Source organism: Henckelia pumila, chromosome 4 (assembly GCF_033568475.1).
Source record: "Henckelia pumila isolate YLH828 chromosome 4, ASM3356847v2, whole genome shotgun sequence".
Lineage (NCBI taxonomy): Eukaryota > Viridiplantae > Streptophyta > Magnoliopsida > Lamiales > Gesneriaceae > Henckelia > Henckelia pumila.
Genome location: NC_133123.1, coordinates 139,224,071 through 139,296,159, shown reverse-complemented (window position 1 = coordinate 139,296,159; position 72,089 = coordinate 139,224,071). Strand labels below are relative to the sequence as shown.

Below are 72,089 nucleotides of genomic sequence, written 5' to 3'. Positions count from 1 at the left end.
TGAAAATTTTAGTTTTATTAAAATCAAATCATTTTTGTAGCTCTACATAGGATTAGGATTTGATTAGTTGCAAATATTTAATATAATATCATTTATTCATTCTCTGTGGGATTGACTTGGACTTAATTCCTATATTATAACTTGATATCGTGCGCTTGCGAGCGAAAAACACGCAACAAGTTTTTGGCGCCGTTGCCGGGGACTTGAATTTTATTTGATTTATATTAAATTGTGCTAATTAGTCTTAATTTTGATCTAGAACATTTTATTTTATTTTATTGGTTCTAACTTTAAATTTTTCTCTGTCTATGCAGTTTATGCGAAAAAGCCAAAGTTACGACTCATTGCTCTTTGATCCAGAAATTGAGAAACCTACTAAAGCTTTGAGAAAAGTTAGAAGAGAAGAGTTGCAATAAATGACTGAAGAAAGAGAAAGAGTTGTCAATAATGCATCGGTGCCAATCAGAGATCACTTTCGACCGTTGATCAACCATCATTATTCTGGAATAGCTCGGCAGAACATCTGATAGAAGTCGTTTTTCCTTGTTTTATTGTTTGTTTTATTAGTGTTTTTGCTTTCGTTCTTAGTCGTCTTGTTAGTGTTTTTCTAATTATTGTTTGCATTTAGTGTAATGTGTGTGTTTTGTCTACTACTATTTATTTTTGGTTACCTCTGCAGGAAAAATAGAAAAAAGAAATTTTTCTTGCTTCACAAGGGGGTGCGCTCGGTCTGCAGAAAAGAGCAGACCGAGCGCTTGCATAAAAATTAGAGGCAGAGAGTTGAAGATTTTGGAGCGCTCGGTCGGTGAATTTTAGCAGACCGAGCGCTCGCTGATAAAGCAGGGGCAGAAGGTTGGCCAATTTTGGGGCGCTCGGTCGGTGAATTTGAGCAGACCGAGCGCCCACGCGTAATTGCAGAGATTGTTATTTCGGGAGTTTTAAAAGGAAAGGAATCTAGGGGCAATATATATAGCATCTTTTCAGGCGTTTTAAGGGTTGAAAAAACTACAGCAAAGCAGGAGGCGGTGGCTTTGAAGATCGAAGATTCTTCTTCTCGTTGGGAGTTCTTCTTCTTCAATTTTTCTGAAATTCTATGTTGAAAACTTTATTTAGCTTGAATATTATTATGAGTTGTCGTAGCTAAACTTTATTTTGTTGGAATTTTGGGGATCCTAACCCCGTAACATGTTTTTGTGATTGAATCGTTGGACAAATTGATTGAGTTTTTATGTGAGTATTTGATTTTATCATATTTTATTATTCTATGTTGAGGAGTAGCTAACTTTAACATAGATTCGTAATTTGTGAATTGCTGTCGAGAGATAGATTCATCATTAGGACGAGTGATAAAATCCATGGACTTAAAATATACATAGAGATATGATATTTAGTAAATGTTGATAACCATAGACCACCAGGTTGAAAGTTGTAGGAATTCAATAAACGTAAAGCAATAAGTAATGATAAATAATCAAAGAGATTTGATTGTTTCATTAACTTGGATTAGATTGGCATAAACTCGAGAGAGAGTGTCCATGTTTCAGGAATTCTTGTCAAATCTATGAGTGTAAAAGTAATTTCAATTGTTCAGATTCAATTAGGGGAAAGGTGAATCGAGATTCCAACAAAACTTCTTCATATTATATTTTCCTGCGCTAAACATTTTTTTTTGTGGTTTATTTTATTTTCATTCAAGTAATTTTGAATCGAATTCTTTTCTTTTTAATTTTAGAATAATCAAAAATCAAATTTTCGTTACTTTGAAGTATAGAAATTAAATAATTGAATTATTGTGACGTAGTCCCTGAGGACGATACTCGTACTCAGTACACTTTTCTATAACTTGAGTCGTGCACTTGCGATAATTTTGAGCAGAAAAGAGATATAATTATATTAAATTTAAGTGCTAGTATTTGCTCGATCAAGTTTTTGGCGCCGCTACCGGTGACTATTGATTACTTTGATTTTTCTTATTTTGTTTTCTCTACTTCAATTTTAATCACTATTTTCATTTGTGAACTGCAGGATTCTCTTGCAGTGCATGCAACATTCACCCGAAGCAGAACTCGTGCCTTTTGATCCAGAAATTGAAAGAACTTTTCGCATAAGAAGAAGGCAACAACAATGACAGAACAAGAGCGACTACGTGGATTTGGAGAAGAGGAGAATAATGCACCGCCTGTCTACAGATCCATGATGGATAGCGCTTTGCCATCCATCGAAAATGCCAGACCAAGCATCATCAGGCCAACCATAGCAGCAAATCAGTTTGAAATAAAGCCTGCTATCATTCAAATGGTGCAAAACACAGTCCAGTTTGGTGGGATGACAATCGATGATCCCTATGCTCACCTGACAAATTTTCTAGAAATCTGTGACACTTTTAAGATGCAGGGAGTTTCTGATGACGCTATTCGTTTGCGTTTATTCCCTTTTTCTTTAAGAGATAAAGCTAAAGCATGGCTAACAAATCTACCTGCAGGGTCCATCACTACTTGGGATGATCTAGCAAAGGCCTTCCTGACTAAATACTTTACACCGTCCAAATCAATGAAACTCAGAGCTGACATTACAACATTTTCTCAAGGTGAACAGGAAACACTTTATGAAGCATGGGAGCGTTACAAAGATCTACTGAGGAGATGCCCACATCACCAACTACCAGACGGTCTTGTGGTACAAACTTTTTATTATGGTCTTCCTCACTCAAATCGTACCATGTTAGATGCAGCTGCAGGTGGAAATCTGTTACGAAAATCACCAGAGGACGAATATGAGTTAATTGAGGAGATGACATCCAGTAGCTATCATCCTCAATCAAAAAGTAATGCAGTCAAAAGACCCGTAAGAATGCATCAATTTGATGCATTCACTTCAGTAGCCGCTCAGCTAGAGGTCATGAATAAGAGGATAGAAGAGCTAACTCTAGGGTAGTCTGCGATGCGTATTCCAGAGGTGTGGTGTGAGAAATGTGGTGTTGAATACTTCACGAAAGATTGCCAAATAGGCAATCCGTCATTTCAGCCAGATAGAGGAATGGTAAATCATGTAGGAAATCAGAATCGCCCCAGTAATGATCCATTCTCAAACACTTATAATCCAGGGTGGAGACAACATCCGAATTTTTCGTGGGGAGGACAGAATAATAGGTCATATGAGAATCAAAACCACGGAAGACAGCCTCAAGAAGAGAAGTCAAGCATGGAACAGATGATGCAGAAGTTCATATCATCCACTGAGACCCGAATGCAAAATCAGGATGCATCGATCAAGAGCTTGGAAAATCATATTGGGCAGTTAGCCAAAGCAATGTCCAGTAGAGATCTAGGTACTTTACCAAGTGACACAGAAAAGAATCCAATGGAGCAGGTCAAGGCTGTTGAATTAAGAAGTGGGAAGAAAATCGAAGGTGAGAGGCAAAGCGAAAAAGAGTCAGAACCGTCTACACCAGGGACAACTGCAGGTAAGTCCTCTAGTTCTACACAACCACCCACATCACAGTCAAATATTGTTATTCCACCACCTTTTCCTGCAGCTCTCAAGAAGGCCAAACTAGATTCTTAGTTTGCGAAATTCCTAGAAGTATTCAAGAAATTGAATATAAATATCCCCTTCGCTGATGCATTGATGCAAATGCCCAGTTACGCTAAATTCCTGAAGGAGATTCTCTCCAACAAGAGAAAATTGGAGGAGCATGCAATGATCAGCCTCACAGAAAATTGTTATGCACTAGTTCAAAACAAGATTCCACCAAATCAAAAAGATCCAGGGAGTTTTTCTATTCCTTGTATTATTAATAATGTGCAATTTCATAAAGCTTTGTGTGATTTGGGAGCTAGTATAAACTTAATGCCATATTCTGTTTTCAGGAAACTGAACTTAGGAGAGCCGAAATCCACCCGGATGTCGTTGCAACTGGCGAACAGGTCTATAAAATATCCAAGAGGGATAATAGAAGATGTACTGGTGAAATTCGACAAATTCATCTTCCTGGTGGATTTTGTGGTGCTTGATATGGAAGAGGACTTGGACATGCCACTTATATTGGGAAGACCTTTCCTGGCAACAGGAAAAATATTAATCGATGTCCAAAAGGGAGAGCTACATCTGAGAGTGGGAGAGGAGAAAATTTCCTTTGATGTTTTTAATGCACTGAAATTTTCACAAAATGATGAAGAGTGTTTTAAGATTGATGTTGTGGACTCACTTCTATATGATTATGTGCAGGATACATTTCAGGAACCATTAGAAGCCGCACTCATATCTCCTCATCGTGATGACATAGTCAATAGGGATATAGAAAAGATGACGGATTACTTGAATGATAACCATTCATGGAGGAAAAGTGGAAAGCTCAGACTCGAAGATCTTGGTGACCGAAATGATTTAGTCCTCCAGAAACCAAGTCTTGAAGAACCACCAACTATGGATTTGAAACCATTACCTACCCATCTCAAATACGTCTTTTTAGGTGAGAATGAAAATTTGCCTGTCATAATTTCTTCTTCTTTGACAGGTGAGATGGAGGCCAGACTGCTAGACGTTCTCAAAAGTCATAAGAGTGTGTTTGCCTGGAAGATTGCTGATATCAAAGGCATCAATCCATTTATATGCATGCACAAGATATTAATGGAAGAGAACATCAACCCCTTGGTCCAACCACAGAGGAGATTGAATCCCAATATTCAAGAAGTAGTGAAGGCTGAAACGATAAAACTTCTGGATGCATGTATCATTTATCCCATTTCTGATAGTGCATGGGTAAGTCCAATTCAATGTGTTCCAAAAAAAAGGGGGATAACTGTCATTGAGAATGAGCAGAATGAGTTGATACCTACTAGGACAGTAACAGGTTGGCGTGTGTGTATAGACTATAGAAAATTGAATGACGCAACCCGTAAAGACCATTTTCCCCTCCCCTTCATTGACCAAATGATAGAAAGGCTTGCTGGGTATGAATTTTATTTCTTTTTATATGGGTATTCAGGATACAATCAAATTGCGATTGCACCTGAAGATCAGGAGAAAACAAATTTCATTTTCCCATATGGTACGTTTGCCTATCGACGCATGCCTTTTGGTCTTTGCAATGCTCCTGCGACTTTTCAGAGATGCATGACTGCTATATTTCATGATATGGTCGAAAATTTTCTAGAAATATTCATGGATGATTTTTCCATTTTTGGTCAGTCTTTTGATGCATGTCTGAATAATCTAAACACTGTTTTGATGAGATGTGAGGAAACAAACTTGGTGCTCAACTGGGAGAAATGTCACTTCATGGTGACCACGGGTATTGTATTAGGACACCGCATATCGGAGCAGGGAATCGAGGTGGACAAAGCCAAGGTGCAAGTCATTCAGAATCTACCTCCACCGACGACGATCAAGGGAGTCAGAAGTTTTCTAGGCCACGCCGGTTTTTATCGGCGGTTCATTAAAGATTTATCAAAAATTGCAAAACCTCTGTCTTCATTATTAATGAAAGATACACCATTTAATTTTGATTCCACTTGTTTGGAGGCATTTGAATTTTTAAGAGAACGATTGGTAACTGCACCAGTGCTGACATCACCAGATTGAGATCTTCCATTTGAGGTAATGTGTGATGCCAGTGACTCGGCTATCGGAGCTGTACTTGGTCAGAGGATAGACAAGGTATTCCGTACTATTTACTATGCTAGCAAAACCCTGAATGAGGCTCAATTGAATTATGCTACCAGTGAAAAAGAATTGCTGGCTGTAGTTTTTGCACTGGACAAATTTCATTCATACCTTGTACTCTCAAAAATCACTATTTACACTGATCATTCTGCAATTAAACACCTTTTGGCTAAGAAAGATGCAAAACCTAGGTTGATTAGGTGGATTCTACTCTTACAAGAATTTGACTTAGAGATAAAATATAAAAAAGAAGTAGAAAATGTTGTTGCTGATCACCTATCTAGACTAGAATGCATTCCTGATTGTGCACAAAATGACACTAAGGAAATAGATGATTGGTTTCCTGATGAGAAGTTGTTTTCCATAGAACACTCACCGTGGTATGCTAATTTTGCAAATTACTTGGTCACGAGCACACTCCCACATAATTTGTCTTTTCATCAAAAGAAAAAGTTTCTATCAGATGTCAATCATTATTTCTGGGAAGAACCTTTCTTGTTTAAAATCTGTGCTGACTCTATGATTCGAAGATGTGTGGCAGAAGGAGAAATGAAAAGCATCCTCAATCATTGTCATGACCGCGAGGTAGGTGGCCATGCTGGGCCCATAAAGACGACAGCTAAGGTACTTGAATGTGAGTTTTATTTCCCCAATCTGTTTAAAGATGCACGTGCTTATGTCATTGAGTGTGATAGATGTCAGCGAACAGGTAACATCTCAAACCGTCACGAAATGCCTTTGACTAACATTATTGAGTGTGAAATTTTTGATGTGTGGGGAATCGACTTTATGGGACCATTTCCAAACTCATTTACAAAAAAAATACATTTTGGTCATCGTCGATTATGTTTCCAAATGGGTAGAGGCTGAAGCTTTTGCAACTAATGATGCACAGGTAGTACTAAATTTTTGAAGAAAAATATTTTTAACCGGTTTGGTACACCCAGTGCAATTATTAGTAATGGTGGCACCCACTTTTGTAATAAGCTTTTTGAAAAACTTTTGAAGAAATATGGTGTCAAGCACAAAGTTTCTACAGCTTATCATCCCCAAACGAGTGGCCAGGTAGAAGTGTCCAATCAAGAAATTAAGCAAATTTTAGAAAAAAGTGTGAGTACTAATAGAAATGATTGGGCATTTCGACTTGATGATGCATTATGGGCCTATAGGACTGCTTTCAAAACACCTATAGGCACCTCCCCTTATAGACTGTTGTTTGGAAAGACATGTCATTTGCCAGTTGAGTTAGAGCATAGAGCATATTGGGCTATCAAATCATTAAATTTTGAATTTTCTATTGCAGGTGAGAAGAGATTGCTGGAGCTAAACCAGTTAGAGGAATTTCGGGATCAAGCATATGATATGGCGGTGTCGTACAAAGAAAGGACCAAGAAACTATATGATCGGCGCATTCGTCATAGAGAATTTAAGGAAGGAGAAACAGTTCTTCTATTTAACTCCAGGTTGAGGCTTTTTCCTGGAAAGTTGAAGTCGATGTGGTTCGGCCCATACAAAATCACTAAGGTGTATCCATCGGGGGCCATTGAAATAAAAGATACCAGAAATGAGTCTTTCACGGTCAATGCTCAGAGGCTGAAACACTATGTAGGTGGTGATTTCGACTCCACGCCAGTCATCACCACACTGACCGACCAAGACTAGTTTGGGAAGAAGAACAGTCGAGCTCTATACTCTAAATTGAGAACTACTTGCTTACCTTGCTTTTATTTTTCATTTTCTTTGATTTGAAATTTTTTTCATTTTTCGTTCTTTTAAGTCTTTTCACTTTCTGTTTTTGTTTTCTTTTATTTTGAAAAAAAAAAGGGTGCGCTTGGTCTGTGAATTTCAGCAGACCGAGTGCCCAAAACTCCCCTACCTTACTATTTTTTAAGGGGTGCACTCGGTCTGCTAATTTTAGCATAACGAGCACCCAAAACTCCCCTAACTCACTGTTTTCTTAAAACTGGGGTGCACTCGGTCTGCTGAAATTAGCAGACCGAGCGCCCAAAAATCCCCAACTCTCTGTTTTATAAAATCGGGTATGCGCTTGGTCTGCTGAAATTAGCAGACCGAGCGCCTCGCGCAGAATCATAATTTTAAATCGTCCGATCCCCATTCCCTATTTAATTATTTCTTTCCTTCTCTCGTTCAAAACCCTAGCCCCCCCCCCCCCTCTCCTTCTGATTTCTCACTTTCTCTCCTCCATATCGCAGGTATCTACCGCCTCCTTCCCAATTTTTGCTAAGGATGGGTCCGAAGAAAGCCAAGATTGCAACATCTCGTGCTATTCCTTCTTCTTCTAGCATCATAGAGGGAAAGTTCATATCCATGGAGGCCAAATCACGCTATGAAGCCGCAAGGCTTAATCGGAATCCGATTCCAGAGCGCGACATCAATTTATCCGAGGCTCTCACTCTCGCCCTCGACATCCCGGAACGAGGATGGGCTGATTTTTGCCGCACACCACAGGCGGATGTTGTTCCATTAGTAAAAGAATTCTATGCAAACACCCCGGAACGCACAGATAGCAAAGCCTTTGTACGGGGTAAGATGGTCTCTTTCGACCCTCAAGTTATTAACGATTTATTGAAAACCCCAAAAGTCGACGATAGCCTATTCCAAGAATTTAAAGCTAATCCGAATTATAATCTCGTGTCTGCTGCACTGTGTTATGATGGGAATGTGTGGAAGGATTCGGCTAGGTTTGTATCTTTTAAAGAAAAGTTTTTGACCATGGAATCAGCTTTGTGGTATGCGTTCCTCACACACCGGATGATGTCGGTGACCCATACACATGTCGTGGTGATGAGCCGATCTTTGTTGTTGTATGCCTTGCACAAAAAATGGCCAATCAATGTTGGAAAAATCATCAACCGAGAGTTATACTCTTCCATCCGCTCACCGACCATTGGCATCTTTTTCCCGTCTATCGTCACCTCCCTCTGTATGCAAGATGGAGTTAAAATCCGAGATGATGAAGAATGGCAGCATCCCATGCAAGATGTGGACAATTCACTTGTCCGGACAAAGGGAAATTTTAGATTGCAAGAGTATACATCGCACGGGCAGGAAAGTTCCGGAGCCGGTACCTCTTCGAGCCGTGTACCAAAACCAATGCCAAGTCGTCGCCCTTCCACTAAGATGAAAAATGAGTTGTATGCTTGGGATCAATACCAGAATGAGTACTAGAAAGTTGATAGTGCCCACTCGGAATCACAGACTGCTATGCTCCGAGCATTAATCTCTAATGCCGGTTTGGATCCTGCTGCCTACCCCACTCCGCCACCATATCCCCCTCCGTTCCATTTCCACTACACTGCTCTCCGAGCAAATTATCCTGATGAGTCAGATGATGAAGCCGACGGCGACAACGAGAACAAATAATCAGGGGAGTTTTTGTTTTCGTTTTTATTGTTTTGTTTTTGTTTTGCGTATTTTCGTTTTGGTTGTTTTGTTTCGTTTGTCTAGCATTGGGGACATTGCTAGATGTTAGTTTGGGGAGGGTGTCTTTTATGTTTGTCATGCATTTTTGTTTTTTTGTATTTTGTTTGCATTTTGTCATTGTATTGTGTTTTGTGTTGTGTTAGGCATGCATTCGTGGCTGAAACCATAAAAGCCAGTGATGAAGAATTTTTTTTTTTTTTGTGTGTTTGATAGCTGAAATCCATGAGAATCTTCTGACAAAATTTTTGTTTAACTGGTAGAACCAAGTAGATAAATAGATCTTTATATACTCTGTGAGGTATGCTCGAATCTGAATTTGGAACGTACAAACTTGGATAGGATTGAGGCATTGTTTGAATTTTTGGGCCCACTTTCTCTTGAAGTAACATCATCCTTAAAAGCCCTGTTGAGCCTTCACAATGTTTATGAGTACATGAGGTACAAAAATCTGAAATCTGTTGACAATCATCGTTTACTGCTGATGATTGCTTATTTCTGCACTGGTCAAAAATTTGTATGACTTGATTGTGAATTGAGACTTGTCTAGAACTAATTCGAACACTCTTTGAGGCATAATACGGGCAATAACTGTGATTAGGAATGATTTAGGAAATCTTTTTGTGATTTGTTTGAGCCTTTCAAGATACCTATCATACATGCTATCTCTAGTACCTCCTTTGAGCTTGATTGAAATCGAATGGCATACGTGAAAACGTGTGAATAAACCCCCATTCGCCATTTTTTCTAGTCCTACACTCACTACCAAAGAATAGCCTAAACAATATTTCCTACCCTAAATAGAGTAAGTTGAATGTGACAATTGTATATGCTCCGATTTTGTAATTGCAAAGTGAAATGGTGTGTTTGGAAAAGTTGAAAAAAAAAAAAAGAAAAAAATAGAAAAATAAGTTGCGTAGAAAATAAAAATATGCAAAAGTAGTGAAGTCATTGGATTGATGAAGTGAATTAGAAGGAGAAAAAAAAGAAGGAATTGAAAATGTAACTTATTCCCTTATTTGAATCGATATACTTCGTTTGTAGCCATAAATCAGGCCTAACATTAGAAGCTTATTAAGACCTACTGACCGAGTCACAGTTGCTCAATATACTAGTGGAGAAGAGTTGCGAAAATTTAGCCTATGGATAGCTGATAGACACTTTTAATTAGTATGGATTTTTGATAAAAACACGCACACACTGTAATTCTTTGATTTAAACCAATGTGAAGTGTGTGTCATTGAATGTCACTCATCTTTGAGCTTATAGCGCCTAAAAAGTCCTCATGATCCTTGAATGTGTGAATTAAATTCGGAGGAAGGTATGTTGTTACGTGAGTTGCGGGATTTAGGAGTTTACAAGGTTTTCCAGTTGTATTTTTTTTTCAAAATGTTAGTAGATTGATATGATTGGATTTGTAATCTTTTGGAAGAAATTCTGAGGCTTGGAAAGTTTGAGTCATCCACCTTTGTCATTGTGTAGTGTTTTTGTTTTGCATTCTAGTTTGTCACCGATTTTGCTTGAGGGCAAGCAAAAGGTTAGTTTGGTGAGGTTGATAGGAGTCGTTTTTCCTTGTTTTATTGTTTGTTTTATTAGTGTTTTTGCTTTCGTTCTTAGTCGTCTTGTTAGTGTTTTTCTAATTATTGTTTGCATTTAGTGTAATGTGTGTGTTTTGTCTACTCCTATTGATTTGTGGTTAACTCTGCAGGAAAAATAGAAAAAAGAAATTTTTCTGGCTTCAAAAGGGGTGCGCTCGGTCTGCAGAAAAAAGCAGACCGAGCGCTGGCATAAAAAGCAGAGGCAGAGAGTTGAAGATTTTGGAGCGCTCGGTCGGTGAATTTTAGCAGACCGAGCGCTCGCTGATAAAGCAGGGCAGAAGGTTGGCCAATTTTGGGGCGCTCGGTCGGTGAATTTGAGTAGACCGAGCGCCCACGCGTAATTGCAAAGATTGTTATTTCGGGAGTTTTAAAAGGAAAGGACTCTAGGGGCAATATATATATCATCTTTTCAGACGTTTTAAGTCTTGAAAAATCTACAGCAAAGCAGGAGGCGGCGGCTTTGAAGATCGAAGATTCTTCTTCTCGTTGGGAGTTCTTCTTCTCGTTGGGAATTCTTCTTCAATTTTTCTGAAATTCTATGTTGAAAACTTTATTTAGCTTGAATATTATTATGAGTTGTCATAGCTAAACTATATTTTGTTGGAATTTAGGGGATCCTAACCCCGTAACATGTTTTTGTGATTGAATCGTTGGACAAATTGATTGAGTTTTTATGCGAGTATTTGATTTTATCATATTTTATTATTCTATGTTGAGGAGTAGCTAACTTTAACATAGATTCGTAAGTTGTGAATTGCTGTCGAGAGATAGATTCATGATTATGACGAGTGATAAAATCCATGGACTTAAAATATACATAGAGATATGATATTTAGTACATGTTGATAACCATAGACCACCAGGTTGAAAGTTGTAGGAATTCAATGAACGTAAAACAATAAGTAATGATAAATAATCAAAGAGATTTGATTGTTTCATTAACTTAGATTAGATTGGCATAAACTCGAGAGAGAGTGTCGATATTTCAGGAATTTTTGTCAAATCTATGAGTGTAAAAGTAATTTTAATTGTCCAGATTCAATTAGGAGGAAGGTGAACCGAGATTCCAACAAAACTTCTTCATATTATATTTTCCTGCGCTAAACATTTTTTTTTGTGGTTTATTTTATTTTCATTCAAGTAATTTTGAATCGAATTTTTTTATTTTTAATTTTAGAATAATCAAAAATCAAATTTTCGTTACTTTGAAGTATAGAAATTAAATAATTGAATTATTGTGACGTAGTCCCTGAGGACGATACTCGTACTCAGTACACTTTTCTATAACTTGAGTCGTGCACTTGCGATAATTTTGAGCAAAAAAGAGATATAATTATATTAAATTTAAGTGCTAGTATTTGCTCGATCAACATCACGACAAATAATTTTGAGTTGAAGCCAGCTTTGATTAATATGGTGCAGCAAAATCAGTTTAGGGATGCAGCTACTAAAGATCCAAATTTGCATCTGCGCACTTTTCTGGAGATTGCTGAGACAGTGAAGATTCATGGTGTTACTGAGAACACCATCAGACTACGATTGTTCCCGTTCTCTCTTAGGGACAATGCTGGTAGTTGGTTGCAGTAACTACCTCTTGGGAGCATCACTACATGGGAGGACATGGCATCTAAATTTTTGGTTAAGTACTTTCCTCATGCCAAGTTTGCCCAACTGAAAATTAAGATCACAACTTTCAAACAGCAAGATTATGAGTTGTTGTGTGAAGCTTGGGAGCGGTACAAGGAATTACTTAGAAAGTGTCCGAACCATAATTTTCCAGATTGGGAACAGATTGAGTTATTCTACAATGGTTTGAATGGGCCAATGAGGATTTATGTGGATGATACTGCACGAGGTTCGATATTTTCTAAATTTCCTGAACAGGCTTATGAGATGCTTGAGTATATGAAAATTAACAGTTAGCAGTGGCCGAGTGAGAGATCTGCGATAAGGAAGCCTGCTGGAATTCATGAGGTTGATGCATTCATTGCTTTAAATGCTCAGATAACTACTATTTCTACACAGTTGGCTGCACTGAACAAAGGGAATCAAAGTTCTACTGAGACAGCATCACTGGCAATTTTCGTAAATTCTGCTGATGGATTTGAGAGTGTGGAGCAAGCTCAATACAACAAGAATTACAACTACTATCGAGGTAATCATGTACCCAATCGGTATCATCCTAGTTTGCGTAATCATGAGAAATTTTCCTATGCAAACAATAAGAATGTGTTGAATCCTCCACCGGGGTTCAATACTCAGAATGGTGAGGGTAAGACATCTTTGGAAGATTTGCTGCATAATTTTATTTCAGAGTCATCCACAAGATTTAAGAGGAATGAGAATAAGCTTGATAGTATGGAGACACACTTGACCAATGTGAGCGCTTCTATAAAAAATCTTGAAACACAAATTGGTTAATTGGAGAATGCATTGAATAATCAGTATAGAGGTGTGTTTCCCAGCAATATCGAGGTTAATCCAAGGGAGCAGTACAAGGCTGTCACTCTCAAAAGTGGTAAAGAACTTGGGGTTGATGACCCAAAGGTAGTAGATGATGAAGAGGTTGAAGAGATTGTGGTGGAATCTGAAAAATCTAAAAGCAAAAATTCTAGCAAGTCTGCAGTGATGCCTGAGAAACCGCCTGTGCCAAAAGATGTTCTGCCATATCCTCAGCGTTTCAAGAAAAAAACGTTGAATGAGAAATTTTCTAAGTTTCTTGACATATTCAAGAAAATCCATATAAATATTTCATTCGCTGATGCTTTGGAGCAAATGCCGCAATATGCAAAATTCATGAAGGATGTGATGGCAAGAAAGAGGAAACTTGAAGAATTTGAGACTGTGAAGTTGACCGAGGAGTGCAGCGCTATCCTGCAAAAGAAACTGCCATAGAAATTGAAAGATCCAGGGAGTTTTACTATTCCTTGTATTATTGGTGGTGCAACTGTTAATAGGACATTATGTGATTTAGGTGCAAGTATTAATTTAATGTCTTTGTCTATTTTCAGGTCTTTGGAGCTTGGCGAGGTGAAACCAACCATAATTACTCTGCAGTTGGCTGATCATTCTCTTACTTATCCTAGAGGAGTTGTGGAGGATGTACTGGTAAAATTAGATAAGTTTATTTTTCCTGCTAACTTTGTAGTGCTTGACATAGAAGAAGATCAAGATGTCCCTCTAATTTTGGGGAGGCCATTCTTGGCAACTGGTAGAACGTTAATTGATGTGCAGGAGGGTGAATTAACTCTACGAGTTGGTGGTGAAGCTGTCATTTTCAATATATATAAAACCATGAAATACCAAGATGAGGTACAGTCTTGTAATCGCATTAATTTATCTGATTCTCATGAAAATAATTTTTTTGCAGGAATGGAGTTGGAAGATGCATTGGCTAGGTGTTTAATTAATTCTGTAACCCAGTTTGATGGGGATGATTGGGAACTTAGAGAGCAATTTCTTGTTCTTGAAAGTTTTCCAAAGGAAAAAATGGTTAAGAAAAAACTGAAGCATTGCCTGAGAAGCCCATCAAAGAGGTACCGGTTTCTACTCCTGAATTGAAGAAATTGCCAAGTCATGTATGCTATGAATTTTTGGGAGAAAATTTAACTTATCCGATAATTATTTCATCATCTCTTACTCATGATGAAAATGATAAATTATTACGAGTTTTGAGAAAATTTAAATCTTCTTTGGGTTGGTCAATTTTTGATATCAAGGAAATTAGTCCCAATATTTGCATGCATAAAATTTTAATGGAGGAGTCGTATAGTCCATATGTCGATCATCAAAGGAGGTTAAATCATGCGATGAAAGAAGTGGTAAAAGCTGAAGTGTTGAAATTATTAAATGCTGGTATTATATATGTTATATCTGACAGTTATTGAGTGTCGCCAATACAGGTTGTGCCAAAAATTTCCCCGAAATATTTGCTTTACGCTGGCTTTACAAAGAAATTCCGGTGGAGGTTAGAGATAACATGGAATTTGTATATATGGTGCACCCAAGTTTTCAGAGCTGCTTCTTTCTTTCCACACTCGGCCGTCTCCTCTTTAACCATGCTGGCCAAGGGTAATTTCCTGCCATCGGATTAATATTGATCATTTAATAATATATAATGTCGGGCAAAATAGTCAAGACCTCATTAATGAGGTAGGTGGTTGAGACAAGGGAACACAGAATTTGACAAATGAAAGGAAAAATTGAATTTGTACATTCTCGTGTTCAGACAAAAATATGCACCTATAAATAGATGCATTCTGCATCAGTTTCTGCATCCCTCGGCCTCAAGCATTATTATGTTCTTGAGTGCATTTCTTCTCTCCCTATATTTCTATATATATTTGTGAGATAGGTTTTCTCCTGTATTAAGAGAGTGAGTGTCTCTTTGGAAACACAGAGAGAGGTTGTAATTCTCCAAATATTATAGTGGAATCTTTTGGTCTTGCCCGTGGTTTTTACCCTAATATTTTTAGGGGTTTTCCACGTAAATCTTGGTGTCTATTTATTCTTAAATTTCCATAGTTTCTATCTCGTGATGCCGCACATGGGACCAACAAGTGGTATCAGAGCCTTGGCATAAAATTTCTTAAAATTCTAATTATGCTCTGTGGTTGCAGCTGTGACTGATCTTCCACATCATAAAAGATTTTTTTAAGATTTTATAAGGCAGAATTCTTGTAGTCAAGATGTCGGCAAAATACGAGATAGAAAAGTTCAATGGGAGCAATGTTTTGCTGTGGAAATTGAAGGTGTAAGAAATTCTAACAAAGAAGCGTTGCTTGGCAGCTATTGGAGATAGACCGGCGGACGTCACGGACGATCAAAAGTAGAATGAGAAAATATCTCAAGAAAATGTGGCCAGTACTTCAGGCAGTGGTGAAATATTATTCAGCGAAGTAGAAACAGTTGCGGAAGGCAGACACAAATTTTGTGATGCATGGATTATGGATTCAGGAGCGACGTGGCATATTACATCAAGGAGAGAATGGTTCAACCAGTATGAACCAGTCTCGGGAGGATCTGTATTTATGGGAAATGATCATGCCTTGAAAATCACTGGGGTCCGTATCATAAAAATTAAAATGTTTGATTGTACTATTCACACCATACAGGAGGTACGACATGTGAAGGACCTGACAAAGAATCTTTTGTCTTTGGGGCAATTGGATGATATTGGGTGCAAAACCCGTATCGAGAAAGGGATCATGATGATTGTGAAAGGAGCGCTTGTGGTTATGAAGACGAAAAATGTTGCTGCAAATATGTATGTATTGTTGGGGGAAACACGCAAAGAGACGGAACTAGCTGTTGCATCAATTGGTTCGGGAGAAGAATCAACAGTGTTGTGGCATAGAAATCTCGGGCATATGTCAGAATGAGGAATGAAGATTCTCTCAGAACGGAAGTTGTTGTCGGGGCTTACAAAAGTGACTCTACCCTTTTGTGAGCATTGTGTTACCAGTAAAAAAACACAGATTGATGTTTGGCACATTTACTGCCAAGAGCAAAGGAATATTGGAGCCGATTCATTCTGATGTTTGGCAAGCACCGGTGGTATCCCTAGGAGGAGCGAAATACTTTGTCTCGTTTATGGATGATTTCTCCAGGAGATGTTGGGTGTATCCAATCAAGAAAGAGTCAGATGTTTTTGAAGTCTTCAAAGTTTTCAAAGAGCGGGTTGAACTTGATTCTGACAAGAAAATCAAGTGTTTGAGGACTGACAATGGAGGAGAATATACCAGTGATGAATTTGATGCATTTTGCCAGCATGATGGCATGAAAAGACAGTTCATGACGGCTTACACGCCTCAGCAAAATGGAGTGGCGGAGCGGATGAACAGAACTTTGTTGGACAGAACAAGGGACATGTTGAGTAATGAGGGTCTACCAAAGCCATTTTGGGCAGAAGCAGTCAAAACCACTTCTTACATAATCAAACGTTCTCCTTCAATGGCAATTGATTTGAAGACTCCGATGGAGGTGTGGAATGGAAAGCCAGCTGATTATTCTCGGTTACATACATTTGGAAGTCCGGTATACGTATTGTACAATGAACAAGAAAGATCAAAGTTGGATTCCAAATCCAGAAAGTGCATCTTCTTGGGCTATGCTAATGGAGTGAAGGGGTTTCGCTTGTGGGATCCTACTGTCCTCAAGCTTATCATCAGCAGAGATGTTATCTTCGAGGAAGATAAAGTGAAGGGAGACAAAGGTACACAAAATTCAAAAACTACTATCATTCAGGTGGAAAATAAGACAGACGAAAATCAAGTTTCTTGTGAAGCAGTACCAGAGCACGAGGTACAAGAACAAGTTGAGTTAGAGGTTTCCAAAGTGAGGCAGTCAACTCGAGAGAAGACCACCAGGTTGGCTTTTAGATTATGTCACCGAAAGCAACATTGCATAATGTCTATTAATAGAGGATGGTGAGCCATCGAGTTTCCATGAGGCTACTCAAAGCTCGGATGTATCCCTGTGGATGACAGCGATGCAGGAAGAATTGGAAGCATTGGACATAAATAAACTTGGGATCTTGTTACACTACCACGAGGGAGGAAAGCTATCGGTAACAGATGGGTCTACAAGATCAAGCGTGATGGCAATAACCAAGTGGAGCGGTATCATGCAAGATTGGTTGTCAAAGGATACGCTCAAAAAGAAGGTATTGACTTCAATGAGATATTTTCTCTTGTAGTTCGACTTTCAACAGTCAGGGTAGTATTGGCATTGTGTGCGGTGTTTGACCTACATCTAGAACAACTAGATGTAAAAACAACATTTCTTCATGGCGATCTTGAAGAAGAAATCTATATGCTCCAGCCAGAAGGTTTTGCAGAAAAAGGCAAAGAGAGCTTGGTTTGTAGGTTGAATAAATTTTTGTACGGTCTGAAACAGGCGCCGAGGTGTTGGTACAAGAGATTTGATTTCTATATCATGAGCCTTGGGTACAACAGACTCAGTGCAGACCCTTGTACGTATTTCAAGAGGTCTGGTAATGATGATTATATCTATTTGTTGTTGTACGTGGACGACATGTTGGTAGCAGGCCCCAACAAAGATCGGGTCCAAGAATTGAAGGCACAGTTGGCTAGGGAATTTGATACGAAGGACTTGGGACCAGCAAACAAGATTCTAGGGATGCAAGTTCATCGAGACAAAAGCAATAGAAAGATTTGGCTTTTCCAGAAAAATTATTTGAATAAATTCTTGCAACGCTTCAACATGCAAGATAGTAAGCCAGTTTCAACCACTCTTCCTATTAACTTCAAGTTATCTTCTGAGATGTGTCCTAGCAGTGAAGCAGAGAAGATGGAGATGTCTCGAGTACCGTATGCATCAGCAGTGGGAAGTTTAATGTTCGTCATGATTTGTACAAGACCAAACATTTCACAAGCAGTGGGAGCAGTCAGTCGATATATGGCGAATCCTGGACAAGAGCATTGGAACACAGTTAAGAGGATCCTTAGATACATTAAGGGTACCTCAAATGTTGCATTATGTTTTGGAGGATCAGATCTTACACTCAGGGGCTATGTGGATTAAGACTATGCGGGTGATCCAAATAAGAGAAAATCTACTACAGGTTATGTGTTTACAGTTGCAGGAGGTGCAGTCAGCTGGGTTTCAAAACTGCAAACAGTTGTGGCATTATCTACAACGGAGGCAAAATACATGGCAGCTACTCTGTAGTGACCCTTACCTGGATCACCTACTAAACAGAACTTAGGCATGCAATTAACTTAATTAAACGGATATCAGAATAAAACTGCGGAAACCATAGATATTATACAATCCCAAGTAAAGGAATCTGTAAATACCCAAATATTATACAACCAGATCGAATAGCTGTATCAATCCAAATAACAACAGAATAAAACCTAGGCGAAGCTCCAGCTGGCCAACCACTGCCTAGCCCCTCTTGGATCCACCCGCCTCATCCAATCGCAAACCTGCCCCATGGAATAGAGTGTCCAGAAACACAGAGTACGAGACGTGAGCATAAAATGCTCAGCACGAGAGTATGAGTATACATGCATGCAAAGTGAACTCCCTATAACTCGAGGTCAAGAATCAGATAACAGAGACAGACCGAGCCTTGGTATGTAGCACGTTGTGCCGTCGCTTCAGGAGGTGGCTCTCATACCATAATACCAGTGGATTTATCGAACCCAAAGCCATGGAAGTCCATCCACTAACAGGATAGGGTACAACCCTACTAATAGACATCTCGAAGGAGATAGCTCAGTATGCAAATAAATGCAGCATAAATCAATGACATATAAACCATGCAGTCACATAATACATGCATACTCAGTCAGGATATCTCGAACAGTACTTTCGTACCTCAAATCAGTGCAAGCTCTACCAACTCTAGGTCCACGCCTATAGTCTGCTCTACACTGCCAAATGATACTACTATCATTATAGCGCTCTAAAAGTCTTAACTAAGCTATTGTATACTCCTAAATATTTATAGGAAGCAAAAGCTATACCTTCGTCCGTCGTTAGCCCTTTGATGTCGATGCCTCCAGAACTTGGGCACAACTCCGCTACGACTATCGAACGCCTCGCCAACCCCCGGGTCAAGCCTATGAAGACTAGAACTACTCAGATATGCCTGGAATAGAGAAGGATTCTCGGAACTGGCAATTGAAAGTGAAGCCTCAGCCTTCTATTTATAGACATCGATCGGAACCTCCGATCCTGCCATCGGAGCTTCCGAACATCGTTATCTGCCACGTGTCAAAATATCACTGGTTGACTTCGGATAGGGGCGATCGGAGCTTCCGATCCTGCCACACGTCATGCCTGACGTAATACCATCGGAGCTTCCGATCTTGCATCGGAGCTTCCGATCTCGATCGGAATGTCCGATCCTGCATCGGAGCTTCCGATCCGTCCGGTACCCCAATCTATTTAATTAGCGTTGATTAATCCCTTAATCACTGATTTTGGTTACGGGCTACTACATTCTCCCCTACTTAAGATATTTCGTCCTCAAAATCAGATCTTAAGTACCGAATGTAATACAGAAATCAGAAACATTCTTTATTCAAATCAAACGTTTACAGAGTTTGCAACTGAATACAACTTAAGAATGAAATCAAAACAACTCAGGATGATATTCACGCATCCTGTCCTCAAGCTCCCAAGTAGCTTCCTCAGTGCCTCGGCGCTGCCATTGAACTAAAACCAAAGGAATGACTTTGTTTCGCAAGAACTTATCTTTATGATCCAGGATACGAATAGGTTCCTCAACATAGGTCAAATCCTTGCTCACCTGAACCTCAGACCGCTGCAGAATATGAGACTCATCCGCCACATATCGTCGCAACAGAGATATGTGGAACACGTCGTGAATACTATAAAGATGCGGTGGCAAAGCTAGTCGATAAGCCAAATCGCCAATGCTCTCCAAGATCTCAAACGGACCGATAAATTTGGGAGACAACTTGCCCTTAAGGCCAAATCTGATAATTTTGCGAAAAGGTGACACTCTCAGAAACACCCTCTCCCCGACATCGAACTGCAAAGGCCTACGCTTAGTGTTAGCATAGCTGACCTGACGATCTTGTGCAATTTTAATCCGTTTCTTAATCTGATCAACAATGTCTGTAGCTTGCTGGATTAACTCTGGCCCCTCAGCCTGTCTCTCCCCCACTTCTTCCCAGAAAATTGGAGTACGACAACGTAGTCCGTACAACACCTTAAAAGGTGTCATCCCAATGCTAGTATGATAGTTGTTGTTGTACGCGAACTCGATCAATGGCAAATGATCCTGCCAAGCTGAGCCAAAATCCATGACGCACGCTCTAAGCATATCCTCCAAAGTACGGATAGTGCGCTCTGACTGACCATCAGTCTCTGGATGATAGGCAGTACTCAAACTGAGAGTAGTACCCATCGCACGCTGAACACTCCCCCAGAATCTAGAAGTAAACCTGGGGTCCCGATCGCTGACAATGCTCACAGGCACTCCATGAAGTCGAACGATCTCCTGAATGTACAACCGAGCCACACGATCCACATTGTACTCCCGGCTATAGGCAATGAAATGCGCTGACTTGGTGAGTCGGTCCACCACAACCCAGATAGCATCACAGTTCCTCGGGGATACCGGCAAATGGGTCACAAAGTCCATTGTGATAAACTCCCATTTCCATTCAGGAATAGGCAGACTGTGAAGCAATCCTCCAGGTCGTCGGTGCTCTGCCTTGACCTGTTGACACACCAAACATCTCGAAACAAACTGATAAACACTGCGTTTCATTTCCTTCCATCAAAAACGAGTACGTAGATCCTTGTACATCTTGTTGCTCCCAGGATGAATACTCAACTTAGTGCGATGCGCCTGAGACAAAATCTCATCTCGCAACTCTACATCCTGCGGAATCACAAGCCTACCAGACAAACACAGAAAGCCATCTGACTGATAATGAAATCCAGACGAGCTACCCTCGTTAGCTAGACGAGCTAAACGCTGGGTCTTCGAATCAGACATCTGAGCATCTCGAATCCGCGAATACAAAGGTTTCTCAGATAATATCGCAAACATCTGGATACTCTGCATACCTTTCTTATGCTTGAAAGTATATCCTGAAGTACAACATTCACTGATCGCACTAGACATCGAACAAGTCTGAAGTGCAGATAGTCGCACCTTGCAACTCAATGCATCAACGGTGAGATTAGCAGCTCCCGGATGGTACTTAATCTCGCAATCATAGTCTTTAAGCAAGTCCATCCAACTTCTCTGCCTCATGTTCAACTCCGCCCGAATGAAAAAATACTTGAGACTCTTATGGTAGGTGAAGATCTCAAATTTCTCGCCATACAGATAATGACGCCAGATCTTCAAAGCGAACACAATGGCTGCTAACTCCAAATCATGGACTGGGTAGTTGTCCTCGTGAAGCTTCAGCTGTCTAAAAGCGTATGCAATCACATGCCCATTATGAGTCAGAACACAACCTAACCCCTGAAGAGAAGCATCAGTGTATACCACATACCCTCCAGATCCTGACAGTAATGCCAACACTGGCGCAGAAGTCAACCTCCGTCAAAGCTCACAGAAGTTCTCCTCACACTCGGAGGACCACTCGAAATCCACACCCTTGCGAGAAAGTTGCGTTAACGGTCGAGCTAGCTGAGAGAAATTCAGAATGAAGCGACGATAATATCCTGCTAGACCCAGAAAACTACGGATCTCAGCAACTGTCGTCGGATGCGACCAATTAAGCACCGCCTCAATCTTGTTTGGATCAACAGAAATCCCCTCCCTGGATATGATATGGCCAAGAAAGACTACTCGATCCATCCAGAACTCACACTTGCTCAGCTTGGCGTATAACTGCTCATCTCGAAGAGTCTGCAGTACCAACCGCAAGTGAGAAACATGCTCTTCCATATTACGCGAATACACCAAGATGTCGTCAATGAAGACCACGACAAACTTGTCCAAATTCTCCCTGAAGACACGGTTCATCAGGTCCATGAATATAGCCGGCGCATTAGTCAAACCAAATGGCATTACTAGAAACTCGTAATGCCCATAGCGAGTACGGAATGCAGTCTTGGCTACGTCCTGATCTCGGACTCTCAACTAATGATACCCAGATCTCAAGTCAATCTTGGAGTAAACTGAAGTGCCCTGCAGCTGATCAAACAAGTCATCAATACGAGGCAAAAGATACTTGTTCTTCACAGTGACTCGATTCAGCTGCCGATAGTCACTGCACAGCCGCTCGACCCATCCTTCTTCTTTACAAAAAGAACAGGAGCTCCCCAAGGAGATACACTAGGACGAATGTACCCCTTGTCCAAAAGATCCTGTAGCTGATTCTTCAACTCACGTATCTCTGACGGAGCCAGACGATACGGTGCTCGAGAAATAGGCAAAGTACTCGGCATCAACTCCATGCCAAACTCGACTTCCCTAACAGGAGGAAAACCCGAAATCTCATCAGGAAATACTTCTGGAAATTCATCCACAACAGGAATACTCTCTATCCCAATGCTCTCAGCGGACAAATCAACTGCATAGATAAGGTAGCCTTACCCGCCAGACTCTAGAGCTCGACAGGCTCTCAAAGCTGATACCAAAGGCATCGGGGGTCGCGCTCCCTCTCCATAGAAAAACCAGCTATCACTCCCCTCCGGATGAAAGCGTACTAATCTCTGGTAGCAGTCCACTGAAGCTCGATAGGTAGTCAACATATCTATTCCCAGAATACAATCAAAGTCGTCCATCGCAAGAATCATGAGATTCGCTAACAGAATGTTCCCCTCGAACTCTAAAGGGCAAACCATCACTAGACGCTTAGCCAAAGCAGATTGGCCCGTCGGAGTAGAAAGAGACATCACTACGTCTAGTGCAATGCATGGTAACTTATGCCTCTTAACAAAACGTGCAAAAATGAAGGAATGAAATGCACCAGTGTCAATAAGTACAAGAGCAGGTATACCATAAAGCAGAAATGTACCTGCGATAACTTTCTCATTCTCCTCCACTGCCTGATCATGTCTCAGGGCAAACACCTGGCCAGAAGCTCGTGGCCTCAAATGAGAACTCCCAGCAGCCTGTCCCTGCAACCTCTGCTGAACGGTGGTGTAAGGACCCGATATGCGTATGTTAATTAATTTGTGTTTTACAAATATGTATTAATAAATATCGGTGTATAGACGATATTTATAAATCACACAGGAGTTGAAATAATTTAAATCGGGTCAAGATCCAACCCCGAATGAAGAAAAGAAGACACACATTAAACTAATACATATCTAATACACTAGATATGGATATACATATACAGATATATGATAAATAATATATATTAAACACCACCGTTTCTCTCTCCTCCAGATTTGCGTCGTCTGCGTCGTCTTCTTCTTCCTTTTCATTTCATAATTTTCCCGTCGCTTCAAATGCTCGTATCTCCTTCGTTTTTGGCTGGATTTCAAAAGTAAATATAGTTCCGGAATCCTCTCAACGAGAGCTTTCTTTTGGTACCAATATTGTAAGGTTTTCTCGCGTCGCTCGAAGCTCGAATTCCGACAGCCGTCGTCTTCGCCGCCCCTAGCCGCCGTCCGATCGTCGCCGGAGTTTAAGGGGTTGTGGTTTCGGTTGATTAGACCTCTAATTCGAATATTTTAGGTATTATATCGGACTCGATTGGAGGTATTGGCTATTTTTCAGAAATTATTGGAGCATTATTTCGAATTTCCAGATTTATTTTATTGGGAATTTTGAATTTTAGAAGTCTTGAAATCAAGTTTTAGATGTTTTGATGTGAAATAAATGGTTTTTCACAGGATTGGAGTATTCGAATATTACTTGAGATATTTCTGTGGTAATTAAGTGTTGGTTGAGGTACGTATGAGCTGTTTATATTACGACGCCTATAATGGCATGTAATGATATTAAGTATTTTGTAATGAGTGATAACGTGTTTTATGTTCTTACGTGGATTATATGATTGCATTCACTTATTTACAAGTTTACATAGCAAGTTGAGCCTTGACTCCTTTGATTGCTATTGATATTGATCTCTTGAGATATGTTGAGTCATCATGGAGCGAGTGACATTGTTTTAGTGCACTCCTGAGATAGCATGAGGCACGGACAGGTAGCTCCTGTCGCCCTCCGATGCTACGTACGACACTCCTGATGACAGCATGAGGCTGGACGGGTCGCTCCTGTCAGCCTCCGATGCTACGTGTATGGATTAGCAGTGATGATTCGAGGTCTGCTGCGTTCCTGGCACGGGTAGCCACTGAGTTTATTGTGATACGATTATTTGGACTCCTTTTGGTATCCCTTATTTCATTGATACCTGTCACGCATTACATTGCATTTCATTGCATTGTACTTGATTTTATTCATGTCAGTTATATTTGTCGTAATTTTTATAGTTTGTCGTACTGGGGTCCGACCCCTGTTTTCTTTTTATGCTGTGGTTGTTTGTGATTCCATAGTAGGTTATCCAGGGGGATTTGACGCATCTGGTGGAGCGTCATCTAGTGGTACCCAGTGAGGCGAGCGTGGAGTCGAGTTCCCAGATATATGTATATATATCAGTTTAGCGAGTTTTATATTTGCCGGGGTGATGCCCTGTGTATCTGTATAAATAGTTTTGGACCTTGTTTTGAATTGTTATTTGTGTGATCGAGCCTTGCCGGCTCTGCATGTGTTTAGTCCTGGCCAGTGCGGCTATAGGTTTGTAAATTGGAGTTGTGACTCTATTTTCGAGTATATATTGCTGGTTGTGTTGTACAGGTTTTTGGGATGTCCTATTTACGAATAGGTCATGCCGAAATTTCTGTAGGCCCAAACGCAAATTTTTAACTCGTTTTCGCTGTTTACATTAATTAATCCTAGTTGTTTGATCATTAAATATTAAATCAGGACACGGGCCCTTTCATTTGGTATCAGAGCGTATACTGGGATATGCTCGAATTAGAGTCTAGGACACTCGAGTTTAGACACTAACAAAATGGTTGCGTATGTGTGTGACTACTTGTTCTTACGTGACTTACTTGTGGTGTTTATTTTTGAACGTATTTGTTAGAACCAGTAGTTCTTGGCTTTAGAATTAGTTTATGAATTCTATTAGAACTCTGAGTTCCTATCATAGTTTTCTGTTTGTTAAGATATTTTTGCCTGTATTTAAATCCTTGTGTCTTGTAGAATGGCACCAGGAGGAAGAGGTAGAAAAGGGAAGGAAGTTGTAGAAGAGTCTGCAGCGGAAAATGTTAGAAATCTTGATGATATTGTCAGGGGAAGACGTGGTCGACCAGCTGTCCATCCTCCAAAAGATGTGGACTTAGAGGTGGAACAACCACGGGTGAATCCTGACAAGGGAAAAGCTGTTCAGGCTGAGGCTGATCCAATAGCCCAATTGACTGAGAAAATGGGAGGAATACGATTAATAATTTCTCAATTTCAGGAGTTGCGTCCGCAAAAGTTCTTTGGCAATGAAGGAAGTGAGAAAGCTGCTAGTTGGTTGAAAAGTCTCAACAATATGTTTAATGGACTAGAATATCCTGATGATATTCGACTGAAGTTAGTTCCTTTTCAACTGAAAGACCGAGCGCAACTTTGGTGGGAAACAACAGCAGAAAAATTTTCTGATTCTGGTGAAAAAATCACATGGGAAGTATTTTGTAAGCAGTTTGCACAAGAATATGCACCACCATCTTATTATTCTGCTAAAGAAGACGAATTTAATCTGTTGGTGCAAGGCAATAAATCTGTTGCTGAATATGCTTCTCAATTTTCTGCTCTTTTGCCTTATGTCCCACATGTTGCAAAGAATGATCGGTCAAAGCTTTCACATTTTCTGAAGGGGCTTACACGAACGATCCATACTTTGGTGACTACTGAAACTCCATCTACTTATATGAAAGCAGTAGAAAAGGCCAAGAAAATTGAAGCAAGTCTACTCAGGGGTGAACCACAATCAATCCCAGCATCTGTTCCTCAAGGAGCTGGAAGCAGCTCACAGACACCAATGGGTTTACCTTCATATCAGCCTACGCAATCTTCTCAGCAAGCGAAAAGGCCTTGGTTTAAAGCTAAGGGGAAACCATTTAAAAAGAAACAGCAGTCTAGTTCATCGAGTTCCAGTGGTAGTCGTGCAGAAAGTTCAGTTGGATTGTCTGGTAGGGTGTACTGTGACAGATGTGGTGGTAAGCATTTGAGTGCACATTGTACAGGATTTCCAGGAACTTGTTATACTTGTGGGTAGGCTGGACATTCGTCTCGAGTATGTCCAAATGCTGGAAGACAGCAATTTCAGCCACAACAGTTTGGCCAGTTTTCTGGACGACCATCATTCAGACCATATGCTCCTGTACCACAGTTTGCTCCTACACAGCCTTATATTCCAGTACAGTCCACTCAGTAGCCTAGGTATCCATCTCCTCAGAGTCAGCAGCGTTTTCCAGGTCCACAGCAGGCTCAAGTCCATGCTATGACTCAGGATCAGGCACAAGATGCACCTGGGGGAGTTATTGCATGTATTTGTTATATTTTTGAGTATCCTGCACGTATCTTGATTGACACAGGAGCATCTCATTCATTTTTATCTGTTACATTTGCTGATGAGCATGAGATTGCTTTTACTCCGTTATTGGATACTGTGTCTATTGCTACTCCTGCTGGTGTTTTCTTGATGTCTAATGAGATAGTTTTGAATTGTGTGATTAGATTTGAGGATAAGATAATGATAACCAATCTAATCAAACTAGCTATGTCTGATTTTGACTGTATCTTGGGTATGGATACACTGATGAATTATAGAGCTACGGTTGATTGTTTCCATGGCATTGTGAGATTTAGACCGTATTATGACAATAAGTGGAATTTTTATGGTAGTGATTCACAATCTCGCATTCCATTAGTATCGGCAATGGAAATGTTTAGATTATTGTCGATAGGAAATGAAGGATTTATGATTTATGCTCTTGATGCGACGAAGGAAGAGAAATTAAAAGTTTTAGATATTCCTGTCGTTAAGGATTTTCCTGATGTATTTCCTAATGAGATTCCGGGTTTTCCGCCTCAAAGGGAAATAGATCTTAGCATTGAATTAATGTCAGGGACAAGTCCTATTTTTCGAGCTCCATATCGATTAGCTCCAGCAGAATTGAAAGAACTTAAGACGCAATTGCAAGATTTGCTGGAAAAAGGTTATATTAGACCAAGTGTATCACCTTGGGGTGCTCCAGTCTTGTTTGTGAAGAAGAAAGACGGAACGATGAGAATGTGCATCGATTATCGGCAATTGAATCAGGCTACTGTGAAGAATAAGTATCCTTTGCCACGAATTGATGACTTGTTTGATCAGTTGCAGGGTACATCTGTGTATTCTAAAATTGATCTTCGTTCTGGATATCATCAACTTCGAGTTCGAGAAAAAGATGTTTCCAAGACAGCATTTCGAACGCGTTACGGACATTATGAATTCTTAGTTGTGCCTTTCGGGTTGACTAATGCTCCAGCGGTTTTTATGGATTTAATGAATCGTGTGTTTCGGGAGTTTATAGATCGATTTGTTATCGTTTTCATTGATGACATTTTGATTTATTCTAAGTCAAGGAAGGAGCATAAAGAACATTTGACCTTAGTACTTCAGAAACTCAGAACATCACAATTATATGCGAAGTTTTTTAAGTGTGAATTTTGGTTGGATAGAGTATTATTTATAGGACATGTGATATCCGCACAAGGGGTATCTGTCGATCCTAGTAAAATTGAAGTTGTTCTTAATTGGTCTCGACCAACCAATGTCTCTGAGATTCGTAGTTTTTTGGGTTTGGCTGGATATTATAGGCGTTTCATCAAGAGATTTTCCGAAATAGCTAGGCCTATGACTATATTGACGCAAAAAGATCGACGTTTTGTGTGGACTGAGGAATGTGAAGCTAGTTTTCAGACTTTGAAAGAGAAATTGACTACGGCTCCAGTACTAGCATTACCTTCAGGCTCAGGTGGATTTGTTGTCTGTACAGATGCTTCTTTGAATGGACTGGGTTGTGTTTTGATGCAAAATGGATGCGTGATTGCGTATGCATCTCGTCAATTGAAACCACATGAGACTCGTTATCCAGTTCATGATTTAGAATTGGCTGTCATTGTGCATGCATTGAAAATATGGCGTCATTATCTGTACGGTGAGCAGTTTGTGATTTATTCCGATCATAAGAGTCTGAAATATTTATTCACACAGTCTGATTTGAATATGAGACAACGTCGATGGTTGGAATTAATTAAGGATTTTGACTGTGATATTCAATACCAGCCAGGAAACGTGAATCAAGTTGCAGATGCTTTGAGCAGAAAAGTTCATACTAAGATGTTGGCATCTTTAACTATTTCTAAAGTTCATGAGCATTTGAGAACTTCAGGATGGACTTATCGAGCTAAAGGTAATCATTTCATAGTTTCATCTATATAAGTTGAACCACGAATAATTTCGAAAATCAAAGCAGCACAAAATATTGATCCATACATTCATCATTTGAAAGAATTAACTCCAGCTGGTCAGTCAGGGAAATTTCTTGTTGCTTCTGATGGATGTTTGCGTTATAATGGTAGACTTGTGGTTCCGAATTTGATAGATTTGAAAGACGATATACTACGAGAAGCTCATTGTAGTCGACATAGTGTACATCCTGGAATTAGAAAGATGTATCATATCTTGAAAGCCCATTACTGGTGGGAAGGTATGAAGAATGATATTTCTGATTTTGTGGCTAAGTGTTTGACGTGTCAACAAGTTAAGGCTGAAAGAATGAGACCAGGTGGTATGTTACTTAGTCTTGAAGTACCATAGTGGAATTGGGAACACATTACTATGGATTTCGTGACACACCTACCTCGATCTAATCGTGATTGTGATGCCATTTGGGTTATTGTGGATAGATTGTCTAAATCTGCCCATTTTATTCCATATGATCGTACTTGGACATATACGAAAATGGCAAAAATGTACATTGATCAGATAGTGCGATTACATGGTGTGCCAGTTACTATAGTATCAGACCGTGATCCCAGATTTACTTCTAAGTTTTGGTCTAGTTTGCAATCAGCTTTGGGTTCTAAATTGGCCATGAGTACTGCCTATCATCCACAGACAGATGGTCAATCTGAAAGGACTATTCAGACGCTCGAAGATTTATTACGAGCTGTTGTGATGGATTTTAGTAGTGGTTGGCAAGAATCTTTAGCTTTGGTGGAATTCTCTTACAATAACAGTTACCAAGTATCTATCGGGATGGCACCATTTGAAGCCTTGTATGGCAAAAAATGTAGATCTCCGATCTGTTGGGAAGAAGTAGGAGAATGAAAGTTGTCAGGACCAGAGTTTATTCAAGAGATGAAAGAAAAAGTTGAACTGATCAGGAAAAGAATGAAAGCAGCCCAGGATCGTCAAGCCAGCTATGCTAATAACAGACGTAGACCTTTAGAATTTTAGGTTGGCGATTTTGTTTTCTTGAAAGTATCACCATTTCGTGGTACTATGAGATTTGGGCGTAAAGGGAAATTAGCTCCTCGTTATATCGGTCCATACGAGATTGTTGAGAAGATTGGTATTTTAGCGTATCGTTTGAACTTGCCGCAGAGTTTATCTGCGATACATGATGTATTTCACGTATCTATGCTGCGGAAGTATGAACCAGATCCTTCTCATATCTTGAGGGCTGATGATGTGGAATTGGATAGTTCCCTTAGCTATGTTGAGTATCCAGTGCAGATTCTTGATCGTAAAGAAAAGCAACTGAGGAACAAGACGATTCCTTTGGTTATGGTGGAATGGAGTAGACATGGGAGAGAAGAAGCTACATGGGAATTGGAGTCTCGAATGCGTCAAGAATGGCCTCATTTGTTTGACAATGTCATGAATTATGCCATGTACTCTGATTTCCCTATGTACTATCAGTGATAGATGTTTGATCCCTTTGTATATAAGTTTGATGCATGTTAATTTCGAGGACGAAATTTTCTTTTTAGAGGGAGAGAAATGTAAGGACCCGATATGCGTATGTTAATTAATTTGTGTTTTACAAATATGTATTAATAAATATCGGTGTATAGACGATATTAAATTTCATATTTGATTTATAAATCACACAGGAAGTGAAATAATTTAAATCGGGTCAAGATCCAACCCCGAATGAAGAAAAGAAGACACACATTAAACTAATACATATCTAATACACTAGATATGGATATACATATACAGATATATGATAAATAATATATATTAAACACCACCGTTTCTCTCTCCTCCAGATTTGCGTCGTCTGCGTCGTCTTCTTCTTCCTTTTCATTTCATAATTTTCCCGTCGCTTCAAATGCTCGTATCTCCTTCGTTTTTGGCTGGATTTCAAAAGTAAATATAGTTCCGGAATCCTCGCAATGAGAGATTTCTTTTGGTACCAATATTGTAAGGTTTTCTCGCGTCGCTCGAAGCTCGAATTCCGACAGCCGTCGTCTTCGCCGCCCCTAGCCACCGTCCGATCGTCGCCGGAGTTTAAGGGGTTGTGGTTTCGGTTGATTAGACCTCTAATTCGAATATTTTAGGTATTATATCGGACTCGATTGGAGGTATTGGCTATTTTTCAAAAATTATTGGAGCATTATTTCGAATTTCCAGATTTATTTTATTGGGAATTTCGAATTTTAGAAGTCTTGAAATCAAGTTTTAGATGTTTTGATGTGAAATAAATGGTTTTTCACAGGATTGGAGTATTCGAATATTACTTGAGATATTTCTGTGGTAATTAAGTGTTGGTTGAGGTACGTATGAGCTGTTTATATTACGACGCCTATAATGGCATGTAATGATATTAAGTATTTTGTAATGAGTGATAACGTGTTTTATGTGCTTACGTGGATTATATGATTGCATTCACTCATTTACAAGTTTACATAGCACGTTGAGCCTTGACTCCTTTGATTGCTATTGATATTGATCTCTTGAGATATATTGAGTCATCATGGAGCGAGTGACATTGTTTTAGTGCACTCCTGAGATAGCATGAGGCACGGACAGGTAGCTCCTGTCGCCCTCCGATGCTACGTACGACACTCCTGATGACAGCATGAGGCTGGACGGGTCGCTCCTGTCAGCCTCCGATGCTACGTGTATGGATTAGCAGTGATGATTCGAGGTCTGCTGCGTTCCTGGCACGGGTGGCCACTGAGTTTATTGTGATACGATTATTTGGACTCCTTTTGGTATCCCTTATTTCATTGATACCTGTCACGCATTACATTGCATTTCATTGCATTGTACTTGATTTTATTCATGTCAGTTATATTTGTCGTAATTTTTATAGTTCGTCGTACTGGGGTCCGACCCCTGTTTTCTTTTTATGCTGTGGTTGTTTGTGATTCCATAGCAGGTTATCCAGGGGGATTTGACGCATCTGGTGGAGCGTCATTTAGTGGTACCCAGTGAGGCGAGCGTGGAGTCGAGTTCCCAGACATATGTATATATATCAGTTTAGCGAGTTTTATATTTGCCGGGGTGATGCCCTGTGTATCTGTATAAATAGTTTTGGACCTTGTTTTGAATTGTTATTTGTGTGATCGAGCCTTGCCGGCTCTGCATGTGTTTAGTCCTGGCCAGTGCGGCTATAGGTTTGTAAATTGGAGTTGTGACTCTATTTTCGAGTATATATTGCTGGTTGTGTTGTACAGGTTTTTGGGATGTCCTATTTACGAATAGGTCATGCCGAAATTTCTGTAGGCCCAAACGCAAATTTTTAACTCGTTTTCGCTGTTTACATTAATTAATCCTGGTTGTTTGATCATTAAATATTAAATCAGGACACGGGCCCTTTCAGGTGGCCTGAGAACAAGATCCTGAACCAGAACCAGAACCGCCTTCCCCAGATATTGGACAATCCCTCCGGATATGACCAGTCTCTCCACAACGGAAACAAGCTCCAGAAGCTCTACGGCATTTGTCGGATTGATGGTTCTTTCCACAGTGATCACACTTGTCCTTCTTTCCAAAATGGACAACACCAGCAGAGCCAAAGGAAGAAGAAGTAGATCCAGACTTCTTGAAAGATTGGGCACGGGGACCCAAAGAACTAGCGGGTCTCGACTGAGAGAAAGACCTGTTCCATCGAATGCTATCCTCCGCCTGGTGACAACGGCTCACCAAACCCTCGTAGGACATGTCGTCACCAATCGCCACACGGTCATGGATCTCAGGGTTAAGGCCCTGAAGGAACAGATTATACTTCATCTCGGAGCTGTCAGCAATCTCGGGGCAATAGGATAGCAGATCAAAGAACTTCTGCTGATACTCATCAATAGACATGGCTCCCTGTCATAGACTCAGTAGCTCGCCCGCCTTCGACTGACGGAGTGCAGGAGGAAAATACAGCTTCTGAAAAGCTGTGCGAAACTCAGCCTAGGTGGCCACTCCTCTCGCCGCAACAAAAGGTGCAGAAGTAAACCTACACCACCTGCGCGCACGTCCATCCAGAAGATAACCAAGGGTCTCCATCTTCTGGTCCTCGGTGCATTGGAAAGTCTGAAAAGTCGTCTCCATGCGGTCTAGCCAATTCTTCGCATCCTCCGGTGACTCACCTCCAACCAAGGGCTTAGGCCCCATCTGCAAGAATCGACGTACACTGAAACGTTCCTCATATCGATGACGATGGCGGCGTTCCCGACGAGGCTCCCAGTCGGCATCACCCCAACGCCCACCAATACTGCCATGAGAACTCTGGTCGTCACGATCTGTCATCTACAAAATTAACCTAACGGTTATCTTATGTAGAATCTAAATCCCAAGAATACTTTGCATGCTCTGATACCATAAATGTAGTGACCCTTACCTAGATCACCTACTAAACAGAACTTAGGCATGCAATTAACTTAATTAAACGGATATCAGAATAAAACTGCGGAAACCATAGACATTATACAATCCCAAGTAAAGGAATCTGTAAATACCCAAATATTATACAACCAGATCGAACAGCTGTATCAATCCAAATAACAACAGAATAAAACCTAGGCGAAGCTCCAGCTGGCCAACCACTTCCTAGCCCCTCTTGGATCCACCCGCCTCATCCAATCGCAAACCTGCCCCATGGAATAGGGTGTCCAAAAACACAGAGTACGAGACGTGAGCATAAAATGCTCAGCACGAGAGTATGAGTATACATGCATGCAAAGTGAACTCCCTATAACTCGAGGTCAAGAATCAGATAACAGAGACAGACCAGGCCCTGGTATGTAACACGCTGTGCCGTCGCTTCAGGAGGTGGCTCCCATACCATAATACCAGTGGATTTACCGGACCCAAAGCCATGGAAGTCCATCCACTAACAGGATAGGGTACAACCCTACTAATAGACATCTCGAAGGAGATAGCTTAGTATGCAAATGAATGCAGCATAAATCAATGACATATAAACCATGCAGTCACATAATACATGCATACTCAGTCAGGATATCTCGAACAGTACTTTCGTACCTCAAATCAGTGCAAGCTCTACCAACTCTAGGTCCATGCCTATAGTCTGCTCTACACTGCCAAATGATACTAATATCATTATAGCGCTCTAAAAGCCTTAACTAAGCTATTGTATACTCTTAAATATTTATAGGAAGCAAAAGCTATACCTTTATTTGTCGTTAGCCCTTTGATGTCGATGCCTCCAGAACTTGGGCACAACTCCGCTAAGACTATCGAATGCCTCGCCAACCCCCGGGTCAAGCCTATGAAGACTAGAACTACTCAAATATGCCTGGAATAGAGAGGGATTCTCGGAATTGGCAATTGAAAGTGAAGCCTCGGCCTTCTATCCGATCTCCGATCGGAACGTCCAATCCTGCCATCGGAGCTTCCGAACATCGTTATCTGCCACGTGTCAAAATATCACTGGTTGACTTCGGATAGGGGCGATCGGAGCTTCCGATCCTGATCGAAGCTTCCGATCCTGCCACACGTCATGCCTGACGTAATACCATCGGAGCTTCCGATCTTGCATCGGAGCTTCCGATCTCGATCGGAACGTCCGATCCTGCATCGGAGCTTCCGATCCGTCCGGTACCCCAATCTATTTAATTAGCGTTGATTAATCCCTTAATCACTGATTTTGGTTGCGGGCTACTACATACTCAAGCTTGCAAGGAGGCAATATGGATTAAAAGGTTATTGGAGGATCTTGGGCACAAACAAGAAAATATTCCTTTGTTTTGTGATAGTCAAAGTGCCTTGCACATTGCAAGGAATCCAGCCTTTCATTCCAGAACTAAACACATTGGCGTTCAATTTCACTTTGTACGAGAAGTAGTAGAGGAAGAAAGTGTGGATATGCAAAAGATCCATACAAAGGATAACATTTCTGATTTTCTGACCAAGCCAGTGAACACAGAAAAGTTTGAATGGTGTAGATCCTCAAGTGTCCTAGCAAAAACGTAAGCATCATGAAAAGACAAGATTGAAAGGATGTGTGGAGATGTGTTTGATTCTCAATCAAATCTCCAAGTGGGAGAAATGTCGGGCAGAATAGTCAAGACCTCATTAATGAGGTAGGTGGTTGAGACAAGGGAACACAGAATTTGACAAATGAAAGGCAAAATTGAATTTGTACATTTTCGTGTTTAGACAAAAATATGCACCTATAAATAGATGCATTCTGCATCAATTTCTGCATCCCTCGGCCTCAAGCATTCTTCTGTTCTTGAGTGCATTTATTCTCTCCCTATATTTCTATATATATTTGTGAGATAGGTTTTCTCCTGTATTAAGAGAGTGAGTGTCTCTTTGAAAACACAGAAAGAAGTTGTAATTCTCCAAATATTATAGTGAAATCTTTTGGTCTTGCCCATGGTTTTTACCCTAATATTTTTAGGGGTTTTCCACGTAAATCTTGGTGTCTATTTATTCTTCAATTTTCATAGTTTTTATCTCGTGATGCCGCACCTGGAACCAACATATAATTCAAGAAAACTATGAAAGAAATTAGGGGTGGCTTTAAAACTTATTGAAAGTCAAATCATGCTCACGTAAATTTAGAATTAATGATTTCTTATCTAGTACATCACTAGCTGTATTTATATATGATTTTTCACTTGTAGCTGATTCAGCATAATTCCATCTTGAGTTAAAATTTTAAGATATATAAATGTCATTTATTAGACGTTCAAAATCGTTTGAATTTTTTTTGTATTTTCGATTGAACAGGTTTTATTGCAAGCTGAGATTCGTCTACAGGTTGGAATTCTTGTGGGATAACGTTAGACATGACGAATTTGAGGTACCTAAATTTGTCAACGATTTTGAAGAGAAGTTGGAGTATCGTCCACCGTTGGATTTGAGCTTGGACAATGATCGCATCAAACAAATATTTTGGGCCAATTCTCATTGGTTAATACGAGCCTAATCTCTTAGGCCTGTTGTAGAGCTATATGGGCTCCCGCCCCGGGTTCCTCAGTTGGGCTGGTGGTTTTGTGGGTTTGGGCTGTGCATGCTACTCCGAATTAATTAAGCTTTGTGGTTTCGTACATTCTACCACGCTTTATTATATGTGTTATCTAATTTCCTAAATACAAGCGAATATTAGGCCCATTTGCATCACCTCATGATATTCTTGCGTAAATGGCTTTATTCACAAACCTTTAATTTCAACTATATAATGGAAATTCCATAAATACACGGGGAAGGGAAATGGAAGGAATGTAACTTAGAGCATACTTGAACAAAAAAAGGTTGACTCTGACGGGGATCCCATTCCACTTAGAGCATACTTGAACAGTTGAACCATTTACTGTATATTTGTTTATGTAATTATGTTTACCACACAAATGTAAGCAATATCGTCCCATTCCAAGCCCTCGGGCTCTCGACATTTCCTGCAATCCTGAACAAAATTTCACAAAAAAATTGCACTTAAAATTTGACCTTCACCGCTCTCTGCGACTCTATTAATCTCAACAACATTTAAGAGATAATACATATCAGCAAACATATATGGTACCACAACCAATAAAAGTTCATCCAGCATGAGTTCCCATGTACATTCGACGTCCAACTAAACTACAACCATCATGATCAAATTATAGAGAACTCACATGTTCAACACAGAGTTGGAGTGATCCAAATAGGCCAATGCAAATTCGGAGGATAACAAGGCAATGCTTCAATGCTTCGATCCTTCAAATTATAGACACCAACATCATGGTATCCAGCAACACCATCATAATTTGCCCCAACACCTTGGAAAAAAACTCAATGCCTGATACGATTCCAAACACCGAAGCCCGTTTCCTCTCTTGACAATGTCTGCCTGCAATTACAATATCCCATACACTTGCAAAAATCAACAAAAATCGAATCGTTAATTTTCTTGATATGTTCTATTTGTAATATAATCCTAATTTTTCTCATCAGCTTTCGAAAATCGTGTTAGAGTAGAAGCCAGTGCATTGTAGTCAGGGATTCATCGCTCACCTATGGGTGTGGATATCCTATGTGATAAAATGAGATAATAGTGCATGAAATCTCTGGCCAGAGTATAAGATGTGTAGTAGAGTAAAATATTTACCAATTTACACATGCGATGTCACTATGTATTCTCAAAGACATCACATCGTTATCGAAATTCACATGCAACCCTCGATGAACCAATGGTTGCAGTTTCAATCGGGGTATATGAGATGAAGGGACTGTACTGTACATTAACCATAATCGACTGGTTCTTGCAGGCACTATCAGTGATACCTAGGAAATCATGGGGCGGTGCTACTTAACGCTCTTACCATGATTCGATGGGTTAAATCAGAAATGAGTTCTGACATTTTATGATCAAGAATTTGATGCATAGAATGAGGCTAATAAGGGTAAGCCTGGATCCACAGCTAGCTGTATCCCTGAACCATTGAGGGTTACACAAGTATTGGTTTTCCTGTTCCCGTTGAGATAATAAATTCAAAGAGTTGAATTATTATAAACAAATTTGACTGGATTAATAGATAAGCTTTATAAATGGTTTATAAAGGCTTATAGAAATTTTGAGAGCAAAATTAATTAAAAGGGTTTAATTAATTTTTTTGAGTTGGACTCGGATTTAAGGACTCACACAATATATATAAATGCATATATATATATAGATATATATATATATATATATATATGGATATATATAATATATATTTATGGATGTGGGACCTTATGTTATAATAATATATTATATTATTATAATTATTATTAAAAAAAATTAAATGAAATCAAATGAGTTGTCTTCCGACAACCCATTTGCCTCAATTAATTGAGATATATATCATCTCAATTTTTTTTTTTTGACAATAAACCTCATATTTTATTCAATAATGAATAACATCATTCGATACAAGATTTATCAACCAAAAAGGAAAACTTCCAGGTTCCCAAACGAAATGAGAAGGGGAAGAAATAGCAAAACAAGCAATTTCATGTGCAACCATATTATAAAATCTTCTAACATGGCTAAGATTAATATTTGGATAACTATCAAGAATTAGCCGAATTTCCAAGGCGATTGCACCAGAATGACTGTAATCCTCAGCTGGGTTGGCGACTGCTTGCACCGCCAGCAGAGAATCGGTTGTGATTTGTTGAATTTCAAATCCATGTTCCTGCACAATACTGAGACCTTCCCTTATTGCTACTAGCTCTCCAAAAACCACAAACGGTGGCTTGTTGATTTTTTTTCCAAAAGCAATTAAAATTTGGCCCTCATTGTTTCTCACCAACCCACCAATCGAGTAATTTCAAGAATCATAGTTGACTGAAGCATCAACTTCCAATTTAAGATTAACATTCATTGTTATTTGGCTACCTCCAATAAAAACTTTGAGTGGCTTCGCTACTTCGGATTTCATCGACGCTCGAGCTTCTTTATAATTTGTCAAAAAAATTGAACTCCAGTCCATTTCAAACGGTGCTTGACTGTTAATTTTTCCATGAAGTAATCTGAGCCTAAAATTCCAAGAAGCCCACATACGCATTACAAAGATCTCCATTTCTTGTATGTTCAACGCCGCCTTCATCCGCATAACTATATCAATACAACTCATATCCCTTAACTGTTTGATATTGGATAACACATCATTACCTTCCAACAACTTTTAATCACTGGGCACCAGAAAATACTATGGAAGGTAGAATCAATTTTAAAGTGGCAAAGTTTACAAGAGGCATAAACAGGAACATGATGTGCCAGCAGATTTGCTTGTGTGGGAATAATATTAGACATTGCTCGCCACAAAAAGATTCGAACTTTAGGTGGAACCGATAGGGACCAAATGAATTTCCACCAACTAATTAACCTCTGGTTCGAGCTATGGGCAGGAGGATCATAGAACCCAATTTCTATTTTGTACCCATCTCTCACCGAGTACTTGCCTTTAGGATCGTTGTACCAGTATCTAGAATCCTCCTTCAACCTAAGTGATATAGGTATTTCCATAACCTCCTGAACTTTATAAGAAGGAACAACAGATCGCACCAAAAGTTCACTCCACACTCCATTCACAATAAGACTACTAACCTTTTCAAAGCCTTGCTGAAGTTCTGATGGCCGGCCCAATGATTGAATTCCCGGGATCCAGTGATCATGGAATTTTTCAATTTTCTCACCATTACAAACACGCCAGCGAAGCCCTTTGTTCAGTAGATGTCTACTCCAAATGAGAGATATCCAAATGTACGATGGGTTGTTACCGATCGTAGCTTGCATAATGTCTTGATGCTTAAAGTATCTTGATTTGAGAACCCTAGCCACAAGAGAGCCAGGGTTGATGATTATTATCCATACTTGCTTCGCAAGGAGAGCTTTATTGAAGGCTTCCAATTTCCTAAAACACATTCCACCTGAACATTTTGGCACACACAACGACTTCCATGTTTTCCAGTGCATTCTCTTACACCCATCATTCACACCCCACCAAAAATTAGCGCATTCCCTCTCTATAGCCGCACAAATTGCCTTTGATATCCGAAAGCATGACATAGAATATGTCGGGATAGACTGGATTACTGATTTGGTTAATGTTTATTTTCCCCCAGCAGAGAAAGTCTTGTTGCCCCACCCCTGCAAACGTTTCACCACTCGTTCGATAAGGTACCGAAATTTTAGTTTTTTTCTCCGAAGAGAAAAAGTTGGCAGACCTAAATATACTTCATGTCCCTGCGCAAGAGAGATTGTGAGCACTGATTTGAGCAGATCCAATGTTTTCGCATCTGTGTTGGGGCTAAAGGATAAAGAGGATTTATCGAAATTTATTAGCTGCCCAGAAGCTTTTTCATACATTTCCAGACATTTGCGGGCACCATTACAGTTCTCAATATTAGCCTTAAAAAATATAAGGCTATCGTCTGCAAAGAATAAGTGGGAGATTGGTGGGCAAGACCTAGCAATGCGAACACCTGATATCAGTTTCTGAGATTCAAAAGAGCTAAGCAAAGAGGATAGCCCTTGAGCACACAATACAAATAGGAAGGGAGAGAGGGGATCACCTTGACGTAAACCTCGACCTGGGGTAACTTTGCCAGCTATCTCTCCATTAATTGCAAAGGAGTAATTGACTGAACATACGCATCTCATAACTTTTTCAACCCAAAGATGAGCAAAGCCAAGTTTCTTCATCATCTGCTCCAAAAAGTTCCATTCTATTCTGTCATAAGCCTTGCTCATATCAAGCTTTAGGGCCGCATATCCTATCTTTCCTTTTTTTCGGCTTCGAATCTAGTAAAGAGCCTCAAAACCCAGCAAGATATTGTCTGTAATCAATCGATCAGGGACAAAAGCACTTTGAAAATCATCAACTGTAGATTTCATCACAGGACGGAGTCTGTTTGTCAATGCTCGACCAACAATTTTATAGCAAACGTTGCATAAACTTATTGGCCGGAAATCTTTCATGGTCATAGGGTTACCGATTTTAGGAATTAGTGTGACAATGGTCTCGTTCCAATCATAAAGAGGAATCCCATCATTTAGAATTTTCAGAACCTCCGTAGTCACTTCATGACCAATTATCTGCCAGTATTTCTGGAAGAAGAAAGCTGACATTCCATCAGGACCCGAATTTTTATCTGGGTGCAGGTCGAACAAAGCTTTCTTAACTTCTTCGGTCGAGAATGGTGCACATAAAATCAAATTCATCCCCTCGTCAACTTTAGGCTCTATTTGGTCAAGTACTTTGTTCATCTCTTGGATCGACGGAGCATTAGACATGAATAGATTTGAGAAATAATCCACCACTATTTCTGTCATACTGCTTTTATCGGAACACCAATCCCCATGCCTAGAAACTAGCCCACGAATAAAATTTTTTGCACGCCTACCAGAAGCACATGCATGAAAATACTTTGTATTTTTGTCACCATTTGCCAACCAACTAACTTTACTTCGTTGTTTTCAGTAGAGCTTCTCCTTGGATGAGAGGGCTTCAATCTCTTTCTCCAAAATCTGAATACGGTGTTCGGACTGTATCCACCTTTCATGAGTTTTCAAATGATTTAGTTCAGTTCTTTTTTGTTTTATTTTCCTCGGAAGATGACGGAATCGGTCTCCGACCCAAGCACCCAGGATTTGTTTACATCTAAAGATGCAATCAGATAAGTTTAGATAGGCTATTTGCGAACTCCATCCCTTAGCAACCATCTCAGCACAATCTGACTCAGAAGCCCAATGTAATTCAAATCGAAAGATTGGAGCATGATAATAACTGTCTAAATCCGCTGATCCAAATTCCAATAGTACAGGCCTGTGATCGGAATGATAAAATTCCAAAGTTTGAGCTCTGGCTGTTGGGTACAACATCCTCCATGCAAATGAACCAACAAAACGGTCCAGGCGTTCGAAAATAAGATCACCTTCTTTCCTTCGGTTGACCCAAGTGAAAAATTCACCACTACTATGTAAATCTTGGAGAGAACAATCAGCAAGTGCATCCCTAAAAGCCTGTGTCTGACTTAATGGCCTCATATTCCCCCCAATTTTTCCGAATCAAAACAAATTTCATTAAAATCCCCGCCGACAAGCCACGGCAATCCCTTGAATTCTTGTAAACCATGTAAGCGACGTAATAAATCCCAAGAGAGGTGTCGATGAACCACCTTCGGATTACCATAAAACCAATGAACATCCATTTCTTCTCGATGTGTTGAACAATGCAATCAATGTGACCGAGTGAATAGGATAGAATAGTTACAGTTAACGGATGTTTCCACAATAATATAAGACCTCCACCCCTGCCAGAGCAGTTCACAACAAACAAACCAGAGAAACCTAAAACTTGTCTCCACCATTGGCATTGAAAATCCCTCATTTTCGATTCAGATAGGAAAATGAGGGATGGGTCCTTTTCAGCGACAAGTCGCTTTAGATCACGAAATGCTCGTTGGTTCCCAAGCCCCCGAGCATTCCAAACAACACAACTCATTGAGATCGGCGGGGTTGCTTAGCAACCTCCGCTGTTAATATCCTTTCTATGCTGACCTTCGTATCTTCCAAAGCTCTCTTTTTAGGAAATTTGAAAAGATCCGTTTGTATCTCCATATGAACATCTAAACTTTTTTGACCTTGGACGCACCAATTAAGATTTGTGATGGGAGGGGATCTCTTTTCCCTTGCAATGCGTTTCCATCTTTTCAGGTCATTATTGTGCGTAACCACATCACTGTTTATGCCTTGAAGTTGGTATATCTGAGTTTCCCCTGTTACAGTTTCTTCTCCTTCCAATTTAGAGGTATAAATGTCGCCCAAGAGAGGAGGGCTAATAAGCTGTTGTAAGGGATCCAGATTCACTCGGTCATGTGATTTATCAGTACCCTCAGCCTCCTTATTGATGTCTCCATGTGATTTCAAACTTTCAAACTGATCAGTATCAATAATAGCCTTTTGATTCTGTTCAACAATTCCAACTGAGGCGCTGCCTCCTTTCTCGATAGATTCCTCCTCAGGACTATGAGGGGAAAGTTGCTTCTGGCTACTAGATGACCTATTCAGTAAGGAGTGGCACCCTTTAGCACCATCCCCTCCTCGAGGAGGAGCTTTCAACCAGCTTCCATAGCTCAACTTACCTTTCTCTGCCAGTTCCATATCACAGTCCCTGAATGAGTGCCCAAGGTGTCCGCATTTAAAGAAAAAATCCGGCAATCGTTCATAAGACAATATTACAATCACCTCCTCTGCCTCCCTGTTAACTTTAAGTCTAATGTGTTGCTTCAAAGGCTTAGTAATGTTAATACTAACATTAACTCCAGCAAAACGGCCCATAGCAAATCCATTATCTCGCGTATCCACCTCTTCAACAACCCCGATGTATCTGCCAAGTTTCTCAAGGAACTCCTTATGCCTAAAAATCAGTGGGAGATTGTAGAGTTGTACCCAAATCGAGATTTCGTTGAAAGTCATTGTTCTCGGGGTCTCCAATCCATTTGGCTCCCGAAATATAAGCATGTTCCGGAATAAATTCTAGGGGCCACCAGTGAGAGCTCGCTTTCTGTCTTGCATAGACGAAAAATCCAACAGAAACAAATTATCCCCCAGGGCTCCAATCTCAATATGTTTTTTAGTTTGCAAGATACGGGGGATTTGAGATAAAAAAAAAAAAAAAAAGCCTCTCGGTTGATAGCTTTGTGGGAAAAGATTTGGCCACCAAGCAATTGCCCATACGTTGCTTTCCGATCAATAAAGTTTCTTCTTCTACTGAAATTGGTAGATCTTCAGTTGATGGTGTTGAAAGCTTGAGTGCATTAACCAATCGTGTCACTTCATCTGGGTCCATTGATAAACGCTCTATTCACTTTTGAAAGAACCCAAACCAACCAAAAGATTTAGAAGACAAAACCTACACCAGGGTAGGGAAGAAAACTCCCACTAACGGCTTAACCGGAAGCCCTAGGAGAGAAAGAAACTATCCATGGCTGGAAAATGCTTTGTTTCTTCTTGTATTTCTTTGAATTTTTCAATAGATTTATATATCATCTCAATTGATTGAGGGGAAAAGAGAACCGAAGCTCTCAGAAAAAGGCAGAGAAAAGAAAATGTTTCTTTGCTGCTAAAAACTCTCTTCTCGGCCAGTCGTCTTCTTCATTTTTCAACGAAATATTTCTTCTTCTTTTAAGTGCAATTTAGAAGAGGAACAGGAAATCCGGCCGTGGACCTGATTTGAAGAAAGGAGGAAAAATCCAGTTGATTGTTCGTAGAAATTTACAACAAGAGCTATTTTCGAAATTGTTTCGAAATAGTTTGAGTCATCGTCAATCTTTTAAGATTGATAGGTATAAATCTTTTAACACCCTATGAATGATTTATTTAAACCATACGTGTGTCCAAGAATATTTTGAATGTCAAAATTAAATTTTAAACTTTCGCTGTGTCTTGGGCATGATAGAGATCCGAGATCCAACAAAGCGCTCCAATGGAAAAGTAACGTACGTACCACGTATGCAAAATCAAGAAATGAAACACTCCCTTGAGTAGCCATGGCAATCATGGTTTTGAGCACATAGTAAGAGTAGAAATAGTACTTGGTCATGCTGCAAGCCAGCACCACTGTAATTTCAATTCAAAGATTTATCATTTGTTTGTCACATGCATGACCTAGCTAGATTTCAAATACATACAAGTTGTCAAGTGCAAATAATCACAAGTGAGACTTAAAAAATTCTGAATCACATTAGCATCATCAATACAAGCATCACTCATGAATATTACAGAATTAATGCACTAACATCCATTATTCTAAAAATTTTAATCAAACTTCAATTGATCTTTCATGAAGTACAATGAGCACTAGTACTTGTTTACATTGCAAAATTCAGGTCATCTCTCATGAAATACAACCCATTAATTAATTATGGTTTGCTTATATTACATATACAATTTAAGAAAGAATGTTAATTAATTACCTAGGGAAATGATGGGAAGAGTGATAGGGATGGCAAGCATAATCTTTCTTCCCACGCGTTCGATAGATTTTCTAGCATGGGCATCACCACTAGGGCTCCCAACCCAACTATCTGCATTACGTAACACGTATAAAATACAGATATATCAAAACTCTCTTGGCGCCCGAAAACAATTGGTTTTGATATTGTGAACACATACTTTTGAGGTACATCATATACGTTCAATAAGTGAATATCATCTTGGTCGGTGTTGTGACCACATTTACTGCTAGCTGACCATATCAAAACTCTCGTGCAACTTAAATTTATGTTGGTTTTTTTTAAAAGGAAAAATGATTTTATTTGTCAATTAACTTGTCCATTTTTTGTTTTATTCATTAACTTTTAAAAGTTCGGTTTTGGTTTAATAACTTTTAATTTTCAATTATTTGATTCAATTGATTACATGACATCTTAACATGTCAGCATTTTTTGGTGTCATACAGATGTCACGTCAGCACGTTTTGGTTTCACGTCATCCATGAGAGCAAAGTGTATCAAAATCAATATTTGAAAAATTAATTAACCAAAATAAAAAATGGACAAGTTAATGGGAAAAAAAACAATTTTTCCTTTTTTATTATCTTTTATTTTTTTTCTAAAACTTTAATTTTGAATTTTTAAAATAGTTAATAAATTTAATTGATATAAATAATTGCAATATAAAATTAAAATTTTATATTATTATTATTTATTTATTTACGAAATAATAGTTAAATTTTTATGTATAACATAAAATATTATTAACCAAAAAAAGTGGGAATAATATTGGTGGGGCGAAGTCAGGTGGTTGAAATTTGAGTAAAATTTTTTGAATAAAGTTCTTGTAGCACGGGAAAATTTTTATACGTAAATTCGTATATATAATTAGGAAAATTTAATTATTTAAATTTTATAAATATAGGTTAAATATTATTTATGCGTTATTATGTGTTATATGTACATGATTTAAATTATTTTAGCATTTAACCCATAATTATGAAAATTCTAGATTTTTAAGAAATTTATTATTTTGATCGCGTAGACGGGACCGTGGACGGACGAGATATTGATTTTTCTTCCCAATTATTTTTAGGAGATTTTAGCAGCCATAAATTATTATTTTTGAAGTTTTTATTCCCAAAATTTATGGTATTTTATTTATGTATTTTAGAAATCTTGTTTTTAGCCAAAATAAGCCATTTTAATGACTTTTAAAGACTTTTAAAAATCCTTTAAATTTTAATTTCGCGATTTAAGTTATTTTATCAACATGATAATTTTATTATGAGTTTTATTAAGTATTATATATATAAAATATGTAATTATCTCCTAATTATCATATTATCAGCCTAAAAAAAAAAAAATCTATTTTCACTAAACCTAAACTCAAAACTCACGTAAAATCTCTCAAGGCGCCACTTTCATCATCTTCAACCTTCCCCTCCACGGCCAGCAGCAGCAGTATGCATGTTCTACCTTCCTTACGCACGTTTTTGGCTTGGTTTCTTGAACATAGTCACGTTTCATGGCATGGGGTCGGGCTAGCTGCTGGTTCACGGTTCAGAGGGGTGTCTTAGGATCCCTAGGCTTGGTTTGGCTCGGTGGTTATGGCTGGTCTAGGCTGGGATCGAGGCTAACTTCAGAAAGGGATCAGGAGGTCGGCAGTTTCGGGTTTCCCGGAAGAGCTGTTCGGCCGGGCTGTGTGGTGATCGTTTGGGGCTTGGGCTGGTCAGGTTAGAACCGCCCAGACGTGGGCTAGGTCTGGGCGGTGGTTCTCCGGCCAGTGGTGGCCGGAGATGGGCGGCCGCAGCCGTGGAAGGGCTGCTGGTCGTGAGGAAGGGAGGAGGGGCGTGAGAGAGAGGAGTCGGGTTATGGGCTGTGAGGTTTTAGGCGGGCCGAGTGTCTAAATTATCATGGGTCATGTTAGTTGGGTTCGGATCTGAGTTATGTTAGTCGGGCTCGGGTATTTTTAATTTTTAAGTAATTATTAGTTTAAGTGTATTTTTGGGCTAAATTAAATGTTTAAAAATTATATGGGCTTTTAAATGTTTTAATTTTAATTAGGACTTAAAAATATTTATTTAAGTAAGCCCAATAATTTTCATGAATTTGTGAGCCCATGAGAATTATTGGACGAGTCTGTGAATTTTGGGTCTGTCAATGATCAATATTGTTCTTAATTAAGTTATTAGGCTTAAATATTTTATTTGGACCCAATTATGTATAAGTATTTATTTGGGCTAAAATATAATTTTTGGGCTTAGTTTAAGTTAATGGGCTTAAATATTTTTATTTAGGCCCATTTATGATTAAGGGCTTTTATTTAAAAATTAATTAGCAATTGGGCTTCTATTTAGTTAATGGGTCATATTAAGATTTAATGGGCTTAGATTGAGTGATTAGCAGTCTGGACCAACCCATGAAAAATTACTAAGTTCGGAATATATATTTAATTTATTTTATGCATGAAAGCTATTTTTTTAAGTATAAGTATTTTTATTATGAAAATTAATTAAATATATATTATAGACACTTTTTCAGTGCATGCATAAATTAAATATTCAGTTATATGATTATGATTAAGTGTTGAGCAACAAAATAATTTTTATGATGGAAGTTGAAGTAGTGTGACAACACAGAGATGGTTTACCACCGCTCGTGTTCAGGAGGTAGTTTACTACCAGTATAGAGGTGATTCGTCACCGCCACGTACGTTGGTTCAGGAGACTGATCAGTCGACACATGTTTAGCCACCACTTACGGATATAACGATAGACTGTTTCAAAAAATGATTTGCTCAACTATGTACATTAAGCTCAGGATGATAAGTTATGATTAAGTTCAGTATGTTTATGTTTAATCAGTTTACTCAAGATATTTTTATCATGCATGCATATTCATGTACGTATATGTATTAGTATGACTATGTGCTGCATTATTTTAACTCTTGTTATAAAGATTTAGACATGTTGAGCCTATAGGCTCACTACGCTTATATGGTGCAGGTGAGCATGATGATCTTTTTATAGCTCCTACTGGTGGTGGGGATGTGTGAGCGAGCTGGCAGAGGACCCCGTGACCGTCGCATCGAGTCTTAGCATGCTTTGAGTTATTTTTGAGAGTTTATAAATCATGTTTCATACTTTATGTTTTAGTGGTTGAGAGGAATTTTATATTTTATTTATGGCTTTTTAATTTAGTTGTTGTTTAAGGTGATTTTTTGAATAATAATTTTTTTATTGCTTGACTTAAGATTTTTATTTAAATAGTTGTTTATTATATTTTTAAGTCAGTCATGGAAGTTCTTATTTAGTAATAATATTTTTAATGTTTATACATATATGTATGGGCATATATGTATAGTGTTTTAAAAAAAAAATTCCGCATTTTATTAGTCAAAGTCGTTTCAGTTCCACTGGTTTAAAACTAAAACTTGTTTAGTGTCTATATAAAAAAAATTAAAATTTATAATTCTTAATTTAATAAGAAAATTTGAGTAGTAGGGGTCGATTAAGTTGACTTAATTCCCTCGTATATGCCACTCCTCTTCCACAACATCTCAATTCATGCTTTTTGTTGGTGTATTAGTTTGTGTCCCACATCGGCTGGCTAAATAACCTGGGAACCCTTTATATAAACAAGGGAAATCCTCACCTCTTGAGCTAGATTTTGAGGTGAGTTAGGTCCAAGTCAATTTCTAACATGGTATCAGAGCCAGGTTTCACCGTTATATGTTGGACAACCCATAGTTAGCCTCACCCGTCTCATATTTGGCCACCCATTAATATCTCCACGCTCTAGTCGTTTCATTCCTGGGCATGAAAGGGGTGTGTTAGTGTATCAGTTTATGTCCCACGTCGGTTGGCTAAATAACCTGGGAGCCCTTTATATAAACAAAGGCAATCCTCACCTTTTGAGCTAGCTTTTGAGGTGAGTTAGGTCCAAGTCAATTTTTAACATGGTATCAAAGCCCGGGTTCCACCGTTATGTGTTGGACGGCCCATAGTTGGCCTCACCTGTCCCATAGTTGGCCACCCGTTAATATCTCCACGCTCCAGTCGTTTCATTCATGGGCGTGAGAGGAGTGTGTTGGTGTATTAGTTTGTGTCTCACATCGATTGGCTAAATAACCTGGGAACCGTTTATATAACAAGGGCAATCCTCACCTCTTGAGCTAGTTTTTGACCTAAGTTAGGTTCAAGTTTCATTTCTAACAATAGTGAAACTCCTCTTATAGGAATTATATTAAAGTTAGATATATATGTAGGTATGCATATATAATTACCAAAAGCTGCCTTTGAGAGCCTGAGGTATCGGCTGTAGCGCATCCCAGGAACAGATTCGTTGAAACGCCTACTACTAATAAATGCGGAAATTTTTTTTTAAAAAAATAATACTACTATACATGCATGCCCATATATATATGTATATAAAAATAACATACTTTTTCTTAAATAACTTGAAAAATATTAAATAAATAAATCCTTAAAAATGTTTCATGCATCAATTTAAAATAATAAACAATGTTGCTGAAAAATCTCAAATGGGAAAACAATAATAAAATAAAACATGTTTCAAAAATTCAACATAATAAACTAAATAGCTGCGACGGTCACGGGGTCCACTGCTCCGTGAGCTCATAAGTCCTCACCACCGGTAGGAGCTATATAAACGTCATCATGCTCACCTGCACCATATAAGTGTAGTGAGCCTAGGAGCTCAACATGTCTAATCCTTTATAACAAGGTTAAAAATAATGCATCACATAATTACTAATACATATACATGTACATGAGCATGCATGGAAATATTTTTATCACATAATAAAACTGCTGAATCATAAACTGAATCATAACCATAATCATAAACATATTATTTCTTCATCATATATAACATAATTGAGCAATGCTTTTGAAACCTGCAGATGGTCCTATCCATAAGTGTGACACTCATGTATCGACTGATCAGTTTCCTGAACCAACATACGATGGCGGTGATAAATCACCTCCTATGGTAGTAATCTACCGAATCATATGGTGGATAACCACCCCTATGGTAGTAAAACTACCGAATCATATGGTGAAAAACCACCTATATGTCACACATACTTCAATTTCCACCAAAATATTTTATTGCTCATCATTTACATAATTATATACATAAGAAATTTCATGAATGCATGCACTGAAAATATGTCCGTAATATATATTTAATTTATTTTCATAATAAATATACTTATACTTAAAATATAAACTTTATGCATAAAATAATTAAATATATATTCCGGACTTATTTATTTTTCATGGGTTGGTCCAGACTGCTGGTCACTCATCTAGGCCCATTAAACTTAAATAAAACCCAATAATCATATTTTTAGCCCAAATAACTTAATTAAACTTAACTGGGCCCAAATAAAATATTTAAGCCCATTAACTTAATTAAACACAATGAAATTCTAGACTGGCCCAAAATCCACTGACTGGCCCAATAATTCTCATGGGCTCCCAAGCCTATAAAAATTATTAGGCTAACTTAAATAAATTATTTAAGGCCCAAATAAAATTATTTGGAGGCTCAAATAATTTTCTAACTAATTATTAAAGCCCAAAATACACTTAAACTATTAAATACTTAAAAATTAAAATACCCGAGCCCGGCCCACCTAACCCAGACCCGGACCACCTGACCCGACCCTAGACCTACCAGACCCGACCCAAACCCCAAGACCCGGCCCAAACCCAGCCCCAGCCCAAAACCCGATCCCCCCTTTCCCAGCCCTCCTCGGCCGCGAGCAGCAGGCCTTCTTGGCCTGCTGTCGGCCAGCTCCGGCCACCCCTGGCTGGAGCGCCGCCGCCCAGACGTAGCCCATGTCTAGGCGGTCCTAACCTAGCCCACGCCCCGCTGGTCCATGACCATGCATGGACCAGTCGAGCTCTCTTCCATTAAACCCTAACCCTGCGCACCCAGCCCTTCCATGGAGTTTTTGATCGGCCAACCCCTAACCAGCCTGTAACCTGGCCATGGTTCGATCCTTAGGCATCCTAGGACACCCCCTGACCGAACCCTCAGTCCTGGACCAAGCCATACTATGAAAAACGTGAGCCATGAGTGAAAGAATCATCAAACATACATCAAAAACCTTACCTCCATGCATAAATCGAAAAGTTCATGATAAAAATCTGAAATAAAACCATCATGCGTGAATAGTAGCTTATATGGTGGCCAAGAGAAGGATTTAGACATGCCTTGAATTTATTTGACGAGAGTTGATGCGTTTACGGGTCTCCGGGACGACGAACGGACCAAAATCTCCAAAGAAAAATTGTTCGATCGGCTATGGGGCTGAGTTTTCTGGTAAAGAAACGTGAGGAGGGTTGATGATGATGATAGGAGGCGGCTGATGGGAGAATCACGTAGGGTAAGAATTTATTTTAGTGTAATTAGGAAATTAATTAGGCTAAATTAGTGTAAGTTAAATAGATAAATAAAATACCATAAAATATAAAATTTTAAAATCTTAAAATACATACTTATCTGATAATAAGTCAAAAATCCCGAAATACTAAATTAGGCTAATTTTAAAAATCAATAAAAGTCAATAAAGGGACTAATTTTGGCTAAAAATCAACCCTTAAATAAATATATAATTAAATACTAAAATTTTCTTGACAAAATATCTTAAAATATTATTTTAAGGCTCATAAAACTCATAAAATATTTTTAGCTAAATATTTTGGCATCTCGTCCGTCCACGGTCCCGTCTACGCGATCGACTCAAAAATATTCTCAAAAATCTAAAAATAAAATAACTGCGGGTTAAATGATCTCATAAATTTAAATCATGCATATAATTCACATAATAATACATAAATGTCATTTAACCCAAATATAAATTTTAAATAATTATTTTCCTTAATTATGCATGCAAATTTACGTATTAAAATTTTCGGGTGTTACAATTCTCCCCCCCTTAAATTGAATTTCGTCCTCGAAATTAAAGTGCTTACTTGAATAACTCCGGGTAGCGAGTCCTCATGTCTGTCTCGGTCTCCCAAGTGGCTTCCTCCTCGAAATGATTCTGCCACTGGGTTTTGACTATCGGTATGACCCGCGTCCTCAATCTCCGCTCCTCTTTGGCTAAGATCCGAACAGGCCTCTCCTCAAATGCTAGATCTGGTGCTAACTGCAAAGGCTCGTAATCCAACACATGCGTCGGATTAGAGATGTATCTCCGAAGCATGGATACATGAAAAACGTTGTGCACTGCTGCAAGCCCTGGCGGTAGTGCTAAACGGTATGCCAAAGTGCCAACTCTCTCCAAGATCTCAAATGGCCCAATATATCTCGGATTCAACTTGCCTCTGCGACCAAATCTCATCACCCCTTTCATAGGTGATACTTTCAAAAACACATGATCACCTACTACAAACCCAAGATCTCTTCGTCGAGTATCAGCATAACTCTTCTGACGACTCTGAGCTGTCCTCATACGATCCCGTATCTGTGTCACAATATCGGCAGTCTGCTGTACAATCTCGGTACCAAGTAAAATCCTCTCGCCAACCTCATCCCAATGCACTGGCGATCTACATCTCCTCCCGTAGAGAGCTGCATAAAGATCCATACCTATAGACGACTGAAAAATGTTGTTATAGGTAAACTCCACTAATGGCAGTCTAGTCTCCCAAGAGCCCTGAAAATCAATGACACAAGCTCTCAGTAGATCCTCAAGAATCTGGATCACCCTGTCCGACTGACCATCTGTCTGGGGATGGAACGCTGTACTGAATAATAGCCGAGTCCCCAAAGCTATGTGCAAACTCTTCCAGAATGCAGAGGTAAATCTCGGATCTCTGTCCGATACTATCGACACTGGTATGCCATGCAGTCTAACAATCTCCTTGATGTAAAGCTCTGCATACTGCGTCAATGAGTAAGTAGTCCTCACCGGCAAGAAATGAGCTGACTTGATGAGTCTATCTACGATCACCCAAATAGCTGTACATCCTCTAGTACTCCTCGGAAGGCCAACTACAAAGTCTATCGTGATGTTCTCCCACTTCCACTCCGAAATGGGTAGAGGCTTAAGTAACCCTGCAGGACGCTGATGCTCTGCCTTGACCTGCTGACAAGTCAAGAACTCTGATACAAATCGGCCAATATCTCTCTTCATGTCGGGCCACCAATACAATGACTGCAAATATCTATACATCTTCATACTTCCGGGGTGAATGGAATATGGAGATGTATGAGCCTCTGTCAAGATCTCAATCCTTAACTGATCAACTTTCGGTACCCACAAACGACCACGGTACTGAACGATACCATCAACAACTGTATAGAGAAGCCCGCCCTTGGCTTCATCTCTCTGCTTCAATCGCTGCAACTCCTCATCTTCAGGCTGTCCAACTCTGATAAGATTCCGAATATTTGGCTGTACCACTAACACTGCCAAACTCGGTGCCTGACCGCTCGAGTACAACTCCAGCTCGAATCTCTGAATCTCCTCCTGAAGTGGCAACTGAACTGTCACACAAGATACCACTGAAGTCTTCCGACTCAACGCATAATCCACTACATTAGCCTTACCCAGATGGTAGCTAATGTCACAGTCATAATCCTTAACTAATTCCAACCATCGGCGTTGTCTCATGTTCAACTCCTTCTGTGTGAAGAAGTACTTGAGACTCTTGTGGTCTGTGAAAATCTTGCACTTCTCACCATACAGATAGTGCCTCCAGATTTTCAAAGCAAAAACCACTGCTGCTAGCTCCAAGTCATGCGTCGGATAGTTCTGCTCATGAATCTTCAACTATCTCGACGCATAGGCAATGACTCGGTCACTCTGCATCAATACGGCGCCCAACCCTATCTTAGATGCGTCCGTGTAAACCACTAACTCCTCATGTGGAACAGGCATTGCCAACACTAGCGCAGATGTGAGTGCTTCCTTAAGCCGATCGAAGCTCCTCTGACAGTCTGAACTCCATATAAACTTCGCATTTTTCTTGGTCAAGGAAGTCAAGGGTACTGCAATAGAAGAAAACCCCTTGATGAACTTCCGGTAGTAGCCTGCTAAACCCAAGAAACTGCGAATCTCTGAAGCATTCTTCGGAATTCCCCAATCCTGCACTGCCTGCACTTTCGTCTGATCCACCGCTATCCTATCTTTCGAAACTATTTGGCCAAGAAATGCCACCTGCTCTAGCCAAAACTCGCACTTATTGAATTTCGCATACAGTCGATGCTCCCTCAAAGTCTGCAATGCTGTCTGCAAGTGCTGTCTATGCTCCTCAATGCTCCTCGAGTAGATCAAGATATCATCAATAAAGACTATGATAAACTGATCTAAGTACGGCTGAAATACGCGGTTCATGAGATCCATGAAAACCGCTGGAGCATTGGTCAATCCAAATGGCATTACTAAGAACTCGTAATGCCCATAGCATGTCCGGAAGGCAGCCTTGGTCACATCTGCATCTCTGACCCTCAACTGATGATAGCCAGATCGCAGATCGATCTTAGAGAAAACCGAAGCTCCCTACAACTGATCGAACAAATCCTCAATCCTCGGCAGTGGATACTTGTTTTTCACAGTGACCCTGTTGAGCTCTCGGTAATCGATACAAAGTCTCATGCTACCATCCTTTTTCTTCACAAACAACACTGGAGCTCCCCAAGGAGAAAATCTAGGACGAATAAAGCCCTTCTCGAACAACTCTTGAATCTGCTCCTTCAACTCTTTCATCTCAGTAGGAGCAAGTCGATACGGTGCCTTAGAAATAGGCACAGTACCTGGTATCAGATCAATACTGAACTCCACCTCTCTAGCTGGTGGGACTCCTGAAACGTCCTCCGGAAAGACATCTGAAAAGTCACAAACCACCTCTATATCTGACAATGATCTGCTAGGTGGTTCTGATGAAGTGACTACACTGGCGAGAAACCTCTGGCAACCACGTCTCAATAACTTCCTCGCATGTGTATAAGAGATAACAGGCGAGATCTCACTGCTCGGAGATGCATAGAAAACAAACTGGTCGCCTACCACTGGTTTCACTGCCACTGTCCTCTGCCGAAAATCAATCACCGCTCCGTTGACTGACAACCAATCCATACCCAAAATCAGATCGAATCCAGTCAACGGTAAAACCACAAAATCTGCTCTGATAGTATGTCCCTGTAACTCCATCTCCATATCTCTGCAGACGCTAGTGGTAGTAAGAATCTGACCAGACGGCATAGTGACATCGTAACCTGTAACAGCAACCTCAGGCTTGATGCCTACCCGCCTGATAAATTCTAGGGAGATGAACGAATGCGTGGCTCCTGAATCTAGCAATGCAAACGTGGAATTTCCTCCCACTAGAATTCTCCCTGCATGCAGAAAATCCCAACAATCGCATACTAGACTTACTTTTCTCCCAATACAAGTTACAAAATATTTCTCTTAATTAAACACGAATAAAATGAACATCCTACTCTAACCAAACAAACAGATAATTCATGCAATTTAAAATCATGAAGTAAATTCCCAAAAATTTCTTAAAAGAAGAAGTTTAGGAAATACCGGTGATTAAGAAGGTATCTGGGTCTGCCTCCTCAGCCTGCATGACGAACACCCGCCCAGTGGTGTTCTTCCTCTTCGGGCAGTTATATGAAACATGCCCTGGCTCCTTGAAAACATAGCATACATTGGACCCCACTAGACACTTCCCGGTGTGCGGCTTCTGACACTGCGGGCAGATCGGAACTCCTCCAGTATTAGGGGCCCCGCCCCTCTGCTGCTGCTGTGGCTAACGCCCCTGAGGCCTCTGCTGCTGTCCCTGCTGATTCGGGCCCTTAGACGGCCTAGTATACGGCTTCTTCGCAGGAGGCTGCGAAGTCGCCCTCTAATACCCTGGCTGAAACTGCCTCTTACTCTGCTGCTCTCGCTGCATCTCTCGCCTCCCTTCCTCAGAACGTAATGCTCTGCTAACTGCCGCCTCATAAGTAGTGACATCCAACATGCGAACGTCATGCTTGATGTCAGCCCGCAAACCATCCACAAATTGCCTCAACTTATCCGGCGCACTGTCAGCAATAAGAGGCACGAAATGACACCCTCTCTCGAATTGGGTGATGTAATCCACCACAGACTTGTCTCCCTGGCGGAAACTTATAAACTCCCGGATCATGCGACTGCGCACATCCTCAGTGAAATACTTGGCATAGAACATGCGTCTGAACTCTATCCAAGTCAATGTAGGTAGATTCACACCTCGAACCACACCTTCCCACCAAGAGGCTGCATCACCTCTCATCATATACACTGCACACTTCACCCTGTCAGCATCAGTGATCCCCATGTAGTCAAATATGGACTCCAGTGATCGAATCCACCCCTCAGCAATGAGGGGATCAGTGGTGCCGACAAACTCCTTAGGTCCCTTCTTCTGGAACCGCTCGGCAACATCCTCATCATGTGTGAGCCTAGGACGTGCTGCCTGCTGCTCCAACAGAGCAGTAATCCCAGCCATCATATTTGCATTGTCCTGCTCCAATGCTGAAAGCGGATTCTGCAGAGGTGGAGGTGGAGGTCCCCCGCATCTGTTAACCTGTCTCGGAGGCATTCTGCACCACCACATATTTCTTTACGTAAATCGCAATGCATAACTTAAGGGTTCTAAAACTTTTCTAACATGAAAATCTTAAATCATTACATGTGCTCCTTATAATTCATAAGAAAACATTTAAAACTTACAGACCGATAGTGAGATTTCTGAGCTTCACGTGGCAGTAGACACCCTCCAAGGACCGCGCTTTGATACCATTTGTAACGCCTCACTGTATCAAGACGGGTCTATTCAGTGTGCTTATATCCTCACTCACACGCACCCTGGAAAACTTTCCAGGGGATCACCCATCCTATAATTGCCCCAAGTCAAGCACGCTTAACTTTGGAGTTCTTATGTGATGAGCTTCCGAAAAAAAGATGCATCTTTTTTATATGAATAATACATATGAAATCTTTTTAAGCCCTCCTCAACCATGTAGTCCCATACCTATACAATCTCAGAATCCCTCTCATTTCGGCACGGGATCGGTTCATTCATGTCTCCCTCCGCCTAGAAGCCTACCAGGAGCCGCTCATTGTCCGTGCAACCTCTTGGCACCGGCGATCACTCCCGCTCATTGTCCGTGCAACCTCTTGGCACCGGCGATCACTCCCTGCCTCTTCATCCCCGGGCGTCACATGTGTAACGCCTCACTGTATCAAGACAGATCTTTTCAGCGTGCTTATGTCCTCACTCACATGCACCCTAGAAAACTTTCCAGGGGGTCACCCATCCTATAATTGTCCCAAGTCAAGCACGCTTAACTTTGGAGTTCTTATGTGATGAGCTTCCGAAAAGAAGATACATCTTCTTGATATGAATAGTACATATGAAATCTTTTTAAGCCCTCCTCAACCATGTAGTCTCATACCTACACAGTCTCAGAATCCCTCTCATTCCGGAACGGGATCGGTTCATTCATGTCTTCTTTCGCCTAGAAGCCTACCAGGAGCCGCTCATTGTCCGTGCAACCTCTTGGCACCGGCGATCACTCCCTGCCTCTTCAACCCCGGGCGTCACATGCCCACCAGCTTCCGCTTGGTTCGTCCCCGAACCATACCGTACTAAGAAAGGTCGGCTCTGATACCATTATGAAACACCTACTACTAATAAATGCGGAAATTTTTTAAAAAAAAATATTATTACTATACATACATGCCCATATATATATGTATATAAAAATAACATACTTTTTTTTAAATAACCTGAAAAATATTAAATAAATAAATCCTTAAAAATGTTTCATGCATCAATTTAAAATAATAAACAATGCTGCTGAAAAATCTCAAATGCGGAAACAATAATAAAATAAAACATGTTTCAAAAATTCAACATAATAAACTAAATAGCTGCGACGGTCACGGGGTTCACTGCTCCGTGAGCTCATAAGTCCTCACCACCGGTAGGAGCTATATAAACGTCATCATGCTCACCTGCACCATATAAGCGTAGTGAGCCTAGGAGCTCAACATGTCTAATCCTTTATAACAAGGTTAAAAATAATGCATCACATAATTACTAATACATATAAATGTACATGAGCATGCATGGAAATATTTTCATCACATAATAAAACTGCTGAATCATAAACTGAATCATAACCATAATCATAAACATATTATTTCTTCATCATATATAACATAATTGAGCAATGCTTTTGAAACCTGCAGATGGTCCTATCCATAAGTGTGACGCTCATGTGTCGACTGATCAGTCTCCTGAACCAACGTACGATGGCGGTGATAAATCACCTCCTATGGTAGTAACATACCGAATCATATGGTGGATAACCACCCCTATGGTAGTAAAACTACCGAATCATATGGTGAAAAACCACCTATATGTCACACATACTTCAATTTTCACCAAAATATTTTATTGCTCATCATTTACATAATTATATACATAAGAAATTTCATGAATGCATGCACTGAAAATATGTCCGTAATATATATTTAATTTATTTTCATAATAAATATACTTATACTTAAAATATAAACTTTATGCATAAAATAATTAAATATATATTCCGAACTTATTTATTTTTCATGGGTTGGTCCAGACTGCTGGTCACTCATCTAGGCCCATTAAACTTAAATAAAACCCAATAATCATATTTTTAGCTCAAATAACTTAATTAAACTTAACTGGGCCCAAATAAAATATTTAAGTCCATTAACTTAATTAAACACAATAAAATTCTAGAGTGGCCCAAAATCCACTGACTGACCCAATAATTTTTATGGGCTTCCAAGCCCATAAAAATTATTAGGCTAACTTAAATAAATTATTTAAGGCCCAAATAAAATTATTTGGAGGCTCAAATAATTTTTTAACTAATTATACAAAATACACTTAAACTATTAAATACTTAAAAATTAAAATACCCAAGCCCGGCCCACCTAACCCAAACCCGGACCACCTGACCCGACCCTATACCTACCAGACCCGACCCGAACCCCAAGACCCGGCCCAAACCCAGCCCCAGCCCAAAACCCGATCCCCCCTTTCCCAGCCCTCCTCGGCCGCGAGCAGCAGGCCTTCTTGGCCTGCTGCCGGCCAGCTCCGGCCACCCCTGGCCGGAGCGCCACCGCCCAGACGTAGCCCACGTGTGGGCGGTCCTAACCTAGCCCATGCCCCGCTGGTCCATGACCATGCATGGACCAGCCGAGCTCTCTTCCATTAAACCCTAACCCTGCGCACCCACAGCCCTTCCATGGAGTTTCTGATCGGCCAGCCCCTAACCAGCCTGTAACCTGGCCATGGTTCGATCCTTAGGCACCCTAGGACACCCCCTGACCGAACCCTCAGTCCTGGACCAAGCCATACTATGAAAAACGTGAGCCATGAGTGAAAGAATCATCAAACATACATCAAAAACCTTACCTCCATGCATAAATCGAAAAGTTCATGATAAAAATCTGAAATAAAACCATCATGCGTGAATAGTAGCTTATATGGTGGCCAAGAGAAGGATTTAGACATGCCTTGAATTTATTTGACGAGAGTTGATGCGTTTACGGGTCTCCGGGACGACGAACGGACCAAAATCTCCATAGAAAAATTGTTCGATCGGCTATGGGACTGAGTTTTCTGGTAAAGAAACGTGAGGAGGGTTGATGATGATGATAGGAGGCGGCTGATGGGAGAATCACGTAGGGTAGGAATTTATTTTAGTGTAATTAGGAAATTAATTAGGCTAAATTAGTGTAAGTTAAATAGATAAATAAAATACCATAAAATATAAAATTTTAAAATCTTAAAATACATACTTATCTGATAATAAGTCAAAAATCCAGAAATACTAAATTAGGCTAATTTTAAAAATCAATAAAAGTCAATAAATGGACTAATTTTGGCTAAAAATCAACCCTTAAATAAATATATAATTAAATACTAAAATTTTCTTGACAAAATATCTTAAAATATTATTTTAAGGCTCATAAAACTCATAAAATATTTTTGGCTAAATATTTTGGCATCTCGTCCGTCCACGGTTCCGTCTACGCGATCGACTCAAAAATATTCTCAAAAATCTAAAAATACAATAACTGCGGGTTAAATGATCTCATAAATTTAAATCATGCATATAATTCACATAATAACACATAAATGTCATTTAACCTAAATATAAATTTTAAATAATTATTTTCCTTAATTATGCATGCAAATTTACGTATTAAAATTTTCGGGTGTTACATTCGTGGAGTTGAATAAGCAACCATAACGTGTACAGTTACCAGATAAAACCCAAACACAGGCTCAAAATTCCCCACACCCCGGAAACAATTGAAAACCAAGCTCCAAATCAAATGGAACCATCTCAATTTTATACATTACGGTACTGTTTGGTACATGAGATGAAAGTGGGATGAGACACAAATTTTTACTCATCTCATGTTTCTCTCATTTTTTTGTTAACCCAATGATATCTCATGGCCCGGTATGAGTTTAGATGTAAGCTTGATAACAAATACCTCTCAACCTATGGTATTAGTGGAGGATGAGTGTCATATAAGTGAAATTGTTTGAAATTGACAATGGTAATTAATTAAGAGAATAAACACAATAATCTAACAAAATCAAAAACATACAAAAGAACATATTATTCATAACTATGTTTTGCTTATCCATATCTCATCATATTTTTATTCATCTATCGTATATCTCATCCATGATACCAAACAGTATCTACATGGTTCCTACAAAACGTAAACGAAGGACTTACCAACCAAGAGCAGTGAAGGCAAGAGGCAATACAAGGGACTGGAATCCGATTCCGGAGCTAAGCGTATGAAATGCGGCGTAACAAGCATTCCCTTTTCGGGATTCAGTGATTGGAAGCCATGAATCCTGGGGATCAAGCTTGGTGATATGCCCCACTTCTGCCAAGTATGTTTGCATGCCAGATATAGCCTTTTTCATCGGGCTGGCTAGAGGAGTCATCATTCGGGCCACTGTAACAAACGGGCGTTCAGGTATCTCCGGATTGGAATAATGAAGATTTTGTGAGGGAGCATTTGTGCTGGATTGTGATTGCGGGATTGTGAATCCTTGGCTTGAGTTCTTGATTTCCACGAGCTGGCTCATTATATTCTTTTTTTTTTTTTACGGTCAATATCTTATAATTTATTGCAATAATAATAGGTCTTTAGTTACAACAAGATTAATGGTTTGTGTGTGTCTCTCTTTTGTGGATATTTTGGAAATGGAACTGAATTTGGTGAAGTTTATATAGGAGAAACATCCACTTTATTTGGTTTTCTTTTGTTCCCACCCTTTTATTTTTTGACAAAAAATAACAGTTAGGAGATAATTTAACGAGTTAATTTTGTGATATAGATTTTCAACCATTTCATATTATATTTGAATCGGATCCATCCGTCACACACGAAAACTTACTTTTTTTGAAAACATTATATCATATATATGTACTAAATATTGAGTTGAGACAGATTTATAACTTCATAGCATATACGTCTTCCATTTAATTAACTTATATACATATTTTTTTCGTCCAAAATATTTTATTGCTTGTGAACATAAAGAATTTTTTTATATATATATAGATAGAAACAGTATGGTCCCATAATCTGTTAATAATTTTACATCAAAATTTTCTCCATTTCATATTAATTGCTTTTGCACCCCAAATTTCTTGTATTTTATTAAAGCACGGATTTGTATTTTTCGTAGCAAATTCGTCTTTCAAACGCCTTTTTGTGGTCTCGTAACACACATATATGTGTTTGATGAGTCCGAGCCATTTATTTTCTTAGAAACTTGGGATCACGTCTATAATTTATCTTCATTTTTTTCTTCATTTTTTTTGGTTAATAATTTGCGGTGAAATTTGAGTGATGGAAATTACTATTGATTTGGATGGCATGGTTTCTGAAGGATAACATTAATATTAATTAACTCAAAATTGGAAGTGATATTAAATTAATTATGGACCCATGCATGTCTTTGGGTAAATGAAAGTGTAAAGTGAGTCTTTGACTAACCCCACTTTGGCCGCTGTTTTAACTATAAAGCTTGAAAAGTAAAATAATATGTATATAATATTTCTGATGTAGTGATTTAAGCATTTACGTTGTTTAAAAAAAAATTAATTGTAAAATTATATTTTTGGTTCCGTAGTTTACGATTTTTTTATGTTAATGTCAATTTGTAATTTTGATCATGTAATTTTCATTTTTTTATTTTTATAATATTATGATGAATTTTTATTTTTAATGTGTAACTTATATATATATATATATATATTATATATATATATATATATATATATATATATATATATTTCATTTCTGTCTTTTTTGACCGGTAAACACGAATAGACCAAACGCGAAACAAAAACATACAACTTACAATTCTCCATAATAGGACCAAAATGGGGCAAAAATACAAGTTAATTATAGAATTAAAAATACAAATTCATCATGACCAAAAAAAAATCGAAAATTACTGAACCAAAAATGTAATTCTCACTTTCTTTTTTAATGATTGATAGATTTCATAATTTATTGTTTGGAAAAAATCGCTTATGATTTAGTTATAGAAACGTTCAATTACCATTTGATTCGTGGGTTAAATTTTTGTAATTAATCAGAATGCTTCTTAATTTAGTTTCTTCTTCCTAGCTCCTACGCAGATCAAAAGTTCGATCACCTAATATTAATTGATGGTGCACCAGGATAATATATTTTGGAAAGATTTTTTTTTTCAAATACAATATAGAGATAATTTTGTAATTTCAAGTGAAACATGTAATCCAACAATAATCTTCCGTGTAAATATAGCATTTTCCAAAATATAATACGTACATTAATCATCTTGATACTACTTGCTTCTTTTCATGTTAATAATAAAACACGAGGAGATGTCGACTTATCACTTGTATGTTTGCTTTGCTTGCTTTGAAATTAATGTGCAAGGAAATTTCTAGGATTGTTTCCATTACGACTTTAATTAGAAAATCAATAGACCTTTATGAGAAATTTTCAATTATTTCCGTCATCGTTTCTTTGCCATTTTGGTATTTTCAAAAATTTAGTTTTAATTAGTCATGTATATTTTAATATTTGACAATTCTAATCATTGCCAACTTTGACACCATATTAGCATCACATGGGAAAAAATATATATAAAAAATAGAAAAATACAATTAGATAACAAACATAGATTGAAATTCGACAATTTAAAACATCAAAACCATGCATAAAGAAATAAAACTTAAAATAATAAAATTATAATTTTTCCTAAAGTACAAGTGCTATGAATGTTCTCAATAATATTTTTGAATAAATTAACATGCATATTCTCCATATCTTTAAGTAAAAGGTACTATAATGCAGAATATGAAAATATTTTGATCCGCCATAGTGTACCTCAGTCAAACTTGACAACAAAATTTGTTCTATTATGCGTTGGAGTACTTAGATCAGATTAAGTTTTAATTAAAGAAATAAATACGGATTAATTAATTATTAATATAGTTTAAATATGGGTGACGTTCTTAGTAATGCCATTGGATGACGTATGCAGTAGTCGAGCATTTTCTAATTGATTTGAAATAAAATAGTTGTTTTTAAATATAAAATTTGTGACTACATTAATCAATATATAATTTTCTTATGAACAGACAATTACAGTGTAACTTAATTTTGAGGTTTGCCATGTAATGCTACAAAAGAATATTAAATTCTTCGAAACTATGAATTTCAACATTTAAAAAATACTGTTAATTAAATCATCCACGTGATATTAAAATATTTTTGCCACTTTTAGTTTTCAATATTCCTGATACGTACCATGCATGTGATTTCAAAATTATAAGGTTGGATCAAAAACTACGATGAAACTTCTCATGGCAACTTTGTATGGTACACACCTATTAAAGGTAAAGTGGAAAGTCTCCCATACTTTTGAAAAAGGCATGAGATATATATACCAACATGAGATTTGATTTAAAAGTATTTGATTTAAGATTATTTTTATTTGATTTAAGGTTGGACGAGTAAATCATGCAGGTTGTTTGAAACGATGAATTTGATTTAATCGAAATGATATGATATTTTTGTGCGTATTTCAAATCCAAATGAGATTTATTATAATTTGAAAAAAGAAAGCATGTGTTCTTTTATTTGTAAAAATGCATGTATTGTACATATATTTATTTTTAAATTAATTTTAAAAATCTTACCTTTGGATTTGAAGATCAGGGTGGATAAATTAACATTTCTAAATTTTATGAAAATATTAATTAACTAAATATATTTGTTGGTGTAGATCTCCTATTTAACTCTGATCTAACACATTATATTATAATGTTATATGAGCTAAATCTAAGTCGAAATGGAATCCATTATTGGAGAAAGCTCTCCCACTCACTAATTACTTGTGTCAGTGTGTTCGTAATCTGCGTGCCTATAGGCCAAAGGCTAGCTAGTATATTTTCATATTGGAAAAAATTGTTTGTTTGGATAAAAGCAGTCTTTGGTGGCATAGCTTTTCTTTGGGTTTTTTATTAAATTAATATAAAATTAATAAAATTTAATTAAAATATTGCATTCTGGAGAAATTGATCAAACTAATACAATCCGGGACAGTCTGTTCCGGATTCATCAGAAACCTGTCAGTTCTCTGATGAATCCGGGACAGACTGTCCAGGATTCATATTTATATATTAAAAAAAATAAACAATCGGCTCAAATAAAATCGTCTTGACAAAAAATTATCGGTCCAGCCGATTATTTTTTTTAAATAAAGTAAGAAAGATAAATCTGGTCAAATTTGGCCAGATTACTTTTTGAATCCTGAGCAGTCTGCTCCGGATTCAAAAAGCTCCTTGATTCCCGCACTTTGGTCGTGGTTATTGATTCACGGGTTCAAATGTCTTTATTGATTATGGGTTGTGAATTATTGATTCACGGGTGTATATCTTAACTCTATTATTTTCATTTCTCCATTCCTTTATATATTCGAATTCGTTCGTATTTTTGCTCCAGCTTTCTACGTTTTTGTTAAAGGTAAGTAAGTGTCTATGTTTAATTTTTAGTTTATTAAATTTTTTTGGGGTTGATATTTTTATTTTTTTATTGACAGATTATAGTTTAATTCGACTGTTGATCTTGTCTTCATACGCAGTTAACAGGTAATTATCGTTATTATTTTTTAATAATTATATTATCGGTTAATTTTGGTAGAATATAATATTTAAAATAAATTTAATTTTGTTAAAAGTTATCTTTACGTATTTTATGCTCTTTTTTTTTTTTTTGCAATCTATTTTATGCTTAAAGTATTGATAAATCTTATTTTATTTAATTATTTTACGAAATAGTAATTAATTAATTTATTTTAAAATTATAGTCACACATTTTTTTATTTGATTTTATTTATTTTTCGAGAATGAGGATTTATTTTGTTTTTTTGTATAATCTGTGATTCTTTTTCTTGTGAAATGAACTATAATCTTAATGAACATTACGGTGAAATTGATTATCTGTAATTTATTCAAAATATTTTATCAATTTTCATACCTAGAAATAAATAATTTTAATTAGTTTCATTTTAGATTTTTGTTTTATTGGTAATGAAATCATCCGCAATGTCATCTATATTATTTAAGTCATACTTGAAGCTATGATTATATATTCACAACATATTTTGAAATAATAAAAATAAATACTCTATTTTACAGTTTGAATGTAATATTATATTAATAAATTATATTATTACTTTGATAATTAAGATGACGAGACTAACTGTAATTATTATAGATAATTACAGAAATTTATAGAGGATATATTGCTTATGAAATATTTAGATAATCTATTTATAAAATAGAGAGTAATATTTGTACTCTAATTTTTGTTGAATAGAATCTTTAAATTTTATAATATATATTACCAATAATACACTTTCATTCATTATTCTATTTTGAGTAGTTTTGTTATCTTAATTCCTAAAGTTAGTCCGTTAAAAAGTTTTTATAAAAATATTTAAATATTTAGAAAGAAAAACTACATTAGTCATTAAAGTATCGTTACCTTTTTTTTTCTTTTCTAACCGATTTATTACTTTTTCTGATTTTAATATTTTATTATTTTAGTTTTTCCAGTAACTTATATTTAAGTTTCATATTCCAATATCTTATCTTATGGCAATAATATTTTTTTTCGAAATTTTAAAAATAATTTTTTAAGTAATCATGTTATCTGATATAAAAGACATTAATTTATTTAAACAAAATAAAATTTATAAAATAGTTATTATGTTAAATATTATTCACAATATATTTAATTGAAATTATGAAATTTATCATCACACATTAAACTTTTAGAGATAAATCAAATATTCCATGATTTCATCATTATTGTATGTTCCCGAAGTAGAAATAAAATAATCAAGTGTATAATTAGCAATATATGTTATAAGAATTGAATATGGAATTTATTAAACAAAAAATAGAGTATAAATATCAATGGTCTTATAAAATTTATCATTTAAATTTTTTTAAATGAAAAGTTTTATTATTTTTTTTGTTATAATAGTTTTTTTTTAAAGAATGTTGATATCGTATATTTTTTTGTTTAATACAGAAATGGATGTTGTTAGTGCATTACTCTACGTAGGTGGTTATGTCATTGTCCAGAATGAGAGGGTCGGATATAGCATACCAGCAAGTAGGCCCATGAAAATCCCACGTTCTATTACATTTTCTCAACTGGTGAATAACAGCGCCTCCTACTAATCGACCCATCCCAATTCACTGTTAAACTGTCGACAAAATATTCTTACGACGTGATGTCTCGTCATATTGAAGAGCATGTGTACATCACAGATGATGATAGTTTACAATTCATGTTTGATTCACCGGCACTACATTGCTTCTACCTGTATGTTGAATCATCTCCAGTATCTTACGACGTAAGAAGTTGTGATCATGAGTCGTTCATGCCAGGGATAACACAAGGTTTGAGCACAATAGATTTCAATGATCAGCCACAAACTTCTACACGCCACATTGATGATGCAGGTACGCAACCGTATTCTGGAATTGATACTTGCATATGGGATCATCATATCATGGTTCCCACAGAAGAAGATCACGGATGGGTCCAACACGAAACACTATCATGGGGTTTGAATTCACGACCTTGGGATCATCATCTCACGAATCCCACACAACAAGATGTCGCAATAGGGCCCATGATTAGGGGAACAAATATGTCAGATGCAATTGCAGGAAATATTACAGAGGCACATGATCCGTTTGCGGACAGTTCTCACAATATAATGAGTAGTGATAGTGAGCCTGATGTTGCATCAAATGATGGGGAAGAAGATGACCATGACAACACACTATGTGAAGACGACGCCCTATTCATGAATACACATCAGGGCGAGGGCACGTCGTCGCATGCCCCAAACTATGGTGGGAAAACAATTGCACAGAACATTCCTCACGATGGTCCTGTTATGCGCGAAATACCTCAATTTTTCAACACAGTTTTTGATGAACAAATTTCAGATTCATTTGGGTTATCATCTAGATCGCGGAATAAGTTTTACGACCCTGAAAGGCCTGCACTTTGTGTGAAAATGGTTTTCAAGAACAAAGCTGAATTAATAGCATCTGTGAAGGATTTTTCTGTTCGAATTGCAAGACGTGAATATGTTGTTGTCCAAAGTTCTCCAACAATATAGAAGATCAAGTGTAAGAACTTTTCTGAAGGAGGAAATTGTGGTTGGGGACTTCGAGCATCATTCAAACAGAATATAAGGTTTTTCATGATAACGAAGTATGGTGGGGATCATACATGCATTTTTAGTCAAGTGGGTATAGATCACCACAACCTTGACATAAATATGGTGGCAAACACACTTTTTGGAATTGTGCGTTGTGATCCTGTATATGAGATCAAATATGTTCGAGAGAATATCAAAGGAAAATATGGGTATGATATATCGTATGCTAAGGCATGGAAGAGTTTGAAGCGTGCAGTTGAGATCGTATATGATACATGGGAAAGCTCTGTTTCATTGCTTCCTATATATATGGGTGCTTTGTCCAAGTATAATCCAGGAACTATTATAGAGTGGAAGCACCTTCGCCAAAACGAGCATTCCCATAAAGTTTTGAACTTTGTATGTTGGGCCTTCAAGCCATGTATAGATGGATTCCAGCATTGTCGCAGAATAATCAGTGTTGATGGCACACATCTATATACGAAATACAAGCACAAACTACTCATTGCAGTGACTTTGGATGCTAATAACCAGGTGTTTCCTCTAGCGTTTGCGCTCGTCGATGAAGAAACTTATGAGTCTTGGCATTGGTTCTTAAGTAATGTTGCACGACATGTGACACGAGGTTATAGAGGAGTGTGTCTTATATCTGATAGGCATGCAGGTATAACAAGTGCGGTGCAAGATCTCCCTGACTTTAGACCTCCACATGGTGTCCATCATTTTTTTTTAAGACACGTGTGTTCTAATTTCAATAATAGGTTCAAAAATATTCATCTGAAGGACTTAAGTTGGGAAGCAGAGACACAACATCAAATAAGCAAGTTCAATGCCACGATGAAAGCAATCAAATCAAAAAATGTAGTTGCTTTCAATTATTTGTCTAACATCCCCAAAGAGAAATGGACATTTGCTCATGATGGTGGATGGAGGCGAGGGATCATGACGACAAATATGTCTGAGTGTATAAATAGTGTATTGAAAGGGGCTCGACGTCTCCCTATTACCGCAATAGTAGAATTGACTTTACAGCGATGCGTGCAATATTTCATACAAAGAAGGAGCCGAAGTCAGAAAATGATGGAAAAACATCAACCTTGGACTGATTATGCTTGCGAAAAATTTGGGAAGTGGTTGAGAAAGTCAATTGAACACAGGGTTGTATAATTTGACCAAAGGGATCAGACAACATCCGTTGCAACGGGAGCAAGACCGGGGAGTCAACATCACATGCAAGTTGTTAAGATTTCTACTCGTGATTGCACATGCGGGAAGACAACAATATTTGGAATCCCTTGTTCACATGTCATATGTGCATCAAAATGGTTTGGACTAGATCCTTCACAGCTCGTACAACCATGGTACGATCTTAGCGAATATGTGAACACTTATGATGGTAGATTCTACCCTGTACATGATGAACAATATTGGGAAGAATTTATGAAAGGCGGCCCAATCGTAATTGGGTCGCCTTTGACGTGTTAATTTATGAAATATGTCGTAGTTCGTGGCGGGTGGGGGAATACCCTGACGCATCCCAAATTGTCGAAGACATCTCTCTGGTCGATGAATTTCAACAATATCAAAATTTATCAGTGGACATGCAGACCGACAAAGGAGATTTCTATTTCTCTCTAGGTAAATAGACAACTCTGGTGACTCCATATCATATACAGTCCATGTAAACTGCCAAAAAATTAAAGTAAAAATATTAACATGCTTATCATAAAACAATATATAAAATATTTTTATAGTTATAGATGTTGTGAAAAATTTTACCTGTCCGTCTATCATCCTATCAAGCATATCTCTCATTATACGAACAGAATGACGCACAGTGTGCACCCATGAAAACCCACGCTTCCACCTATGATATGAATAAGCAGACATTATAGGACATTAATAAGAAATAATAGAATCTTATTAAATAGTAAGTGTTTATGAAAAATACTTTGCGCCATAAGGTGGGAATGGTAATCCCTGAAGCACATCGGCAACTTGCTCCGATGCCAGATGACTTTGTTGTACCATATCCGGAGTCAGAAGTGTAATCCGTGACCACACCCAAATCTGTAACGATATAAAATATCAAATTCCCATAAAAAAAATTAACCACAACATATATTAATTTTATATTAGTGTAATTGTACCTGAAGTATTTGGAGAGGCCCACATAGACCGTTCTTTGACTCCGTGGATGTGTTGCATAACTCTCGGTAAAGATAAGCCAATACAGCCGAACCCCAGCTATATGTATTCACTATATCGATGTCCTGAAGAAATGGTAGATACATAAGCTTTACAGCAGAACTTTCTGAGTCCGGAAACATACATCCACCGATAATCAGTAATGCCACACAACGAGAATATTTTGCCACGTCGTCATCTGTGCTGTCATCCTGAATCATATGATCAAGACAGTGCTTTCGTATAGCGCCGAGGGAAAGGTGGCCACCTTTGATTTTATTATCACCGGGCATGAAACCCAACCAATATAAACAGCGTTGTTGCAACTCGTTTTTACTGTACGCGGTATCTACACCGGTGACAGGAATGCCATCGATATTTAAACCCAAAATCATTGCGACATCTTGTAGGGTTATCGTGGTCTCACCTACTGGAAGGTGGAACGTGTGGGTTTCTCGATGTCATCTCTCTACTATGGCTGTAAGCAAGTGATGATCATAATATTTTATTGGTCCACACTGTAAGATACCATAAAAACCCATGTGCGCCAAACATTGACGAACACGATGGTGAATTCCTTCATTATACAATGCCCATAGAGAACGATCGGAACGACTTGGAGGTATTAGTGAATTCATATTCTCGGCATTGATATTATTCAAAATATGTCCATTTTGTAAGTACAACACATTATCTACATTTTCGGTCATCCTGCAATTAATAAAATATGGATATAAGCTATATTAATTTTAATATCCAAATATAACTGATGAGAATAATAAAAACTTTTGCATTTATGCAATTTTTCTTTGAAGCAAATAATATGTTGTTGATTGTGTTAGTTAAAGGTGAATAACCTGGTATAATAATAATCCATCATTTCTATTATTTGTGATTCGACTGATAATATGTGAAAAAATATTATAAACTTGAATTACTAAAAAAATATATACACAAATTCATGCCTACTAATGATTTTTGTCTAAGATTATAAATTAATTTCACTAAAATTATAAATTATGTTCACCAAGATTATATTCAGTTTCAATATAAATTTCATATATATGATAATAGTTCATTTCAGTATAATTTCTTTTTAAAATGAAGATGAACTCAAATTTAAACGAGGCTAAGAGAAATAAAAAAAAAAACCAATGAAAAAAAACTTGACAAATTATTTATTTCCAAAAATACTCTTTAATATTAATTTTAAATATTAAAATTTCAACAAATTCAATAATAACTAATTTTGATTTATAATATAACTAAGATTATAGTTACTGTAATTATTATTCACCATATTTTTATTATTATTGATCATTATAATATATTATTTATTTAACAATAATATTGCACTCGTTACTAACTTTATTTAACATTAAATATTTAATTATTACAATAAATACATATTTATATTATTATTAAATTTAATTGTTTTATATATTTTAATTATTATTTTACTTAAACTTTGGGGTTAGGAAATTAAAATTAGTAAAAATTTAATAATAAATATCATATTTACATTTGTACTATAATTTTTTTTTAGAAATTTTAATTATTTTCAAAAATTCTTTGTCGAAATAATTATTATTAACATTCAAAATTATTAATTGTATAATAATATATTTTATTCTTAAATTCAAACAATTAATTCGTATATATATACTTAATTGATATAATAATAATTAGGCATTTTTATTCTTTACTATTGGAAATATACTCTTTCAAAAAATCATTACGGAATACTTACAACTTATTTTAACATGAAGTTTTATTTACATACTAATTTTTCTTAAATAGATTTAATTATGTATTTTTAGTTTGCTATTAACTCACAATTGTATCTAATATTCTATTTTTTTATTTAAAAATTTTGAAAATTATTTTTTATTTAGTTAGTTATTAAGACAATCTTCATTTTAATTAATATATTAAATTCGCTATATTGGAATATTATATGTAAGATTTTTCATAAATAAGGATGATAATGTGGATTGGGTATATACAATTTTTAATGAATCTAAACAATATAATATCGAAGAGAGGAAAAGACATTACTTGGGGAAAGTAGCATAATTGTAGAGATCACGCACAATAAACAACTCCGCTTGGTACATGTGATGAGATTATTAATGTAAAGATAAGTTATGGGATATGTATATTTTAGTAATAATATTTGAAATAATAAAAAATATACATCAATTTGTTTGGTTGGTTTATTATGCGAAGGATTAAGAGTTGGATAAGAAAATTGTACCCAAATTGCCCTTGGTCATCGTCCAATCACACTCTCACTTCAGAGAAAATATAATCACAAATCTCTTCACACTACTCCTCCTCTTTCGACACCCACAAACACACAGTTGCATCATCGGGTAATTTGAAATTGAATGAATACATTATATCATAGTTTTGTCCGACTGAAATCTCCTTCGTCGTCTCATCTCAATTATTAAACAAATCTTCGGTTGAACACCACAAAATTAAAACAAAAATCAATCTAAATAATAGTTTCAGAAAACTAGCTGCCTAAAGTTAACAAAAAAAATGAAAGCCCACCCGATTCAAAAAAATTAAGATGCTCAAGTGGATAAATCACCGTTTCAAGAAATCTATCCGGGAGGTGTGTTTTTTGGGAAGGTGACGCCTTTTATTTCGAACCAAAAAAAAAGTGGACAAAGATTTACACTTTACCTTCAAGAAATCGCTCCAGATCTGTTGAAAGAGCTAGAAGAAGATTTCGGTAAAAGCTTAAAAGTGGGGTGGGTTGGTATAGTAGGGCACAAAAAAGGGATAAATTGGTAATTGAGCATTATTCTCCCGAGTACTGTACAAATGAGGACTCATAATACTTGCTCTCACATGGGTTTCATATTCCATCT

The 72,089-nt window shown here is 38.1% G+C and overlaps 4 protein-coding genes, 1 long non-coding RNA gene and 2 other non-coding genes across 7 annotated transcripts; 3 read left to right on the top strand and 4 right to left on the bottom strand.

Annotated features, from left to right (window-relative positions):
• Positions 1-2,196: 2,196 nt before the first annotated feature.
• Positions 2,197-2,934, top strand: LOC140861877 (uncharacterized). Its single transcript, XM_073264881.1, has one exon. It carries the CDS (start codon positions 2,197-2,199, stop codon positions 2,932-2,934), a length of 738 nt encoding a protein of 245 aa, XP_073120982.1.
• On the bottom strand, positions 2,554-2,660 carry LOC140870008 (small nucleolar RNA R71). Its single transcript, XR_012146994.1, has one exon. It is a non-coding gene; the product is annotated as a small nucleolar RNA R71 (small nucleolar RNA).
• Positions 2,935-12,371: 9,437 nt separating the features above from the next.
• On the bottom strand, positions 12,372-12,478 carry LOC140869879 (small nucleolar RNA R71). The gene has a single exon (XR_012146870.1). It is a non-coding gene; the product is annotated as a small nucleolar RNA R71 (small nucleolar RNA).
• Positions 12,479-23,563: 11,085 nt separating this feature from the next.
• LOC140867808 (uncharacterized) lies at positions 23,564-24,969 on the top strand. The gene is made up of 3 exons (XR_012145273.1): positions 23,564-23,859; positions 24,018-24,075; positions 24,684-24,969. It is a non-coding gene; the product is annotated as an uncharacterized lncRNA (long non-coding RNA).
• A 15,674-nt stretch (positions 24,970-40,643) lies between these two features.
• Positions 40,644-41,213, bottom strand: LOC140861876 (uncharacterized). The gene has a single exon (XM_073264880.1). It carries the CDS (start codon positions 41,211-41,213, stop codon positions 40,644-40,646), a length of 570 nt encoding a protein of 189 aa, XP_073120981.1.
• A 25,927-nt stretch (positions 41,214-67,140) lies between these two features.
• Positions 67,141-68,187, top strand: LOC140861875 (uncharacterized). Its single transcript, XM_073264878.1, has one exon. The coding sequence runs from the start codon at positions 67,141-67,143 to the stop codon at positions 68,185-68,187; it is 1,047 nt and encodes a 348-aa protein (XP_073120979.1).
• A 174-nt stretch (positions 68,188-68,361) lies between these two features.
• LOC140861874 (serine/threonine-protein phosphatase 7 long form homolog) lies at positions 68,362-69,602 on the bottom strand. Its single transcript, XM_073264877.1, has 4 exons — positions 69,171-69,602; positions 68,972-69,090; positions 68,800-68,887; positions 68,362-68,706 (listed from the first exon to the last, which is right to left on the bottom strand). Exons 1-4 carry the CDS (start codon positions 69,600-69,602, stop codon positions 68,362-68,364), a joined length of 984 nt encoding a protein of 327 aa, XP_073120978.1.
• Between the last annotated feature and the right edge of the window lie 2,487 nt (positions 69,603-72,089).

Coding starts and splice junctions, on each gene's coding strand:
- LOC140861877 (XM_073264881.1), top strand. CDS start 2,197: ATGGATAGCGCTTTGCCATCCATCGAAAATGCCAGACCAAGCATCATC.
- LOC140861875 (XM_073264878.1), top strand. CDS start 67,141: ATGGTGGCAAACACACTTTTTGGAATTGTGCGTTGTGATCCTGTATAT.
- LOC140861876 (XM_073264880.1), bottom strand. CDS start 41,213: ATGAGGCCATTAAGTCAGACACAGGCTTTTAGGGATGCACTTGCTGAT.
- LOC140861874 (XM_073264877.1), bottom strand. CDS start 69,602: ATGATTTTGGGTTTAAATATCGATGGCATTCCTGTCACCGGTGTAGAT. Junction 68,888..68,971: donor TTCCCACCTTATGGCGCAAA/GTATTTTTCATA, acceptor TTCATATCATAG/GTGGAAGCGTGGGTTTTCAT. Junction 68,707..68,799: donor ATAGGATGATAGACGGACAG/GTAAAATTTTTC, acceptor ATTTTTTGGCAG/TTTACATGGACTGTATATGA.